Below are 72,089 nucleotides of genomic sequence, written 5' to 3'. Positions count from 1 at the left end.
GCACAAGGAATTGACAAGAGCCTGGATTAGTGGTTCTCAGTGCTTGGTCCTGAACTATCGCTCCATAACTTGTTAGAAAGTCAAAAACCAGACCTGGTCCCGGACCTAAATCATCAGACATCCTGGGTGTGACCTCAGCAGCCTGTGATCAACAAGCCCTCCAGGTCATCAGGATGAATGAGAACATGTGAGAACCACTGATATAAATAAATATTATTATTTCCACTCAGTCCTCAGCCCATAAAAGGCACACATTTGTGGGGAGAAAAGTAGCATCGTTCTGACAGTACTCATTGTCAAAGAATGAAGTTACTTAGGGAAAAAAAAGCCTGACAGTCCTTCCAAAATTATCCACTTTTTAATGGAATTGACTTTATCTCTCCCAGAGAATGTGCAACTGAATATGCCCTGTAATTCATCTTAGAAACAGAGTTTTGGTTTATGGGCCAAATGGTATTTTTTATTCCTCTTTGATATAGATAGTGGTCACTCTTTAAGAGGATAAGCAAAGATATGGGCAAATAACTTTAGAACATTGTACTGGGAAAGGGATACCCTCTTTAATAAATGGTGCTAGGAAATCTGGATATCCATATGTAGAAGACTGAAACTAGGCCGGGCGCGGTGGCTCAAGCCTGTAATCCCAGCACTTTGGGAGGCCGAGACGGGCGGATCACAAGGTCAGAAGATCGAGACCATCCTGGCTAAACCGGTGAAACCCCGTCTCTACTAAAAAATACAAAAAACTAGCCGGGTGAGGTGGCGGGCGCCTGTAGTCCCAGCTCACACTCCAGCCTGGGTGACAGAGCGAGACTCCGTCTCAAAAAAAAAAAAAAAAAAAAAAAAAAAAAAAAAAAAAGAAGACTGAAACTAAACCCCTATCTCTCAGCACATACAAAATTCAACTTAAAATGGATTTAAAAGACTATAAAACTACTAAGAAAACACATTGGAGAAATGCTTTGGGACATTATTCTGGGAAAATGTTTATTAGATAAGACCTCAAAAGCACAGGTAACAAAAACAAAACCTGGCAAATGAGATTACATCAAGTGAGAAAACTTCTGCACAACCCAGGACACAAATCAGAGTGAGGAGACGACCCACAGAATAAGAGAAAATATTAATATTCACAAACTATGCCTCTAACCCTGGACTGATAACCAGAATATTCAGGGAGCTCAACAGCCAAAAAACGACAGCAAATACTTCAATTTAAAAATAAGCAACAGATTGAATAGACATTTCTCAAAACATATGACTGGCCAACAGATATACGGAAAAAATGTTCAACATCATTAATATCAGAGAAATGCAAATGAAAACCACAATGATCTCACATCTCACCCGAGCTCACCCTTGAATTCCTTCCGGAGCAAAGCCAAGAACCTTCTGGAGCTAAGCTCTAATTAGGGGGCTCACTTGCCTTGCATTAACTGCAATTTTTGATAAATAAATCACCATTAATCACTCTTACAAGCAGTGTGCTGTACATGCTACAGGTTTTGAAGTTCTGAGTATTACACAGTCAAAGAAGCAAAGGCAAGAGGCTTTCACCTGCTTGCCTCTCAATTCAAGTTTGAAAGTTTGTCTTAAATATTTGATTAATTATAGCAATTATAAATGAAATTCAAAGAGTCCCATTGTGTCATAGAACTTTTATCATATGGTTTAGACAAATGATAAAAGGTCTCTTATTTTCTGACAGGTTTTTACAAAGGAAGAGAGGATTCTGAGATTCCCAAAGAGGAGAATTTAGAATGAAATTCATCTCCCACTTTGCATGTTCCCTAAGATAGTCCTGGATGTGCACTGCCTTAGAAATGGCGTGTTTGCTTCTTGGTTCCATGGGCCTCCAGGATAAAAGTGTGTGTTACTGAAGCTGGCCCCCAGTTGTGCACATTCCAACCCAAGCAGAGACAGTTGTAGGAGGATTCTTTCAAAGGTAGGGTGGAGGAAAGGCTATCATTTTATCTCTTTAGAAATGAGAAGTGAAAAGTGAAAGTCAATACCTGATATGGTTTGGCTGTGTCCCCACCCAAATCTCATCTCGAATTGTAGCTTCCGTCATGCTCGTGTGCTGTGGGAGGGACCCAGTGGGAGATGATTGAATCACGGGGACCATTTCTCCTGGTAGTGAATAAGTCTTTTGAGATCTGATTATTTGATAAGGGGTTTCCCCCTTCACTTGGCTCTCATTCTCTCTCTTGCCTGCCACCATGTAAGATGTGCCTTTCACCTTCCACCATGATGGTGAGGCTTCCCCAGTCATATGGAACTGTGACTCCATGAAGCCTCTGTCTTTGTATAAATGACACAGTCTTGGGTATGTCTTTATTAGCAGTGCGAAAACAGACGACTACAATACCCGTGTGTGAGAGTCAAGCAGGATTGAAAGCTACACCATCTAGAATGTGGAAGATTACGGCATCCTCCTCTTCCTGATCCATCACAGAATGTCGTCTCCCTTATGTGCTCTAAATATGTAAAACATCAGCCCATGAGCTCCATCCTCATGAGTCACAATCTTTTTGGTAAAGTTAAATTTCTGTTAAAATATGTGTGTTAAAATATTGTGTTAATATTTTGTAACTTGGAGACGAGTTACACAGTCCACAGATTTTATGTGCACACTTAAACATCCTCTGAGTGCCACACTCAAAGTCAGCAGACCCAATGCAAATGACGCACATGTATTAAGTTGCTTACAGGGACAATATGCTACCCTGATATTTCAGGACATTTAAATTGCTGATATTATTTTTAATGTCAAAGGGAGAATGCTAAGAGGCTCGGCAATAACATGTCCTAAAAAGTCTTCTTTGGCTCAATATAGTTTTAAGATAATGCTCTGAAATCTGAAGGCTCTCATATCCACTGTATACATGGGGCTGTTTGCTATGTACATATAATAAAGTTTTACTCAGCAATACGATAGGAATGACCTACTGATACACCCAACAAGCGTGAATTTTAAATGCATTAGGCTTTCTATAAAATGTAAACATGTCGAAGCAGAAAAAAGGTCAGTAGTGGCTGCAGACTGGGGGTTAGGGAAGGCTTGAATTCAAAGGGAAGGAAAGCTGTGGTGTGATGAGAAGGTTCTAGTCTTTATTGTGGTGCTGGTTTTATTGCCATGCGTTTCCCAAAACTCACAGAACTTTACACTAGGAAGGATGAATTTTACTGTATAAATATTATAGTTTTTTTTTTAAAAAAATCAGAAACAGCTGCTTTTATCTGTCTGTTAGAAGACGAATAAGCAAATTTGTTGAATTAAAAATATAAATTCTCAACTGAGTTGTAGTTCCATTGTTTAACGTGATAGCTCATTATGTTTTAGCACAGTAGCTAATTTTATTTGTCCAAGGAAAAGACACTAGCACTTTTGACCTGCTTTCACATTTAGCATCTGTGTAAAAAGCAAAGACAGGCGACCTGTACTGCATTAAAAACAAACACAGGAGGAAAGAAATGGGGGTGTAGAGTGTGGCTGTGCTAACTTTGTTGTTATTTTTAAATATTTGAAATACAATTATATGATTATTGTTGATTCCATTATCCATGTCATTAAATGAAATGGCTTAAAAATTTCAGGGGACGTAGGACTATTTAATCGTATTTATGCAAAGAAAATATGTCACACATTATTTGACAGTTGTTATCATCATCAATGTCACTTGCTATTTCACTGGTATCTCTGAAAGCCTGACACATGTGAGATTACTCCTAAAAAGAGAGAGAAAGCTAAACTTTAGCAGTCCTGCAACAGTGAGGTTGTCTAACACGGGCCCAACAAACATGTTCCACACAAAAGACTTGAGCTGGAGTGGGCACCAATATTACAGCCTGTTTATAGATAAACTCTATTTTGCTTCTCTCTAGAAAACCCGGCCTTCCCCCTCTTACTCTGAAATCTGCTTTAAATCTCCGAGACCTTTCAGTATGAGTCCCACGCCATGCTCCTGAGACCATAGCAATAGAAAATTACGCTAGAACATGAATTTCACAGATGTCCAACAGGTGCATTCAACATGTATGGTTATCTATGCCTTCAACATGTATGATAGCAGGATTCCGTGTCCCAGACACTATTCTAATTGGCAGGAACACCATGATGAACAGACACATCCCTTGTCTACATGGAGAAGAGAAGTTTAGATTCCTTGCTTGCATGTTGATGAGGACCTGACCCTAAAGTTTACATTTGGTTACAAAACTCTACATTGTAAGACAAATAACCAGATTTTTCTTAAAAGCAGGAAAGATTTTCCAGCCTCAGTAGCAAGCATGAAGAGACTTTCGTGACCCTGCCCACCTGAAATCTAAAGTTCACTGAATTTTTCAACTATAGAGTTGGGGCTCCACCGAGAGTTGTAACAGCCAACACTCAGTTGTATTAAGAATTCGTTATTTCACTGAAGAATTTTGCTTAATTCCGCAACTGATTTAAGGGAAATGGATCCAGAACATTGCAAGTTATTTTGCTAATGTGATGTTATCAGTTTCTAGTCAATACAATGTTTGTAAAATAAATGTCATATATATATTCATGGAAAAATTAAATGAATAAAAATCTAGCTCTATTTTCCATTAATCTTTTAACATAATAACTATGTTTACTATGCTTTTTATGTTAAAACATGCTTAAATTCTTGGAATAAGCCCTATATCTTATCAGTACATTTATTCTTAATAATTCCTAATAATATTATCAGTACATTTATTCCTAAATAAAATGTACTAATAATTTTTTCCAAATAAACTGTTCATGGAAGTATAGAGGGAGAAAACTGAGATTCTGAATTAAAGACAACATAAAGAAAAAGGCTGAATATATTTGTTGTTATCCCGGTCATATTTTAATTTTATTTTTGTGCATATATATTTGGGACTATTTATAATAAACAGGCATGTTGGAAGAGGATATAAATGAATTAAGGTGTGTTCACTCTCCTTTTAAAGTGTTGCTTTAGGGTTGATGGTTTACATAGATATATTTTTTGAATATAATGAAAAGAAGGAAAAAGATCACAATACAGCATGCATATCTAAAATGATCTAATTTTATTTAAAGCTGTCCAGCTAACAAAGTCAACATTCATTGAAACGTTAGAAGATGTAAACTATCAATTCTTTTTGTCTCTAACACCTTTTTCTTTCCCCATTTCTCACTACTATTCCCCCACCCACACAAAAATATTGAAAAGTCAATTACGTTCCTAGTACAGCTTCTTTGTAAGCTATCCTACAGGAACAGTTAATAAACAGCTATTTTCCTTCTGCTAAAGTGACCTGAACGTGGCCCATTCATTCATCTGTTAATTTTCTTCTTTGGTAAATACACTTTGAGCAGCCACATAACTCTAGATGCTATTCTAAGGACTGGGTGTACAGCATTCAGGAAACTATGAGAAAAATCAGCTATGACAGCCTGGAAATTGTATGTTAGGGGTGATAATTGCTACAGGAAAAAAGAAAAAGACTAAGGACTATTAGAAATGTGTAGCTGAGTCCACAATGTGGAGTAGAGGTGAACAGAAAAGGCCACGAAGGCTGGCATCTGAGGAGGCCCCCAGGGAGTGAGGCTCATGGGACGCAGGATGGGGCAGGCACTTGGAGCGGCTGGCTCTGGCAGGGTGCATGTCTTGGGTGTTTTGGGAAGACAAAGGGCTGTGAGACTGAGGTGGTGATTGAGGAGAGTGGTCAGAGATGAGACCTGTCATGGACAAAGTGAGTCCTCACATTCCTTTGTGGAAGCCCTAATCAACCCCCATGGGAATTGTATTAGGAGGTGGGACCTTGGGAGGTGATTAGGTTTTGATAAGGTTATGAGGCTGTGCACCATGAATGCATGAGTGCCTTATTAGAGGAGTCAACAGAGAGCTCCTTCCCTCTGCCATGTGTGAGTTGACAGTCAGCAGGTAGCCTTTTGCAAGCCAGGAATGGAGCCCTCACCAGGGAGAGGAAAAGGCAGGAACCTTGATCTTGGACTTCCAGACTCTAGAACCATGACAGCCTTAATGCCTGTTGCTTGAGTCACCCAGTTAGTGGTAAGTTGTCACACCAGCTCAGGCAGGCTAATTCTAGGTGGGAGAGTTAGTGGTACCGGATTATGTGGAGTATAGAGTTAAGGTGATCATATTCCCAGTTCATGCCTGGGGATAATTACCTTATTCCATGGTAACTATTGATAACTCTGTATTTTGCCATCAAAAATGAACCAGGGTGAACAGAAAAGCATGCTGTCGTCTTACTTCTAGGCCACTGTAAGAAGTGTCTCTTTCTTGAGGTGGGTGATGAGTGGTTGTCAGAAGTGTCATCATTTCTTACTTTGTTTAAGCAGGATCATTCCAGGTGATGTGTTAAAACTATAACAGGTTGGCAAACTTTGACTCTTTGTGCTGTGTACCACAGCTGAGTAATGATCACTTTAAACTCAGCAGGCTGGCCGGGCACAGTGGCTCACTCCTCTAATTCCAGCACTTTGGGAGGCCAAGGTGGGTAGATCACTTGAGGTCAGGAGTTCAAGATCAGCCTGGCCAACATGGTGAAACCCTATCTCTACCAAAAATTACAAAAATGAGCTGGGTGTGGTGATGCATGCCTGTAATCCCAGCTACTCAGGAGGCTGAGGCATGAGAATTGCTTGAACCCAGGTTGCAGTGAGTCGAGATAGTGTCACTGCACTCCAGCCTGGGCGAAAGAGCGAGACTGCACCTTAACATAAATAAATAAATAAAATACAAATAAATACGCAAATAAACTCGGCAGGCTGTACCATCTCTGTCACAGCAGCTCAACTCTCTTTTGCAGCAGGAAAAGCAGCTATAGTTCATACATCAACAATTGGGTGTGGCTGTATTCCAAGGAAACTGTATTTTGGGGCCCTAAAATTTAAATTTAATATAAAATACATGAGTCATAAAATATTCTTCTCTAAAAATACAGAAAACGTTACTAGCTCAACAGCTAAACACACACAGGGGAGGCTGGGCCTGGCCCAGAGGCCGGCATCCGTCAGCCCCGGACCAGAATGAAGGGAACAAGGCACAAACGGGAAGGCCGGGCAGAGGCTATTCCAACAGCAACGTGAGAGACTGTGACTGTTTGGCCTTGGGTAATAGTGGAAACGATTCTCCATTTTTGAAAAATGTGCACATGGTTTGAAAAACTGCTTTGAGACTCTTATGAGAGTTTGGAAGTCAGGCATGAGCAAAGGAGAAATTCAAAAGTCCGAGGGCCTGACAGGGTCAATCTTCCAAGAGTGTAGATGGAGATTCCAGGTGGAGAGAGTTGAGGAACATGGGGAATTCAGTGCTCAGGATGCCTATGCTCTGACAATTATTTGATATCCAGGTGGAGATGGGAAGTAGGGAGCTGGATGTGTAGATCTGTAGCGAACGACAGAGGCCCAGGCCGTCGACACCAGTGGGGATGCCATGGATATGTAGAAGATCTAGAATGAGGGGCTGAATTAGAAAGTGAATTATCATCAGAAAAAAAAGTCATCCAACGACTGAGCCCTGAGATCTCCAGGGTCCATGAGCGCCAACAGATGAGGTCCAGACGGGGAGAAGGAAGACGGCTGCACAAACATTCTGTCCCAAGAATGAACAAGTGTTCAATGCTGCTTTCGTTTAAATAAAGAAAGCGTTGAGAATTAACCCTTGAATTTAACAGTGTGGAAATCCCTTGTGACCATCCTAAGAGGAGTTTCAGTGGATCATTGAGGAGATTCACTTAAAGGAGGCTTCAGAACGGTAGAAGAGTGTCAAAAGCCCATGTGCACAGACAGCCCTTTACAAGTCAAGCCCTAGGGCTGAAAGAGAGCAAAGAGATCGTGGCCAGAAGATGTATTGGAGTGAAGATGCTTTAGGATTTTTTTATTATGAAGTAGAGCAAAAAGTATTTAAAACTCTCATGCACCCAACATATAAATTTGATAATTATCATAATTTTGCTATACTTGCTTCACTTATCTTGCTTTTATAATTTTTAAAGCAATGTAAAGCAAATCTTCAATCTCTGTCTTACCCACACATAGACATGTCTAAAGATAACAATTTATTCATCGCAAGGCTTTTCTCGGACTGAAGAAAGTAATACAGCAACCCCCTTATTCTCCATTTCACCTTCCACAGTTTCAGTTACCTGTGACCAGCCATGGTCCAAAAATATTAAATGCAAAATTCCAGATACAAATAATGCATAAGTTTTAAATTGTGTTCAGTTCCATGCGGTGTGATGAAATCTCACAGCATCCCACTCCATCTCACTCAGGATCTGAATCAGCCCTCCGCCCAGCGTCTCCACCCTGTCTACACCTCCTGCCCGTTAATCACCTAGAAGTTGTCTCGGTTATCAGATGGAACGTTGAAATACCGTAGAGCTTTTGTACAGACAACCCTTGTTTTACTTAATAATGGCCCCAAAGCACAAGACAAGTGATGCTGACATATTGTTATAGTCGTTCTGTTTTGTTATTAGTTGTATTGGTCAGGGCTCTGCAGAGGCACAGGCCCAGTAGAATCTATGCATATATAAAAGGGAGCTCAATAGGGAGAATTGGCTCACGTGATTACAAGGCAAAGTCCTACCCTAGGCCATCTGCAAGCTGGGCAAAGAGAGAAGCCAGCAGTGGTGCAGTCCAAATCCAAAAGCCTCAAAACCAGGGAAGTTGACAGTGCAGCCCTCAGTGAGGCTGATGGCCCAAGAGCCCCCAGGAACCCATTGGTGCAAGTCCCAGAGTCCAAAGGTGGAGGAATCTGGAGGGTGATGTCCAGGTCAGGCAGAGTGGAAGCAAGGGTCAGGCACGGGAAGTTCAGCCAGAAGGCCCAGTAGGCAAACTTATCTCCTCCTTCTACCTGCCTTGCTCCAGCCTCACTGTTGATACCTCATGATACCCTTCACTTTATTAGTTGTTATCCTCTTACTATGCCTAAAGCATAAATTAAGCTTTATCTTAGACATGTCCATAGAGGGGAGAACATAGTATATGTGGGGTTCCCTATGAGGCATGGTTTCAGGCATCCACTGGGGATCTTGGAACTTACCTCCCACGGATAAGTGGTGACAACCGGACAATGTTCTCAGTGTTGTTGAACACTCCGTCAATAAAGACAATGTTTTCTCCTCCTCTGCCACCCCTCGTACTCTCACATGAATGCCTAAATATACAGACTCCCGCATGAGTAAACTAAGGCTTAGGATGTTTTCTGCAGCCTCATTATTCGTTCATCGATATGTTTTAGACCATCTTCCAATTGACATTTTTTCTGATTGGTTGCTAGGTTTTTTGCTAAATGTGTTTGTTCCTACTTTTTTCTTTATTTTTTGTAGACAGATGTAACAATTTTCTTCCGTATATCTTACTGTACAAAATATTTAGAAAGCCCAACCTCTTGCAAAAATCATAAAAGGCATCATCCATGTCTTATTTTAGTAATTTTAATCATTACTCATCAAAATTAAAGTCTTTATTCTACCTTTGACTTCATTTTTAAAAAAGACTATTTTTTAAGTGCTTTAGGGTCACAGTAAAATCAAGAAGCAGGTACAGAGAGTTCCTGTATGGCCTCCATCCCCTGACACACACAGCCTCCCCAGTCATTATCCCCACCAGAGGGTGCGTTTGTTACAATTGATGAACCCACCTGAACAGGTCATTATGACTTAGACCATCATGTACATGAGGGCTCACTCTTGGTGCTGTGCATTCTGTGGGTTTGAACACTTTTGTAATGACGTAGACCCACTGTTGTAGCCTCATAGAGAGTAGGTTCACTACTCTAAAAAGCATCTCTGCTTCAGTTATTCATCCCACCCTCCACCAACCCCTAGCGGCCACTGATCTTTTCACCGTCTTCATGATTTTGCCTTTTCCAGAATGTCATATATTTGGAATCATATAGCATGCAACCTTTTCAGATTGACTTCTTTCACTTAGTAATATGTGTTTAAGGGCTGCTCGATGTCTTTTCATGACTTAGTAGCACATTTCTCTTTAGTGCTGAATGATATTCCACACTTGATTTATCCACTCTCCCACTGAAAGACATCTTGGTTGCTTCCAAGTTTGGGTTATCATGATTAAAGATGTTATAAACATCCATGTGCTGTTTTTGTGTGAATATAAGTTTTGAAATTCTTTCCGTAAATACCAATGGGAGGATTCACTCAATTATATGGTATCTTAGTCTTTTTTCATGTTGCTATAACAGAATACCATAGACTAGGTAATTTATAATGAACACAAATTTATTCAGCTCAGCTTTGGAGGCTGGGAAGTCCATGAACATGGCTCCAACATCTGAAAAGGGCTACATGCTGCCTCATCGCATGGTGGAGGGCAAAAGGACAAGAGCTGGGAGAGCCACGGAGCAAGAGGGCACCAAACTCACTTTTATAAATGAACCTACTATCCTGAGAGCAAACCTGCTCCTGCAATCATGAGGTCAATCTGTTCATGAGGGCAGAACCCTCATGAGTTAAAGACCCTCATTAAGCCCCACCTCTCAACACTGTTGCACGGGGGATTCAGTTTCCAAGACATGAACTGTGAGGGACACATTCAAACCACAGCCTATGTTAGGATTTGGGAAAAGTCACACACTCTCTTCCGCAGTGGCTGTACCATTTTTCCTTCTCATCAGCAGTGAATGAGAGTTCCTGTTGCTCCACATCCTCATCGGCATTTGGTGTTGCCAGTGTTCTGGTTTTGGCCATTCTGATAGGTGTGGACTGGCATCTCATTGTTGTCTTGATTTCCATTTTCCTGACAACATAAAACGTGAAGCTTCTTTTCATGTGCTAGTGCCGTCTGAAAATTTTCTGTGTTGAAGCATCTTTTGTGGTCCTTGGCCCGTTTCTAAAAATCTGATTGTTTCTTTTCTTTTTGTTGAATTTTAGGAGTTCTTTACATATTTGGATATTCCTTTGTTATGTGTATTTTTTGTAAATACTTACTCCCAGTGCGTAGCTTGTCTTTTATTTTTTTGAGACAGGGTCTTGCTCTGTTGCCCAGGCTGGTGAGCAGTGGTGTGATTATGGCTCACTGCAGCCTTAACGTCCCCAGCTCAAGTGATGCTCTCATTTCACCTCCCCACAACCCAGTAGCTGGGACTACAAACACGCACTACCATATTCAGCAAATTTTTGTATTTTTGTGGAGACATGGTTTTGCCATGTTTCCCAGGCTGGTCTTGAACTCCTGGACTCAAGTGACCCACCTACCTTGTTTCTCAAACTGCTGGAATTACAGGCATGAGCCACCACACCTGGCCAAGCAGCCTGTCTTTTCATTTTCTTGACATTGAATATTGCAGAGCAGAAAGTTTTAATTATAATGAAGTCCAACTCATCAATTCTTTCTTTCATTAACCATGTCTCTGATATTATACAGAAAAAGTCATCACTTAACCCAACATCATCTAGATTTTCTTCTCTGTTATTTTCTAGGAGTTTGATAGCTTTGTGTTTTACATTTGGATCTGTGATCCATTTTGAGTTAATTTTTGTGAAGGGTGTAAGGTCTGTGTCTCTAACCATTTTTTTTTTTTAAACATGTGGATGTCCAATTGTTTCAGCATCACTTGTTGAAAATAGTTTATTTTTTTTTCCTCCATTGTGTTACCTTTGCTTTCTCATTAAAGATCATTGACTATATTTGCATGGTTTACTTCAGAATAGTTTTCTCTGTTTTGTTTCCTAACCTGCTTGTTCTTTCACTAGTACCACACTGTCTTGATTATTGTAGCCTTGTAGTTTGTTTTGAAGTTGGGTAGGGTCAGCCCTCCAACTTAGTTCTTTTTCTTTCTTATTGTGTTGGCTATTTTGCATTCTTTATCCCTCCATCATTTGTAACTTTTTAAGTATAATAAAAAAAGAAACGATTTGTTTATTTTTCCCTAACAGCTAGTCAGTTGTTGCAACCACATTTATTGAAAAACTCAACTTTCTGGCACTTATTTGGACTAAAATATTTATCATTCCACATATCCCATATGACAGTGCTTATGATCAACTCCTCTATTTCCTTCCAGGCTCTGCACATGTTTGCTGACTGACCAGGCCACACACTTTCACACCTGATTGGGATATCATACACTTTATGACTCTTTACTTTTCAGAATGACCCAGGCTATTTGTACATGTCTTGAAAAATCATTAGAATATATTTTAATTTCCAAATAATTCTAATAATAATAAATAAATTTAGTTAATTTTGAGTGATTTGGTGTACCTGCAATATTTTACTTTTCTATACAGGTACAACTTGTTTTTGCTATTTTCTTTACATTTCTATCTTCCATGTCAATTTTCACATTTCTGTTTATAGGTGAAGCATCTCAGTTGTAAAAATCTGAAATCCAAAATGCTTCCAAATCTTTTTTGTGTGAAAACATAACACTCATTGTTACATTTCAGCTTTTCACATTTGGGACAATCAATATAATGCAAATACTCTAACATTTTAAAAAATCCAAATCACATCTGGTCTCATGGACTGTAGATAAGACATACTCAACATGTGTACAGAAACACCATTAAACGAAAGCTTTACTGATAAGAATTTTAGTTTTCTTAATTGCTATTATGAATGGAAACACTTACTTCATTACACTTTTAGATTAGATATGGAGATTACAAGAATACTTGAGTGTGTGGTCTGTTTACTTCATGTCTTGCATTGTTTTAAAAGGTTTTCCAGTCATTTACACTGGACATTACATCTAGAACTTCTTTGTGTTAAAATAATTGAACTATTGTAATTTGTGTTTTTCTTTCTGATATTTCTTGTTTTTTTCTCTTTTCATTATGTGTTGCTTAGAATTTTCCAGATAATATAGGTCTTCGCAAGCAATATTGTATTCTTATTATAATGAGTACGGATGAGATTACTCTTTGAGAACAAAGACAAATGTTGGATTGAGATATATACTTTCACATGGTGAAGCAATTATTAATAAATAATATAGATATGCATGTAAATATATTTCCATTAGAAAAGCAAATATCCATTGAGCGCCAACTAGACAAATGCCATCCGCCAGCTTCTTGGAGGAAGATAAAATAAGAATGAAATTTTACCTTTACCACAAGTTTGAAACAATCCCTCACCTCGTTAGGCGACATCTGCTGGAGGAACTGTAAGTACCACAGGATGCAGCTGGTAGAGGATGGAGGGACCTGGGGAGACTTTGTGAAAATAACTTTCAGGATCATGAAATTTCATCAGACCGAAGGGCACAACAGTATTGAGAATGTTTCAGGCAGAGAGAGTGATCCGTAATTCACAGAGGAAGTTTTTCAGGACCATGCTTGGTGAGGGAACATAATTCACGTAGATTGGAGCAGAGGTCGGATACAGGAGAGCAGCAGCAGAAAGACCACAACACTATACTATGCCTACGTTACAGCATCTTGGAGACAAGAATGATCTGTTTAACTAATTTAGTCGTCAGCTGGGCATTACTGACTGTTTGATAGTGTAGTCATTACCCTACAGCACTGACAGTTTTAATTCTCTCAATGACAGTTTTAGACCAGAACAGAAACAGAAATGACAAGGGATTTTGGGGAACCTGAAGCATTTCTGGAGCTACCTGTCATATGCATTAGATACTTAGGGATGTGAATGTGATATGTGAGGGATTCAGGTATCTTGGGATCAAATTTGACAGTTTGATCATGATTTAGAACTGAGAAAAATACTAGATTTTTAATCCATCAAATTTTGCTTTTAACGTTATTCTAAAACCCAAAATGCTCTGTTCTGTGATGCTGTCTAAACATACTTTTCTGTAAGAAAATAACATATTAATTATATTGTTATGTCTTTTATTACTAAACCTCTTAAATATATTTATTCAAAAATGCCTTTGTTTGTGGAAGATTACAAAGAGGTTTTAGTTTAAAAAAAGGTGGTTTGAGGTATGTAACAGCAAAAAAAGAAATGCTGAGAAGATGTAAGAATAAATCTATCATCATATCAAGAGATATATTTTTCTCTCATTCATATGGACTAATAATTTTCTATAATCACAAGCATAAGAATATTATTCTGAGAGTCAGCAATAAGAATTAGTTGTCATGAAGTGATAACCAATGATGTTAATTCTCAAAACACCAAACACCTCTACAGTATATTTTGAAACATGTATTTTAATTCACAAGTGTTCATAGATTGTATTATTGCAAGAAAAATGAACACCTATTGTTGAAGCAAATGCAAGCAATAACAGTGTTATATGCACATTCCATTCTTGCTGGGCATTATATATTTATAGATTTCCTAATGAGTTATGTTTTTAGTGTTTTGTTTTCCTGTATCTGTCTCTTCCGACGTACATCTTAACATGCCTTGAACTTCATCACCTGAAAAAGAACCAAATGCTTATCTGCCTAAGAAATAATGTAGTTTTCTGAGAAGGGAAAAATAACTACGCTAAACATTTTAATCATCCATAAAATTGTATGAATCTTTAAATAAAAACTTAACTTTAATATGATTGTTGGAAATATTTAAAGATCTAAGTCAGTCGCAGTTTCAAAAACATCACAAAATAAATTCGCTACTGTTTTAAATAGCACTATTCTTTGACAAATGCATTAACTTTTTATGCCACAGTGAGAAATTATCTGGAATTCTGGGGAAAAGCCGTAGCGTTGGGGTCAACTGCTGGCCAACTTGTAGTGTGGACACATTTTCATCACAAAGCTCCTAAATAATGATGTTTTCCATGATCTTATATTCTAGGACATTGTAATAAAAGTGTGCACACACACATACGATATAGATTTAGCGGAACATTGAAAAGAAATATGATAAAGTGATCACATTATAGCTTTTCAGTTAATTAAATATAAAGATGAATGCTGAAGAACATGGATTTTTCTTATCACATTGGAGCCAGCCTCCAGGTTCTTTAATTTCAGAAACTGGGAAATGCAGGATTCTCTATGATGAACAATATTTTTAGTGAGATAATAAAAACACTGTGTAATTACATACTGTTTTTAAGCTGAGCGCTTGGCAACAAGGCCTAACGGCAGACTGCTGAGTTGGCCATGCTTTTCATTCCATTTGGAAATGCCCGTTTATGAGTGCTAAAAAGAATGATAATTTTTAGAATATATGATGATAAAAGTAGGTAAGCAGAGGGTAAATATAAGTCTTGCTGATTATTTTCTAAGGAAGACCAAATATGCAATTATGCATTTCTTTATATGGAGAGTGGCTCCCATATCCTCTTCTATTCATTTATTTACATATGCATTCAGCAAACGTCAATTGAGTGCATACCACATGGTAGAAATTTTTATTACTGTGTAAGGCAGGCCACACTAGCTGCTAAAACAAACCAAACCAAAAGAAAACAAAACAAAATGACAACAAAAACATTTTGAATTTGGTCTTAATAAAACAAACAAAAAAATGTGTTTTTTTCCACATATTCCAGGGCCCTACATGAGATATTAGGGTTCACTTGTTCAACAATGGAGGTCCCAGACCCTATGTCTCAAGGTTTTCTTGTTGCTTGAAGAGAAGGTGCATTTCCCCAACAAGACAATGCACACTTCCATCTGGACCTGCTCCTAATGTTCCTCCTGCCCCCAGGCCCTAACCCCAGTTACATCAAAGCAAAACTTGGCCAGGGCCATTTCTGACAAGCTTCAATAGAGGAACTGCCGCAGAGAGTCATAGGTTCTGGAGAAAATCCATGCCATCTGCGGGAGAGAATTATGCACCTCTCAGAAGACAGCTCCTGGTGCTCTACTGGGCCTTGGCTGGTCAGAGCACCTGCCTGTGAGTCGTCAGGTGGCCACCCAGTGAGCACTGCCCTCTCCAAGCTGGCTCTGTCAAACCCACCATGTGGCAAGGCCAGATGGGCCCAGCAGGAGTCCATCGTAAGAGGAGAATGGTGAATCCAGCACCATGTATTGATAGGATCATAACCACAAAAGCAGGGGGGCCACCTGCTTCTCAGTCATCCATGCTGCCCACCACTGAGGCACCTTGCTTTGCTCAGCCCACACCTGCAGCTGTATGGAGAACTCATGAAGCCCGGCAGACACAGGAGAGAAACGCCTGCGTGTGGTTAAGGGCTTACATGGTTTGGTCATTAGTGCAAGCTGAATACAGGCTGTGGCTGCACCGTGCCCCTACTCACAGAAAATCTTGAAACGCAACAGTGGGAGGAGTCTTCACACTGGGCAAAGGTGTTGTGCATCCAGTTTCTATGGAAATACTCAAAGCTAGTAGAAAGAATAGATGCCCACTAACGGTCAGTGGTGAGTGTTTGACCAGTTGATCGGAGCCAGCAAGAAGAAAGATTGGAGCGTAAGATGCAAGGAAACCAGGTATGTGGGTGGGCCTGGAAGGGTAGGCCCTGACTTTGGAGATGTTTGTAACAAGCTTTAACACCACAGAGAGCATCTGAAGAGATGCTAAGTAACCAAGGAGACACAAACAACTTGAGCGGTTGAATTCAACCAGCTTCTGTCATTGTCCACGTGGGAGCTGCTAAAAAAATGATGTGAGGAGTAGTCACGGCGACAAGGAGGGAGGGAGACTGCTCGTGGGTCCAAAAGCGTCAGCTGTCACTCAGCAGGGGCATCTACCGGCACCTGCTGCCAAACGTTCAAACTTCCAACAACAAGACCCGCGCTTGGTTCTTCCTAGAGCATTGTCCCGTGAGAGACGACCGAGGGTCAAGTTAAGCTTCTTCTACAGAGAAGAGGCAGTAACATGCGTTTGACTGAAATTGGCAGGTGTCCTAGAAATGGGTCTGCCTTCTTTCCCTGGGCCTCAGCCTATATCACTTCTCAAGAGCTTTCCAAATGCTGGAAACACCTGCACGGAATCCCATCAGTTGTTTCACTGGAACAGGAAGCCCACCTTACTACGAAAGAGACGTGGCAGGAGTCAGATGGGCATAGGTCGCTTGGGCCCACCAGGTACTGCGTGGTACAGGGGTGCCTGGGGGTTGAACTGATGAAGGTGTAAGAGGCACAGCGAAGAGGCCAGCTCCAAGATGATGCGGGCGGATGCACGACGATGTAGGATGCACCCAAATCAGTGAACCCTTAATGCTGCTACATCCAAAGCATTTACATTACACAAAGAGAGAGGGTGGCCCACTCACCTTAACTCCCAGAGACACATCTGAGAAACATGTGCTTCCTGCACCCCACAACTCCGGACTCCTCCTGATTCCCAAAGAAGGAGTTCTTGCATCAGGATGAAGAGCCCCAGTGGACTCTGAATACGGTCACTACCCGGGCCATTCAGGTTCCCCCTGCAAAGGTAGCAGCAGGTGTGTGTCACCTGCCTATGGCCGGGAGCAATGCAGGGCCCCCTCCCCCGACTCCTATTAGCTTCAGACCACTAGTCCCACACTCCCCAGTAACACAAGGAAGGAAGTAAAAATTACACACAATGGGGAGAAAGAAACCAAACTGTCTTTACTCACAAATACCGTCATTGTGCTTATAGAAACTCTTGAAGAACTTACAAAAGAGCTTGTGGCACTAATAAGAGAATATCACAAATTCATAAGACACAAGGTTAGTCTACAACAGTGAATTACTTCACTACATACCACCAATAAACATTGAGATTTAAAATTCAAAAATGATACTTTTGCAAAAGCCCCAAACAATGAAATGCTTCTGCGTAATCTAACAAAAATATATGCAGGATCTATATGTGAAAAATCAAAAACTCTGGTTAAAAAATCAAAGAAGACATGAATAGAGATGGAATCTCTGTTCATGGGTTGGAAGACATTATTACTAAGATATGAATTATTTGGAACTTGATCTATGTATTCCACACAATCAAAATCTCAGCAAGCTTTTTGTAGCTGTTGAAGAAGTGATGCTAATGCTTATATGAAAAGGGAAAAGATGTAAAGTGGCCAACACAATACGGAGAAGAACCAAGTTGAAAGATGCACACCATCCGATTTCAAACTTAGTGTAATGCAAAAATGATCACGCTGTGGTTTCTCCATTCCATTGCCTAAAATCCTTTGTTAAAGAACATTTGATGTATTTGTGGGGGTCTATTTATAGGTTCTCTATTTTGTTCCAATGATCTATTTGTGTATTCATTTGCCAATACCAAATATATTAATTTCTGTAGCTTTATAGTAGGTCTTGAGGTCAGTCCCCAAACCCCACATTCCACCCAAAGATGCATGCCTCCTAACCCCTCAAACTTCAAATGTTACTTTATGTAGCAGCAAACGGTCTTTGCAGATGAGATTGAGTTAAGGATCTTCAAAGGTGATGTTATTCTGTATTATCTGGGTGGACCCAAACGCAATCATATGTATCCTTAGAGGAGAGAGGCAGAGGGAAAAGTCCCTCGCACAGAGGAGACTGTGACCTGAAGCCAGAACAGAGAGGTTGGAAGATGTTGGCCTTGAAGATGGCAGTGATGTGGTGACAGTCACGGAGTGATGTTGTCACCAGAGGCTGGAAGAAGAGAAGATCTGATTTTCCCTTATATCCTCTAGGGGAACAACCCCACTGAAACCTGGATTATGGCACAGTGATACTGTTTTATTGTGATGGGAACATTTAACATGAGATCTACCCTCTTAAAATACTACACAATACATTATTCTTGACCACAGGTGCAGCAAATTCCTAGAGCTCACTCATCCTGCCTAAATGAAACCTTATACCTATTAATGATTTTCAGGTCCAAATAAGATTCAGCACCTCTTTTCTAAAGGATTTTCTGTAATTTATTGTATACTTTAAAATAGATCGAAGAGAAGACTTTTAATATTCCAACACAAGGAAAAGATAAATGGTTGAAGTGATGAATAATCCCAATTGCATTGATTTGATCATTACACATTGTATACACATATTGAAATATCACACATACCCCCGATATATGTACCCTTAAACTATGATATGATATATCAATTAAAAATATAAGTAAGTCATTTCTGGGTGATCTCTGAGAAAAGACTTTTTTTCTTTCTCTTTTTTTTTTCATTGTTTTTCATCTGTAAAATGGGATTGATGGCATCAAGCCTATAATAATGGAATAAACAGAATGTGATTTAATTTATTAGGAGTGCCTGGCACACGGTAGGCACTGGATAAAGGCTTGCTATCTGTGGTACGTGATTATGTTACATTATGGTATGTTACAGTGTTATATGTTTAGGTTATGTTTGCTATTATGTTAGTCACGTGGCTGTCCCCACTAATGGGGATTGTAATTGTCTTGTATCCTCAGCTTATGTTCCTTAAACGTAAGCATTTTATGAGACGATGCTTTGCACCACACGTGCAAATGTTGTGGAATTACTTAAAATTTGAATAAAGCGCACTGTAGGAGTTGAAGACCTCACAAGACTTTACCTTTGCTTAAAATATTAATTCAATAAAACGCCTCCTCTTTACATAATCTTTTATTGAATAGTGAGGGTTTAAATGTTCATTCTCACAGAAATCATTGCTCAGGTTTCTGGAACTTAAGTTGCGATTTTAAATGTTTTCTGTCAAACGGAACTGTCTAGAAATCCATCTATCTTCTTTGAGGTTGCACTTCCCAAAGCCGTGGAAGGTCAACACAGCAGCACCCGACGACACCCTGTATTTATGGCTCAGACGCACGCCTCACCTGACACCGTCACCGTGGCACGTTGGCTTGTTACCTCGGTTCAGGAGAAACACAAAGGGGTGTGGAGTTACCCACAAGGCATGCGGCTCTCGGCCCACGTCGGTCGCTAACCAGCATTAGGATCTTGGACAAGTACATTGATCCCTCTGCTCCTCAGCTTGTTTATGTATAAAATAAATTATTTTTACATTAAATCAGAGTTTTTCAATCTGCTTTGTTTTCTTTCTCAGAGATTATGCAGAAATGACTTCTGTGTATTTTTAGTTGATTTATCATAGTTGTACGTATGTACATATATTGGGGATATGTGTAATATTTTTATACATGTAGACAATATATGTCATGACCAAATCACTGTGATGCGAATTCTCCACCACCTCAAACATGTGTCTTCTCTTTGTGTTGGGAAAATTAAAATTCTTCTCTTCAACCTATTTTGTAATATGCAATAAATTATAGAAAACACTTTAGAAAAGAGGTGCTGAATCTTATTTGTACATAAAAATCATTAATAGGCATAAAGTTTCAGTTAAGAAGAATTAGTAACTCTAGGAATTTGCTGTATAGCACTGCACCTGCGGTCAACAAAAATCTATTGTATATTTATTTTTTAAGAGGGTAGATCTAATATTAAATGTTCTATCACAATAAAATTGAATTTAAGAAAACACAAAGACTATGTTGAAAATGTGCATTATTGGGCCTGGCCCCAGAGACGATGGTTCTGTGTGGATTCTGATTTCCAGGGCAGCCTGGGTGAGGGATCCCGTGTCTCATTAGAAAGAACAAAGCCAGGTGATGTGAGAGAGGCCAGGTCCTCCTCTTATGATTCTAGCTGTCTCGCTTTAATCATATTAGCTTTGTTTTTATTTATTTTTACTTATTTTTAATGTTGGATTTGGCCTCAAAATTTGTTTGAGAATAGAATTCCATTTCACCCAAAAATAAAATAAAAGTTTGAAAACCAACGAGACAATGAATATGAATTTCCTAGCAGAGCTTGGGTTATAAGAATCACTCAATTATTTAGATATTACTTTTGGAAGACAGATTTGAATCAGTGACTTAAAAGCCTCAAATTATAAGGTGCTTTGATCACTATGATTCCTTTCTATGTTATGTATTTAGGGTAGGTTCAAAATGGTATGCAAACATATCCTGTCACGACAAATTGCTTAAAGCATTAAAGCAGTGCAAGTGCACATTTGGGAAGAGTTGAAGTGAACTAGGGGTGCTGTTGGGATCAATGTGATCACAAATCCTAGTTGCATTTATACATAATAAATAAGATCTCAAATTCTTTTTCATCCTGGTCTGCAGTAAGGCACGCCTCCTGAGATGGGGATCTGAGGCGGGTCCCACAGCATACGTAGTGGTCAGTAAGGTGAATTGGAATGGAATGTTTAATTCCCTGGAGTTCAGGACCATCCACTGTATCACCCTGGATAAAAGCATCAGCGTTTCTGAGTCATTTACCTGATTATTTTTAAGCATGCTATTTGTTCTCCTTAACTTCCAGCATCGATGTATGGTCTCCAAATGGGATAAGTTCTATGAAAGAGATTCATAAACTGTAAATACATAAAGATATGAAAAGATAACTATTTAAGTTTCAAGTAAGCTTAGGATCCCAGATTTAGAATGGTTAAAAGGAAAGGTTCAGCCAAATTAAATTTAAAAGGGTATAACTGAGCAATGAGTGATTCATGAATCAGGCAGCCTTCCCATCCAGAATGGGCTCAGAGACTCCAGTGCAGCCACGGGGTGGAAGAAGATTTTTGGACCTAAAAAGGAGAGGAAAGGAACGTACGGAAAACAGCAACGAGGCACGGAGACAGCCGCATGGGGTACAGCTCAGCATTTACCTTATTTGAACGGTCAGCCCTCTTTAATTGGCAAAAACTCAGGGACCGGCACAAGCGTAGGCTGTGGTCTGTCTACATCTCCATTCAGGCTGTGGTTCACAAGGTACAGAGAAACCTTCAGGCCAACCTTAAAATATGTATAGAGGCCACTTTAGGCTAAACTTGATTCAACAGAAACTTCAAAATATTTGGACCTGATACAGTCAGGCAATACATCAAATAAAGATTAGGGAGTAACTGCAATGAAATATTGAACCTATGTATTGCTACCATCAATGCCTTTCTCAGCAGGCTTAGCAGGGTGGGCATTTGCCAAAGAGGGGCTGGGTGGCGTGAAGACTGCTGGACCCAGAGCAGCATAGACATCCATCTGCAGCAATATCAATTACAAAGGCCAAATGGGAGACCGGGGCGGTTGGCAATTTGGGGCACATCCAAGATGTAAAACATCAAGTAAATGTTCTTATAATTATTTTCAAGATTTGGAATATATATATACACACACATACATACACACACACACACACACACGCATACATACACACACATATTTGGGAGATATATGTATATATATGTTATTTAAGTGCGTATTCTTTGAAAACATGTATTCATTTGACAGCACCTACCTATCTGTTAGGTCTTTCATCACCAGTTTCTTAAGACTTGGATTATATTTTATTTCTTTTCTAAATGTTTTACTTGGAACCTGATGCAATGAATATCATACAGTTAATACTATATAACTACTTCCTGACTTACTTTGAAAGAAACTGCATTTTCATTTGTGGAAACATTTCTTCACTTTTTTATGAAAGAAAAGAAAAATCAGGGGTAGTTTTTTCTTTTGTTTCTTTACTGAGACAGGGTCTCACTCTGTCACCCAAACTGGAGTCCAGGAGTGTGATCTTAACTCCTGCAGCCTCAATCTCCTGGGCTCAAGCTGTCTTCCTTCCTCACCCTCCCAGGTAGCTGGGACTACAGGCTCATGACACTATGCCCAGCTTTTATTTATTTATTTATTTATTTATTTATTTATTTATTTATAGAGACAGGGTCTCACTATGTTGCCCAGACTGGGCTCAAGCTGTCTTCCTTCCTCACCCTCCCAGGTAGCTGGGACTACAGGCTCATGACACTATGCCCAGCTATTATTTATTTATTTATTTATTTATAGAGACAGAGTCTCACTATGTTGCCCAGACTGGTCTTGAGCTCTTGGCCTCAAACAGTCCTCCTGCCTCAGCCTCCCAAAGTGCTGGGACTACAGGTCTGAGTCACCATGCCTGGCCACTGGTAGCTATTTAATGCTGAGTAAATACGTTTATCCCTGTCACTCCTTCTCAATTGAGGCAATCTTTTGCTCTTTCATTCCATTTTCTCAATTTGGGGAATTTTGGGGAGGAGAATTAAAACTAAAAATGAACAAGGACAGTCACCTTTTCAGTAGTAAGGTGAACAGATTTGGACAGAAAGAGGAATCTCAGCTTATCTACTGCCCCGGGCGATGTTATCTTAACATGACAGATATTTTTTTCCAACTTTTCATCACTGCTATTCAGCTGTGAGAAGAGAATGGAACGTTTTATGAGTCGGAGGCAGTCACTGCTTGCTCAAGTGTCTTTTCAGAGCGCTGCTCTCTTTCTGGAAGCTGAGTGATTACCGCTGAGGGCTCTAAAGCGCATGCTTCGTCTTGGTCATTAAACGAGAGGGCTGGGCGACCTCAGTAATTAAAACGCTCTGTCCACGTGAGCCTAGAGGGCCTCCTGCAGCCAGTGGTGCTGACCAGACTGCTCTGAGCAGGAGGGAAGGTTCCAGCTGAGAGAGGTTTTTAAAGTTTAGCTTAAAAATATGCTTGGAGCCTCTGATCCCACCAGGTGGCTACTTGTCAAATATGCTTTGCCACCATTAGCTGATCTGGGAAATAATTTGTCTGCCCTTCAAAAGAAATTAAGTGAGAATCCAGACTTTCCCAGGCAAGGGAGAGCAGCCTGCAGGACCAGAAAAGAAAATTAGCACCTGCCGTGGCCACTGCACTTCTCCCACACTCAAGGAAATACCATCTTTACGATGTCGTCAAAAATCAGCATTTTTCTCTCTACGTTTTAGTGTAGGGGTTGATTCTTCTTTCTCTGGAAAAAGGTTTCTGAGTTTTTACTTTGTGCTTAAAAATTATTGATAAAAAGGCAATTAATTAATTTTTAAAGTCGCATTCTTCAGCCAAGAATTATCCTAGTAACTATTGCAGAAATATTTTTGAACATGAAATATCAAAAAGCATCATTCAATTTCCAGAAACATTTAAATAAAGTTAACACAGGGGAATAGGGCACAGACCTGTGGGGTAATTAATGAATATTTATTGAGTCTTGTGTGGGACAAAATGGGGAAAATGAGATGTGTAAAGTTCTCTCCACAAGGTGCTTACAGACAGATTTAGGGGAAAAGAGGAACACAAGGACATAATACTTATCATACAGGAGTGAAAAAGAAATGACTTGGGCAAATAGCGAGGGCAAGGGAGTCCCTCAGTAAGGTTTCCTTTTCAATAAAAAGCAGCCCCCAAATGATCTCTTTTCTAACAAAAAGCAACCTGTAAAATCGAGTTGTAAACATAGATAAGCAAGCTGGACGCTTGCAGGGGTGAATGCGGGCAGCTATGCTGATAAGAAAGGGGCTCCCTGGGAGCCAGGCATGTTCAACATGCCGGCTCCATCTTCCCTCTTTTTGGCCAGTCGTGTGCAGAGTAAGGAGAAGACAACAGGGCAGTGGCCAAAGACCCCATTTCTCCATTTGCATAAGACAAGATTAGGGTGGCGTACCAGCTTCCTCTCGTGCTATATAAAGGTCACACGTGGTCCAATCAATCTTTGGACCCTATGGAAATCAGATACCACCTCCTCAAGCCAGTCTGTAAAGTCCCGTGCACTTCCCTGTGGGGTGGAAGACCCACTTAGGCACCTCTCTCTGCAAGACAGAGTTACTCTCCTTTCTCTTTCTTTTGCCTTTTCATCCTCCATTCCTAAACTCATTCCTTGTGTGTGCACGTGTCCTTGACTTCCTTGGCATGAGGCAATGAACCTCGGATATTACCCCAGGCAATGACGCCACTTCACTGAGAGTACAGCAGGTCTAGGATACCATGATGATTCACTCACCGTGTACAGATTTGCAGGCCAGCCCGGTTCAGCCGAGTTAGGAGATTTTCACAGAGAACATGGACATGAGCATCTTGCCTTCGTTAAGCTTTCCAAAAACTTAAAGCAAAAAGAAGGGTTTGCCAGTACAAGCTAATCTGCGTAGCTGCCCAGCATCATGGGGTTTTTGAACCAGGCCGAAAGGAATGCCCATCAGGTGGAATGCCATTAGCCTGTGAACCCCAAATATCTGAGACAGATCTCAGTCGACTTAGAATATTTATTTTGGGCCGGGCGCGGTGACTCACACCTGTCATCCCAGCACTTTGGGAGGCAGAGGTGGGCGGATCACGAGGTCAGGAGATCGAGACCATCCTGGCTAACACGGTGAAACCCCGTCTCTACTAAAAATACAAAAAACTAGACGGGCGTGGCGGCGGCGCCTGTAGTCCCAGCTACTCGGGAGACTGAGGCAGGAGAATGACGGGAACCCGGGAGGCGGAGCTTGCAGTGAGCTGAGATCCCGCCACTGCGCTCCAGCCTGGGCGACAGAGCGAGACTCCATCTCAAAAAAAAATTTATTTTGCCAAAGGTAAGGATGCGCGCCCGTGACAGGCCTCAGGAGGTCCTGATGACGTGCCCAGAGTGATCAGGGAACAACTTGGTTTCATACATTGTAGGGAGATGTGAAACGTCAATCAATATGTGTAAGACGTACATTGGTTCCATCCAGAAAGGAGCGACAACTAAAAGCGGGGAGGGTGTTTCCAGGTCCTAGCTAGGTAAGAGACAAACAGTAGCATTCTTGTGAGTTTCTGATTAGCCCTTCCAAAGGAGACAATCAGATATGCATTTATCGTAGTGAGCAGAAAAATAACTTTGAGTTCTGTCCATCCTTGTCCACAGGGAAATTCCTTGTGAGGGAGGTGTGCAGCTTTTTTATCTTAGTAGCTATCTCTTTTAGGAATAGAATGCGAGGCAGGTTTGCCCTAAGAAGTTCCCAGTTTGACTTTTGCCTTTGCCTTAGTGATTATGGGGTCCCAAGATTTATTTTCCTTTGGGAAGTCAAAACATCCAACATCTCCAAGTCAAAGGAGAAAGCTCTAAAAAGATGACCCTTAGAAATCACCCCATGTTTATTGTACAATATTCTAAATCTTTTATCCCAGACTTTGAGGAAAGACTTTGTCTATACCATCACATACAGAGCACTGAAGCTGTAAACATGCTAACAAGACCAAATGGGGAGGGCCAGAGAAGGAAAATGATCCTTCCCAAGGCAGCGCAGCTCAGGGCTCCTCTGGAGAATTGAGCCCAGCTCCATCTTCAGCACTTAATTGGGGAAGTGGCATTTCCACAGCAGTGTGCACAGGCAGAGGCAGGGAGCCTTCCCATCCCAGAGTTTCTAAACAACAGTCAACGCGAAGAATTGTTTTCTTAACATATGCAAATTCCCCTTCCCTTACTACGCTTTGTTTACTGAGGTATGATTATTACACCTGATGGGATCCTATCATTTATTCCTTCAGGGAGCATTTGGGAAGCCACAGGATGAATATTTCAGTGCTAGACATAGGAAGATCAGCCACCATCTGTGCATTCAGTTAACGCAGGCACCCACATGGCCCTAACACTTCAAGGAGCGTAGCAGTTGAAGGCTGTACAGAGGCATCATGTAGGTAAGGAGTCAGACAGTTACGGGGTGCAAAATTAAATGGCCTAATTTAAAAATTCATATTATTTGCAACAGTGTGTGTTTGCTGTATAACAAGATCTCAGGAGTATACAAAAATAACCGTTCCTTGTTCCCAGACATCTCGGTTGGGCTCAGGTGGATGGAGGAGATGGTTTGGCTGGGGTAGCTGAGTTCCACAGTCTGTCACCCTGGGCCTAGCATTATGGGCTAGCCTAGGCATGTTCTGCTCATGGTGCAGGAGAGGTGCCAATAGGAATGAATGAGGCTGGGCTGGAAGTGGCATGTCTGGCTTTCCTCATTCTTTCCACCAAATGCAGTCACATAGCTAATGCAGGTCTGTGATACAGGAACACACCCTACTGATATGAACAGAGGACAGGGAAATACTGGGTAGAAGAGGGCAGTTCCCTGGCAAAGGCCCCACCCTCAAGCCTGGAGACCTGCAGCCCTAAGTGGGAACAGGCATTTCTGTTTTTGTGCCCAAAAAGTTGCCTTTTGGCCCGCCATGTCCCCCTGTCCTATACCCATATAAACCCCAAACCCCAGGCAGGCAGACAGTGGAACAACGTGGCAGAGAAAGAGAGAAGAGGAGGAACGTCTGAACATGGAGAGGAGTTTGGCTGTGGGCGGTTGGAGAGGAGTCCAGTCGCTGGACGACTTCTCCAGGGGAAGATCATCTTCCCGTTCCGTCCCCTCTTCCAGCTCCCCATCCATCCCTCTGGGAGCCACCTCCAATCACTCAATAAAACTCTCTCATCGTCCTTCCCATCCATGTGCGATCTGATTCTTCTGGGATGCTGGACAAGAGCTTGGGACACGGAAAGCTGTCATGCTGGGCCTCTGTCCTTACAGAAAGGCAGCAGGTCCGCTGAGCTGGTTAACACTCAAGTCATCCAAGGATGGCAGGGCTAAAAGGGTAAAGCATGACCACATGCCCGCTTGGACTCCTGCACCTGTCCGTCTGTGTGCTACCCCTAGTCTCAGGGATTAGAGCAGCAGCTGCCACTGAACAAGCGACCCACACCCTGTCACACATCCTGCCAGGGGGATCAGAGAGCTCTGCCATTTCACCACCTGTTGGTGCGAGGAAGTTTAAACACACAGAAAAGAGGGTGCAGTTAGGGAAACGGAGAAGGGGACCCAATCACGCATACAGCACACCGTGTGTGGTCAACTTTCTTAATCAGAGACATGAAGAAAACATCAAATCACACGTGGCTGCTTCAGCACATTTACTTTACTTTTAAACCAGTGGCAAAGGCAGGTTGATGTTGGAAAGCCAGTCGGCCAACATTAAACAGGTGGAAAAGCTCCTTGAGATGACTCTGTGAAGATCTCACAGTGGTGGGAAGTCGACACTCTGTGGTAAATCCACAGGGGCCAGAGGTAAGAAACCCCTGGAAAATGGTGTTTTAAGATTATCTTAAACAAAAGCTGCTGTTCTCTGCCATGTGCTGTCAGCTCATGAGTCACAAAATGGCAGGCAACTCCAGCGGCTGTAGAAGTAGGCACACGTTTGACTGAAGAAAATCCACATCTTCCATACACACAGGCTGGAGGACATACGGCCCTCTTCAAACATACAGAATTAAAAACTATGGACACTATCTGCAATATTTAAATTCCAAATGAAATGTCGTTTTTCCCACTTTTATTTGAGTGGTACTGGTTTGTTACCCAAATTCATGTCTGCAAGCCATGGTTAAAAGTTCAGAATACCTTTAATTCATCTTTTATTTGCATCATTGGCATATATACTCTTACTGTAGAGAGAGGATCTCTCTGAGATTATACTTAGTGATTTGTTGAATTATTAGACTAAGAACAGGAAATCTTTAGGTTGACTATGAAATCAAGGCAGGAACCATGCGAAGTCCCCTCTCCTCTTTTTAAGACAGCAGACCTCCCCGCAGATGTGCAGTTTGATAGATGAGTGCAGCAGCAGGAAAAACACAGGCTCTGTGCAGACACCAATCACCCCGGCAAGGTGGGCCTGGCTGAATGCTTGGGGCATTCATTCAGCTGAGCTAAAAATTACCCCCTTCATGTTGTCAGAGAGGTTGTTATTTCTGCTTCGTGGTCCTTAGGAAAGTCACCTCTGCTTTTGAGAGATGTAGGCAGCTTTTGAAAAGCCTCCCAGTCAATCTCTCTCCCTAAAGCTACCGGTACCTTCCCCAAGATGCCCTGATGTGGACAGACTCTGACCACATCCTGGAGAGAAGCTCCACTGAGGGAATGAAGACAGTAGTTCCAAAATCTTCTGCTCCTTTCGTTAAATTTAAGGTACATAAAGGGAGGGAAGCTACAGGAGTCTGAAACAGCAGAATATGCCTTTAATATTCAATTTCTGAATAGATGACTCGAGTTATTAGCAGAAAGAAAACTATTCTAGTCACAAATTCACAAATAATGAATTATGAGTGATCTTAAGCAAAGCCTTTTTTTTCTAAATCTTCTTTCTCAAAAAAGGGAATAAACTCCTTGATTTCTTGAGAATATTTTTGCCTAAAATTAAAGTATTACATGGAAAAAATATTTTTATTTTTTGTTATTTTTAATAAGAAATTCAATAAATTGATGATGCTTCATATAAAAGTAGCAGGAGGAATGATGAAAATAGAAGAGACGAAGGAAATAAAGAAAACAGAGAGAATAGGGACTGTGAAACATCGTATTTCTCTTTAGTGTTGCAGGGGCGGGATTTTCAGGCCTGAACATGGATATTGCATTTTAGTTAGAGCATTGCTTAACTCAAGAAGAAACAAAGGAAACACAATCATGATGTTTGTGGAAGAGGACAGATGACATTAAGCTGTTTAAGTCATTAAACTATTACAATGTCATGGAAAATGTTACTAAAAATATCTTAGAATGGCATGTCTATGAGCAAACACTCTTCTGGAACTGGAAAGCACTATCTATATCAGAACATGTAAAAAGGTAGTTCCTAAATAATGCCGATTTATGCAAACTCTTCAGTTCAAATAAAAATATAAGGGAAAAAAACATAACTTACCACTGAGGCATTCACCTTGACAGACTTGGTTTCTACTGCTCTGAGAGGTGTGAAAAGGAAGTAAGCCCGATTTCTGCTCTAGCATGCAACCACTGGTAGAGTATCGTCTGGGTTTCGTCAACACAAATAGGAAAGGCATGTAATCTGAAAATGAATTCTGAGCCAATCCAGAAAATTCAGGCAAGCTCAGCTGGCTGCAGGAACAGGGAGTGCAGACCTGTGTTACCTTCGCAGGGGGCTTTACCTGGATGCAACTTGTTGATGTAGTTTCCGAAGCCCTTGGCCTTGTTGCTGTTTCCCAGTCTTGCACTGACTGCAGTGAAACAGGGACTAGTTCTGTTGGAATCTGATAGCAACCCCTGACCTGTGAACATGCACATTCACTCAGCAAACACACGCTGGGCTCCAAATCCCTGCTGGGCACTGTGCTGGGGTCATGTCTACCCAATGCAAAAGCCAAACCTTGTGTTCTCTTAACATTTGGTGACTGGTTTATGGGGTGCACAAGTAGCTGATGTGTTAAGAGTGAAAAGAAGTCTGGAGAAAGCTACCATCATTGATCACTCAACAGGAAAAGATGTTGAGTGACATTGAACGCAATCCAGGAAAGCCGTGTTCTTGGATAAGCTACAGGTTTCTGTCACCAGAGAGATTCAGAGTGATGGAGGCTGGGGAGGTAAATGGTGAAAAGCATGCTGAATTATCTTCTGGTTTTCTCTTCTTGGTGATTTACTGCCGTTTATACAGTGGAGGAAGGGGGCAATCTTCTGACTCTTTGGGAAATGACTTGTACATGGTAATGGTTACCATTGTGCATGCAAAGGAATCCCGAAATATCCTACCAGAACGTCTGTCGTTAGGGATCTTAATGAAAAGCATAACCTTTTCTAAACAGCTTAATGGCTTATCATTTTGAAGTTGATCTCTTTGTATCAAGAGAAGACATTTAATAATGTTTATCTCTTTTTAATGTAACCTTTAAGAGATTAAAGGGATCCAATGTTTGTTATTCTGTTAAACTTTTTTTTCTCAGTTGAAAATTTCCACAGGTTGCCCTTCTTCCAAAAGGTAATGACTGAAATCCCAGTATGTTGGGGGGCCGAGGCGGGCAGATCACATGAGGTCAAGGAGTTCGAGACCTGCCTGGCCAATATGGTGAAACCCCGTCTCCACAAAAAATACAAAAATTAGCTGGGCATGGTGGCACACGCCTGTAATCCCAGCTACTCAGGAGGCTGAGACAGGAGAATCACTTGAACCTGGGAGGTGGAGGTTGCAGTGAGCTGAGATAGCACCACTGCACTTCAGCCTGGGTGACAGAGAGAGAATCTTGCTTGAAAACAAATAAATAAATAATAAAAAGGTAATAAGTGAGGTATAAATAATGTTGGCCAAAAATGATTGGTTTTATTATCTCTAAAGTCACATAGCTTACAAAATTTGCTTATTTTTATGTTTGAAATAATAAAATAGATGCCAGGTTTTTAATTCTCAGCATGTCACATATTTTTCTACATTTTGCTTCCATTTGATTGTGTAAAAATAATCTACTCCAACTTTATATTCTCTAATTTTGAATATAGCCTTTTGAACAATTGTTAACATCAGCATCCTCTGGAAGAGATTAATTATGAAGACTCATAATAACTCAAAATAAGTCAACAATAACTATGATGTAATAGTAATATAATAGTATAATAAACTTCCTAGAAGTCGAAATTTTATTTTAAAAATTGCCTACTTTTCCAGCAAGGAAAGTTATTATTCTCTTTCTTAAAAGCCGTCTTGTTACAGTTTTTCATCTTATTTCTTCTGTCATGAGCAACATCATTTCATATTTGGCAATGGATAACTGAATAATTGACCAAAACTTCAAACATACTGCATTAAACTTATATAGCTTAGTTTAATAAAATCACTGGTAATCTCTATTCATACACAATAATGTTTTAAAGACACCTCTATGATTTGGGGACATTAATCTGGGAGATCAGGGGCACAGTATCCTGCTAAAGTATGGACCATAATTGTGTTACAGTCACATCCTGAAATTCTCAAACTCTTCCCCTCAAAGGACATTCCTGAACTTTCAACTTCAGGAGACTCTTGAATACATTAATTTGAAGACTTAGAATAACTCAAAATAGGTCAACAATGACTACACTCTAACAAACTCCATAATGTGTACTGTCTGAAGGACATCCTTAGTGTTGCACCTCTCCTGTATTTACCCTTTATCACAGTGTAACACGCTGGCTGCTTGGATAAAAACATAACAAAATATAACAAAGTTCCTACATGCACTGTAATCTCTTTGTTTTCTCATGGGACCTCGCAGAATCGATTAACTTTTCTACTTAATATCAACATGCATCATGAGATGCAGCAAAACGTTTCTTTATTATGTCAATCACAGCTGGGTGGTGCTCCCTTCAGACTTCCAGGAAGCACCAGGATGTGAGGGCAACCTCTTGTGAAACGCTGACCTCCAGGCCCTGTGGTACCTGTGACAGAACATTTGTGCATTTTGAGTACTTTTCACTTGGTGGCTCACTGGGGTAAACAGTTACAGGTGCAATGACTGGGCCCCATTATATTGTGAGACCATTGTCGTGAATCCTGCATAGTTGGAGTCTTCTGAACAGAGGCTTGTTTGAATAACAAACTGGCCTTGTAAGCTGCAGATCAAGCGTTACCCTGAGAGATTTAAGAATGTGCCCTATGCTGGAGACGCCCCAGGGTGATGAAGCTGAGATACTCCCTAATCCCCACAGAGGGCTCGGTTTACATTCCAGGAGAGCAAGTCATCTCTCCACGCAGAGGAAGGGTCAGGTGAATGTGACAGCAGTCGATGAAGAATTCAGAGTGTCCTAGTTTTGGGGTTCCTGCCGTTCAATTCACAGAACTCGTGGGTAAACATCTCACCCTCATCACACTGTCCTGTGGGAACTGGGGCATGGTAAGCAATGCGGATAATTGTTCAGGCTGCTGCTTTTGTTGTGAGTCATGTTCAATTTCTGTCTCTGACCCAGGGATCTTGTGTCTTCTGTCAGGGTACATGTGGGAAATTGTGATAGGCAGCTTGTTACTTTGCAAGTAGGGTAAAACTTCAGACCCACTACAGTTTCAGACTTAACACATTTCTGCATACATAAAACAGAAATGCATCTATACAGAAATATAAAATATATGAATTATCCAGATCATAAACATTCACTTTTATTTATTTGACTATAAATATCAAAAATGTTACAAATATGACCAGAGGAATTTAAACGTTGTTCAAAGTTTGTAGACATTTCTATGCTAATTATATTTATGACATTGCCTACTAAGGGACTTTTCAAGCAATAGAAGAAATTAGAAGAAAGGAACAGGTTGCTTGGAGTTGGAATTATTGAGGTCAGGATTTGAAAGTAACAAGTATATCTAAAGATGCAAATCTGGAAGCTGTTATATCTAAGTTAGGCTATCAGGACAAATTTCGGATCAGAAGTCAAAATCCTGAATTGCAAAATTCAGACAGTTAAGCTGCCCTATCATAGAGCTTACAAAAGAGATGATGACTGAGCAGAGTGCCTAGGACCTGGGAGTCCCTTCATGGCTGGTAGAAATCCTCCTCCTGCCTCCCAGCTCTGGTTTCCTCAGTGGTTTGGTCCAACCCTAATGTTGAAATCAATACTTCACACTTACTTGCTGCCTGAAGTCAGCAGATTAGCGACTCAGAGATGACTTCCGAGTTGCTCTTTTATAATTTTAAGAGGGCATTCAGCTTAGAATTTTAAAATCAACAAAAATCTAATCTGGCTAAGAGGAGTTATTCTATTGTTCGCATTACTAATATTATATAATATTGACTCAAAATCCAATAAAGTATTTTAAAGCACCTGAAAAAACACTAATACCCCCTTTGATAATATGCATGCCCTCTTACAAACACAACTGCATGTTTATGGAACAAGAAATTTGCATTCATTTAGAAGTTACTTTACAAAATTTGCTTATGAGATTAACTGGAAGAACCTGAATCATTTGTTTTTCTAATTTCTGGCTTTAAAAAAGTACTGTGTAAGGAAATGAGTTTATTCATGAAAGCAGAAGTTCCAACTCAGTGAATGTAATGGAAAAAACCAACAATTTGTTTTCGTAGGCTTTTTCTTGAGATTTTAATATCAATATATGTCCTCAATTTACCTCTAATGCTGAGAACTTTTTACATTTTAGTTCTGCATGAGCAGCTTTATTTTCTAGAAAAACAAAATATGGTTTTGAAGTCTTTTTATAGAGAAGAGCGTTATATCTTTGATTGTTTTCAAATTTCATCATATTTCAAATAATTGTCTTGGAAGATAATGATAGCTAGGGTTTATTTATTGTTTATTTGCACCAGGCACTATTCCCAGTGTTTTATATTTATTCTCTCATTTATTCTTTCCAACAACTCTATGAGATAAATATCCTCATTTAGCAGATGAAGAATTTGAAGCAAGAGAGTTAAACTACTTGCCCACGCTGACAAAGACAGTTTTGCAAAACTAATATCTCAACCAAGGTCAGACCCTTACTCCTGGCCTGCAATTACTGCTCTAATCTGTCTTATTTATAGTAACTTCAGCAAATGCTTCTGAATATCTCTATCAATGCCCCAAGAGCAGGCTAACAAAAAAAACCTGAACTGTAAAAACGAAGGCCAAAATGAAACAGACATGGATAAAACATAAAAAGTGATGTCATTCCACATTTAAGATGGTTATCACAATTGGCAGCTAATTCTACAGACGATTTCTTGAATAAGGAAGAATTTCTTAAAAGACAGGCAGTGTAGTCAAACAATATACTAAAAAAATCAGCACATTTGAGACTTCCTTTCGCATCTGCAAATTTTAGAAGGGGGGAACAAAAAAGGTCAGACCATTAAAAAAAGTTGGAATATGGCAAAAGCAATATTTAGAGATGAATTAATAACTTCAAAGTATATCCATGTGCTTTCCCCAGCTCGTCAGTTTCCAATATTTCATATGTAAATAAAGCCATATCCATGTAGTTATTAATACTAATGCAATGGTTGAAAATTGTGGTGAGAATAAAAATTTTATTTAGATAACCAGTTAGGAAGTTAGAAATTAGAAGTATTACCAGACACATAAATATCTAAATCCTCAGTTCTTGTTATTTAAGTGACAAAATCTGCAAGCTTTCAAGGCAAAAATATATTTTTTGCCCAATGTTAAAATGCATAGGTTGAAACTGCTATGAAAAACAAATGTAATTCTGATTTAAGTAACTGATTTTTAAATAAATAAAAATACGGTATCACTTAAGATCATAAAATCCCAGCAAATCTAAAAGGTTATGACGCTCACAGCATCTGCCTGTTTCCTTGTCACACCTGAGCATTCGAGGATCCCAGATGCCTTCACGGCACCCAGCAGGCACCCGATGGAGCCTCACGCCAGCCTCATCACCCCGTTTGTAACTGTCTCACCTTGCATTGGATGAAGGTGCATTTTATATTTTGGGTATTTCTTCAACTCAAGTTTCCTAGGTAGACAAATGGAAGTAAACTGCAAAAGTACATGATTCCACTAAAATTATGTGAGATTTATTTCCATAAATGGAAAGATGTCTCCAAGGAAATATCTTAATGTTATTAGTCTAATCAATAAACCAATTGCAGAAGGTTCTATAAACATCCCTAAAGATATGTCCAAGTGAACATTAAACTTTATTTTTGTAAAGATTCAACTACAATAATAATGGAAAGAACTTTGTATGAGTAGGGAATAATGGAGAAAATAATTGAATAAAGTTGTATCTTTATTGCCACGGAGGAAAACGTTGTGGTGGAAGGAAGTTCCCTGCACTATTCAGAGAACTTGTACTTTGCCTTTGGCCCATCAATGAACACAGCATCTCCTTAAAGATAAATGCAAAAAGAGGCACAAGGAACACAATATCATAGACAATTATTTGTTGAAATTATTCTTTGGCACTCCTTGGATATACTATGTCTACTTCTTAACAGCTTTTGTCCAGCTTGCAGTGACTATGGAACCACTTCAAACAATAACTTCTGTGGGGAATCATAACATCTGTCCTTTTTCAGGATGTGACTTTTGCCGAATGGTTCAGGTATTACCACACACTTCTCGACAATTTGTCATTATATCCCTTTTGCAATTATTTTACAGTTAGGCTTCTCTTTTGTATGTGTCGAGTCTTGTACAGAGTTACTAGTTCTTCATGAAGATGACTTTAAAAAGGAAGCTAATTTATATGTAGGCATCATCCTTAGTTTCTTTATATCGAATTATAAATATTATACAAGATTCCTTGTTTGAAAGCTGTGTAATTATATTGGATGAATACTATAAGATTGTATTTGGACTGCAATAGTAGGCATTGACTCTAAATACATTTTCAGAGCTGCCTGCATATGTTTTTACAAAGTTGATAGCAAAGGTTTAATAAAATTCATTTGACAACACATTGTCCTTTTTCTCTTACAATATAATAACCCTGACATTTTTGTTGTCACTTTCAAATTGAGTTTCTATGTCCCTGGAGGCATCTCCATATGATGCTCTGAGAAGCTGATGTCACTGACAGGAGGTTATTTCTCCCAAGGAGACTGAAGATCACTTTGGATGAAGTGTTCAGTGGATGCCTCCCAGGCTGGAACGACAAGAAAAATGGGTCAAAGATGGCGGCTGAGTTTTGCTTTCTTGTATCCCTAGGAGGGACATCCAAGTTTACGACGCTCACAGCATCTGCCTGTTTCCACGTCACACCTGAGCATTCGAGGATCCCAGAGCCTTCGCGGCACCCAGCAGGCACCCGATGGAGCCTCACGCCAGCCTCATCACCCCTGTTTGTAATTGTCTCACCTTGCATTGGATGAAGGTGCATTTTATATTTTGGGTATTTCTTCAACTCAAGTTTCCTAGAAGGATAAATCGAAGTAAACTGCAAAAGTATCTGATGCCCAGTAGGCACAGCCTCGGGCAGACCCATTTGCCGGACAGCAATTTGGATTCAGGCTGGGTTTTAGAGTTTAAGGACTAAATATATCTGGTTACTACTAGTTTGCGTCATGAGAGGATGGTCACATACACGGGAAGAGCATACTGGAGAGACAAATATTCCTGCACATGTCTTTCCACAATTCACCGAGATATTTGGAATATGACCTCTTTTTAATATTATGCACTTAACTGATTTGACAAAGTCCCATTGTGTGACTTTATCAAATCAGTTAAGTGCATATTATTAAATATATAAAATATGTTAAATATATAAAATAATTATAAAGTCATTAAAATTTATTCTGCCTGAGAAACCATTTTACAAGCAACTTACAAAATTTTAAATTTACATTTATTAGTTTATATATGTTTCATGTTTTTTGTAGTCTTTATTTGGGAGTTTATAAATAAAACTGGGTGAAATGTGTAAAATATAAGTAAAATAGCTTCCTTACCTGTCTTTCTTACACCCTTATCTATAATAAAGAAATCCTTCATTCTACTTGATTCCCTAAAATTCATCATTGTCATGAAAGTATTGGAAATAGAATAGTCATTTTTTACTAAAGTAGCAAAGTGTTTTATTTTTAATATATTTTAGTTACATTTTTATTTTATATTTATTTTTATTGAAAAATAATAATTGCATATTTATTGGGCATAATGTGGTGTTTTCATCTAGGTATATATTATAGAAAGATTTAATCAAACTAATTAACACATCTATCACTCCATTAACCTTTTTGTGGTGAGGATGTTAAAAATCTATTCTTCTATCACTTTTGAAATATATATTATTTACTGTTATTACCATGCAGTGCAATAGATCACTAAAACTTATGCCTCCTGTCTAACGAAACTTGGTACCCTGTGAACAACATCTTTATTTTCCACCTCCTTTCCCCTACTGCCAGCCCCTGGTCCTCACCTTTCTACTCTCTGATTCTTCGAGATTGACTGTTTTAGATTCTACATGTAAGTGAGATCATACACTATTTGTCTTTCTATATCAACTTATTTTAATTAGCATAATGTTCTCCAGCTTCATCTGTGTTTTAGACAATGACAGAATTTTATTTTTAGGGCTAAATAATATCTCATTTTGTGTTTGTGCTGCATTCTCTTCATTCATTGGCGATGGTCACTAAGGTTGCCTTTATGTCTTGGCTGTTGTGAATAGTGCTGAAATAAACATGGGAGTACAGATATCTCTTCAACACACTAATTTCATTTCCTTTGGCTATATACCCAGGAGTAGGATTGCCAGATCATATGGTAGTTATGCTTTTAGCTTTCTGCGGACTCTCAATACCATTTTCCAAAATGGCTGTACTGATTTACATTCCCAATGAAACGGGAGAGTTACCTAATTACCCCCTCACAGGACGTGTGACGGGGTGGGGCTCATCTTTCTGGCTGCCACCACTGCTCAAATCCCTTACAAGATGGGGGAGCACACAGATGGGCAGGTGTAGGAGCTAAGGCAAGCATTTTTGGGCTCTGGCCCCATGGTAGCATCTGGGAGTGGGTGGCTGTAACTCCCGAAACCCCTAAGAGGGTACGTGTTACAGTGTGATCTTTTAGCTTTGCCATCTATGGGTGGCTTAAGTGTTAAACAGCTCAGTGGACCCTCTGCCTTTTGGCAAGGGCAGAGGGCCAGTTTGACAGCTTTCTGTACCCTTGAGTTCTTGTCCAGCATCCAGGAAAAATCAGGTCACACAGAGACGTGAAGAATGGGGAAGGCGAGAGGGTTTGATTGAGTGGTGGAGGTGGCTCCCAGCAAGATGGGGAGCTGGGAAGGGGATGGAGTGGGAAGATGATCTTACCCTGGAGTTTGGCTGTCCAGTGGCTGATCTCCTCTCTGACTGTTCCCAGCCAAACTCCTCTCAATGTTCAAATGTTCCTTCTCTTCTTTCCTTCTCTGCCACTCTTCTGCTCTTCTGTTCATCCGTTCATCTGCTTGTGGAGACTGGGGTTTGAGGTTTATATGGGGACAGGATAGGGGGCATGGCAGGCCAAAACGCAACATTTGGCCTGAAAACAGGAATGACTGTTACCATTTAGAGACATGGGTTTCCAGGCTTGAGGGTGGGTCCTTTTCTGGGGAACTGCCACCTTCTATCCAGTAGTTCCCGTCTCCTGTCCATACCACCACCTACAGCGTGCTAGGCTTCCCTTTGCTCCAAACTCTCACCAACACGTATCTTCATCTTTTTGATAATAGCCATTCTAACAGGCATGAGGTGACATCCTACTACAATTGTAATTTTCATTTCCCTGATGCTTAGTGATGTGGAGTGTATTTTAATATACCTGTTGGGCATTCATTCCTTTCTCTTTCTTTGAGAAGTATCTGCTGAGATCTTTTGCCTATTTTGAAATTAGAATATTTGTGTCATTGCTATTGAATTGTTTGGGTTACTTATATATTTTGGATTCTACCACCTTATCAGATGTATGGTCTACACATATTTTCTTCCAATCTGTGGGGTGTCTTTTCACTGTTTTTTTTCTTTTGCTGTGCAAGATCTTTTTAGTTTGAAGTATTTATGGTCAATTAATTTTCAACAAAGGTGCCAAGAACACAGAATGGGGAAAGTATAGTCTCTTCAATAAACGGTGTTAGGAAAATGAGATATGAGCACAGAAGAATGAATTTAGACTGTCATCTGCATCATATACAAAAATCACCTCAAAGTGGATTAAAAATCTTAACATAAGACTTCAAACCATAAAAATACTAGAAGAAAACAAAGGGGAAAAACTCCACCACACTGGTTTCAGCAACAATTTGTTGGATTTAGACTATTGTAGAGTTTCTGAGCTAAAACTCTCTTACTGCTAATAGAAAGCAGAGGATTTGGGGTTTTACTGTAGTGTGCTGGGCTAAAGAGGGATTTCAGGACAGGGAAAACTTGTTCAGGAAAAGAAATATCTGGTCCATGGGAGGATTGGGAAGCAATTCTAGGTACATTCAAGCATATTGTGCATTTGACAGAGAAGAAAGAGCATCAACCAAATTCACAGAACATATAGCCATGGCCAAAAAGAGTATTATGAAAGCTTTTGTTTTAGGTAAAATACTTGTTCTAAAAACTGTTCCTGCTAACTCCAAGTTTTATTTCCTTCCATTGGTCTTAAAATATATTTATTAAAATCACTCTCAAACTATCATCATCATATATATATTTTTTGAAATGGAGTCTCACTCTGTCACCCAGGCTAGAGGGCAGTGGCATGATCTCAGCTCACTGCAACCTCCGCCTCCCAGGTTAAAGTAATTCTCCTGCCTCAGCCACCCTAGTAGCTGGGATTACAGGTGTGCACTACCACACAGCTAATTTTTGTATTTGTGGTAGAGACAGGGTTTCACAATGTTGACTAGGCTGGTCTTGAACTCCTGACTTCAGGTGGTACGCCTGCCTCAGCCTCCCAAAGTGCTGGGATTACAGGCATGAGCCGCCATGCCCAGCTGTATCATCATATAAATAATCAGTTGTAATAATGTTTACAAATAACCATATTCTCTACTCTTGTGAATGCTTTACATAAATTATCAAAAGCCTACAAATGTATGTTATTATGATTGTCTTTGTCTGTCTCTTTCTCTTCTCTGTCTCTGTCTGTCTCTCCATCTGTCTCTGTCTCTCTCTCTCTCTCTGCCTGTCTCTCTCACTGTGTCTGTCTTCTGTCTTACTCTCTTTCTCTGCCTGTCTGTGTGTGTCTCTCTCTCTCTGCCCAATTGTACATATCAAAATTTCAAGTCACAGAGAGTTACCCAAGACCACACAATAATCTAGACTCACTTTAACTAATTAGATGGGAAAATGCTTTTATCTGACACTTGGAGACTCACAGTTTGATTGAAACCTGAGGAACAGGAGTGGAAAGGGCAGAGATCAAGAGAGTTCCAGGGTTTGTGAGTAAAGAAGACAAGAACTGTCGTGAGACAGGAGTCACCTCCACAGTTATGATGGGGACCTGCTGATACCACATCACTTGGTGCATGCCTGGAACTCTCCCTGAAACACACAGGACTGGCCAGGTTTGGTCAGACATCTCTGCTCAGAAGGGGAGATGAAAGTTCTGTTTTCTTTAACTTTTTGAGTTAGAGGATTGTACTAGAAATTACACAACCACTATATCCATACACATTTTCCTGAAAGAAAAAATAGAGTTCTAGCAGAACAGGGGAATGGAAGTTGATGAACATAGGCAGCAAATATTCACTAAACATGGCTCCCAATTAAGTGTTCATTTTGAAACACATTTATTATACATACTATCTATGATTCTCCTAAAAATCTGTCTGACCCCTGTGTTATCATCCCTATTGTGCAAATATGAAAACTTTGGCTTAGAATAAACTGGTTCAAGGGGACAGACCTAATTAGCAGCAGAATGAAGATTCACTCAGGATAGCCTGAATCCTCATCAGTGTGTTTATTTCTATCTTTTTCCCAATTCAATGACAGATTTGTCTTTTCTCCTTCATTAATTGTTTAAAGCAAACCATGCTCTTCCAAAAAAGAAAATGCAAATGTAGCACTGGCCCATGTTTGCCATTAACTGAGAGGTGTGTATCTCATAACACCACCCAGTGTAGGCTTGCAGCTACTTGTCAACAAAGGACGTGGAATTAATTTATTCCTTGAAGAGCATTCTTATTCCCTTGGCATTTTGTTCTTCTATCTGCACCTCTGGGCACTTCCTTTGAATTCTCAGGAGCACAACTTTCTAAGTCACTCAAGCTGACATCCTTCATGAGCTGCCAAAGGCAGAGAAATAAACGCTTTTACTATTGAGGGGTCTGACAATGTGCTTTTTGAAGAAAAGCAAAGCTTTACATTGTATGGAAGTAAAAGCAAATCACTTTGTGTAGGAAAAAAAATCCTCAGAAAAAAGGAGTAAAAATGCAATGTTAACAATTCCATTTTATGGATTTCAAACTTGACCCATTTAGCCATTGTGTATAATAAGAGGTATAACAAAGAGACCTGTTTAGCAGTGAAACTGAGTATCAAATGTTTAACCCCGCTTTGATATGGAGTTTTTTTTTTTTTTCAATGTTACTGAAAACAAAGGTGATTGTTAGTCGGATCAGGCTAAATACATCTTCTCAGAAACAAACAATTTAATTATTTCAGGCAAAATAAAATTTTATGAAACAGTGTTATTCTATAATTTTTAAATGTAAGTTAAATAAATGAATTCTATACAAATTATTTACAAATTAAAAAAAAATGTTGCTCAAAAAGTGCAGTTATCACATTCTCAATTTCCTAGATATTGGTGGTAGAGGAGAGAGGACAGAAATACCTGGTTCAGAATTATAAAATTATTTGTAAAGTCCGAGAGTGAGTTTGTTCATTTTTATTTATTTTAATCTAATTCATTTTTATAACAGTTTTAGATTTACAGAGAAATTGAGAAGGTGGGACTAGAGCTCCCCATCCCCTGCACCTAGGCTCTCCCCTGATCCGCATCTCTCATGAGTGAGATGCATTCGTCTTAATGAACGAATATCAAGACATTAATGTTGACCAAAGTCTACACTTTATTCACACGTATGTAAATTTCCCCTACTGTCCTTTTGTTAGAGTGGGTAGCTAGTCAGACACGAACAGGGCATAAGGAGGGTCCCGACACCCCACCAGGAAAGTCAGGTGACCATCAGGAGACAGGTGGTTGTCACACTGCCTCTCTAACATAATAATAGGTCACAGCCAGCGCCAGAGAATGGTGGTCTCCCTATAGACAGGAAACACCTGAAACTGGTGATCAGCAGCTTCCAGATAAGATATCAGGAGTGCAGCCAATGGGCTCAAGCATGTGCATTAAGAGGCAACATGGCGGAGGATGACCTTCCAGGGGCATTCGGGTGCTGAAAGAAGAACGCCTCAAGTGCGCATGTGCACGACTCCAGTAAACACATTGCCTATGCTCCACTCTGAGGTGCTGGAGCCACTGCGCATGCGGACAGCCCACCCCAACGGAAGAATCAGGGGAGAAGGGATGGAAGACCCAGGAAATATACCAACGTGTAAAACCCCATGTCACAGGTCAAACCGTGCACTTGTCTTGCAAGCCACCTGCTTGGGCCTCTTCCAAGTGTACTTTTCTTCCCTTCGTTCCCGCTCTAAAGCTTTTAAATAGCCTCTTACTCCTGCTCTAAAACTTGCTTTGGTCTCTCCTTCTGCCTTATGCCCCCAGTTGAATTCTTTCTTCTGAGGAGGCAAGAATTGAGGTTGCTGCAGACTCGTGCGGATTCACCATCCGGAACACTTTTGTGGCTCCAGGGTCCTGTTCAGGATCCCACATGACATTTAGTTGCCATGTCCCCTTAGGCTGCTCTTGGCTGTGACAGTTTCTCAGATTTAATTTGATTTTGGTAATCTTGACAGTTTTGAGTGGGACTGGTTGTATATTTTGTCTGATGCCTTTTTGCTGAAATGTAATTTATGTTTTCTTCATGATTTGACTTGGGTTATGGGGCACTGTAGGAAAAGCACAGAGAAAAGGGGCCATTCTCCTCATATCGCAGGGGCCACATGCTCACGCATTCATCATTGTTTTTGCTGACCTCCATCGCCCAGATGAGCGGCACCTCTCAGGCTCTCACCCAAGGCTGTTCTTCCCCTCCCGCTTCCAACTGACCTGTGCCCCTGGGAAGAAAGTCACTGTGCAGGGCCCATGATTGGGAGCCAGGTTACGATTGCCCTTCTGGAGGAAAGAGCCTCTGCAGAAATAACTTGGATTTTCTTATGCATGAGGGCTGTGTCTCTTGTCCCCTACTTATTTATTCAATTATATCAGCGTGAACATATAAACACTATTTTATACTTTGGATTATAAACCAATACTACCTCATCCTGTTGCTCAAAGTGGCCCAGCTTTGGCCATCAGGAGCTCTTCTGGCTGACTCTTTATCCTTTGACATCCCCATCAGTGTGTGTGTGTGTGTGCATGTGCATATATGTGCACATCTGTGTATGCACGTGGATAAGCATGTATTTATGTGTGTTTATGTATCTGTGCACATGCATGTATGTGTTACACACATGTATGCATGTGTGTGCATGTGTGTGTATGTATGTGTGTCTGATTGTGTGTGTTTGTGTGTGTGTGTGTGTTCAGTTCTGTCCTTCCTTCTGGCACTACAAGATGCTCTAGGCTCAGCTTGCATATTTCTTGTCCTGGTTCTAGAATCAGCCATTACCCTAAGACTTCCTGCCTACTTTACTGGGGATTGGTATTAGAAACCAAGATCTGGGCACTGGGTGTGCTTGTCACCCTTGCGTGTCTTTGCTTCTAGGCCCTCTCAGCCAACAAAGCAAAGATTCATGTGTATATATTGATCATATTATAAGTCACACACAAATGAGTGAGCATTTCTGTCTGTACCTATGACTGTCTATATTAAGCACAGGTAGGTCCATCCTGGTGTCTCCATCTCTGCTTCATCACCCCATGGATTGCTCTCCTGCCTCATCCTCCTTCCTACAGTGAGAAACCTGTCTTCCCCACCCACCGTTCAGTCATTGAATTCCTCAGTTCCAGTTAAATCATGTAATGAGCAATCTCATGTCACACAATGTTATCAACTAGAGTACACTTATTCTGTGTACTTTTCACCTTTAGTTTTACAGACTCCATTTTTTCCCAAAATTACAGAGTTTTGTGCCTGTTCTCTATTTTTGTTTTTAACTTAAAAAAATTTCTATAACTTCCAGTTGAAATGTCATTCTAGGTCCATAAGCAAGGTCACTCACTGTTCCAAACAAACATTACACAGTGACATTAAAATAAGCTTTTCTTAAAGAAGCATTATACTTTGAGAGGTGAAAGAAAGTGGGCAGAGACTTTGTCAGGATCTGGGAGCTGGATTTGGAATATCCCTCAAACCTCCACAGACTGTGAAATGTATTTCTAAGACCAGGTTTTGAGCTTGAACATGAGAGGGCTGAGTGAGAGATTTAAACAAAAACAAAAAACTGCTAGGGAAAGAAGAAACATAAAAGATAAAGCAAAGGAAGTTGGAGCAAGGGGACAAGACTTAGAAAGAAGAGAGATAATGCCACTGTGGTTACAAAAATTGGCAAATAATAATTAAGTAAATTCAAAATTACTTTAAAAAGTGCTTAGCATACTAAAATAGGTAAAACACTTTAAACTACACAAACAGGAAATTACGATGCAGAACAAAAGGGCAGACATAAATGCAGAGGAGCATGAAAAGTAGTCTTTTAGAAATCTGGAAACTAAAAAGTATAGATGGAAAACAACGTTAACTCAGTGAATGCCATCAAAATAGAAATTACTGAATTTGAAGATAATATGAGGAATTCCAATGAAGTAAATGCATTCCTATTGAAATATACCAACTTTTTATCTTTTTATCAATTACATCTCTTTTCAAAATTTTAATCATAGTTATTTTTAAGTCTGTCCCTGTTAATTGCTTCTTTCCACGTCTAGTATGAAAATCAGAAATAAAATTCTAAGGTCCCCTCCCCAGCCATCTGAATGGATTCCTCCTCTTGGTCAAGGGTATTCAAAAGTTAATCTAACAAAATAGTTCAGGCCATGAAGGAAGGGAGGGTCAGACATGCCTCATTATACTCCCTTTTGAAATCCAGGAAAAGCTGACCAGCATTAACATCAACATGGATCTTAAGTCTGATAAGAAACATTTACAACCTATTCTCTCTGAAGTCTGCTACCTGGAGGCTTCATCTGTCTGCATATGATAAAACCTGGGTCTCCACAACCCTTTATTATAACCCAGATATTCCTTTCTACTGATAATAACTCTGTCAAGCAATTGTCAATCAGAAAATTTTAAAATCCAATTATGACCTGGAAATTCCCCCACTTCAAGTTGTTCTACCCTTCCAGATGGAACCAATGTACATCTTCCCTGTATTTGACTGATGTATCATGCCTCCCAAAATGTCTAAAATAAAATGAGGCTGTACCTTGATCACTTTGGGGACATGTTCTCAGGATCTCCTGAGGGCTGTGTCATAGGCCATTTATCATTCAGAGTTCATCTCTTCAAATATTTTAGAGTTTGACTCTTTTTGTGGACAAGTAGTTTTGTCTAGTTTCCTGCACAGTGCATATAACATGTCATAGAAACTATTACTGTGTCTCTTGCCCTCCTCTAAGTCTTGTCACTTTTCTGGCAGGCACTAGCATTACTAGGGACTCAATGTTGGTCCAGTTGTGTTTAGAGAGGATCACTTCTGTTTTGTTCTTTTCTGGGGAACACAGCCCTAACCTCGGGTAAATAATCCTAACTTCTAGAGAGTGTATGCATGATCTTTCTTTTTCTCAGCTGAACACTGATGCATTCAGCAGTCTCTCGGAGCTCTCGGATCTTCCCAGTGCTCTCGGACATCTTAAATCTCTGTTAAGCCTCAGGTCAGAGCCTGTCCTTGCAAACCTGCCTCTCCACCCTCAGCCACTGGTGCAGGTGCAGATGACGATTTCTTCTCATCACCTCACCCAGCACAGCTTCTGTGTGACTGGGGCTCACTTTGCCTACACCACAATTTGTCAACTGCCCTCTAGGAGAAAGCTGTAGTAACTGGACTTTCCCTGGGGATTCTCACCATACACAGTCTACTGTTTATCTCTGAAAAGATCTTTTTCACGTTTTGTTTGCTTTTGTAGTTGTCCATGCAGAGATGCTGAGAGCAGGTCTAATGCCACTTGCTTTGTGGTCTTGGAAACTGACTTTCATGTGGGTAATGTTGAAGAGGAAAACACAAAGCTGGAAGGCTTACAATATTAGCTACGGATAAACGTGCCATAGCTATAATAAATATGGCAATGTGCTGTTTGCTCAAAGATAGCTAAAGAGACTGATAGAACTGAACAATAATATCTATAAACAGGTCTGGATGTATGGCACCTCCTGATTTTTACCAAAAATACCAGTCAATATATTAGAAAAAAGACTGTCTTTTCAACAGAGTCAGGTCTACAGAAAATCCATGTTTTAAAGCATGAACCTTGACCTCTTCCTCACTTCATACCCCAAAGCATCAAATTAAATGTGATAGCAAGGCAAGCAAGCTTCTAGAATAGGGGAATACCTTCATGATTTCAGATTAGATAATGATTTCCTAAATAGGAATAAAAAAGTACTCCATATAAGATTAACAAACTTCATTAAAATTATGAACTTCAAGGTCATCAAAAGACAAATGAAGAGGATGAGAAAACCATCCATAAATAGGGAAAATATTTACAAAACATTACTCAACAAAGGACTCATATCCTGAACATACAAGAAATTTTCACAAATCAATAATTACTGAAAAAGAAAATTCAAACAAATTCATGAAATAAGAAAATGTCTTGTATAGAGCCTTTAGAGAAAATAATATCCAATGGCTAAGCAACATACCTTAAGAGGTTTTCAACATGCATGTCATCATTATAATGAAAATGAAAACAACAAAGACACACCACCATGTGTTCACCAGAATTGAAATGACTTACAAAACCTGGTGTTGGTGAAGATGTGAGCTCACACAGTTCCAGTGCCACTTGGGAAAAACATTAGACAGTATCTTCCTCACAGCAGTTTCATTCTTGAACATATGCCCTAGAGCAGGGGTCCCCACCTCCCGGACCATGGAATGTTACCCATCTGTGGCTTGTTAGGAACTGGGCTGCACAGCAGGAAGTGAGCAGTGGGCAAGAGAGCAGAGCTTCATCTGTATTTATAGCTGCTCCCCATTGCTCACATTACCGCCTGAGCTCTGCCTCCTGTCAGGTCACCAGCTGCATTAGATTCTTTTTTTGTTGTTTGAGACAGTCTCACTCTGTTGCCCAGGCTGAAGTGCAGGGATGCAATCTTGGCTCACTGCAACCTCCACCTCCTGACTTCAAGCAATTCTCTTGCCTGAGCCTCCCAAGTAGCTGGGATTACAGGCATGCTCCACCATGCCCAGCTAGTTTTTGCATTTTTAGTAGAGACAGGGTTTCACTATGTTAGCCAGGCTGGTCTCAAACTCGTGACCTCAAGTGATCCACCCCTTGGCCTCCCAAAGTGCTGGGATTACAGGCGTGAGCCACCCTGCCCAGCCAGGCTTTAGATTCTCATAGGAGTGCAAATCCTATTGTGAACTGTGCATGTGAGGGATCTAGGTTGTGCTTCTTATGAGAATCTAATGCCTGACGATCTGTCACTGTCTCCCATCACTCCCAGATAAGTCCATCTTGTTGCAGGAAAACAAGATCAGGGGTCCTACTGATTCTACAATATGGTGAGTTGTACAATTATTTCATTATATATTACAACATAACAGTAATGGAAATAAAGTGCATAATAAATGTAATGCATTTGAATCATCCCCAAACCATAAAAATCATCTTCCATAAAACTGGTTCCTGGTGCTAAAAAGGTTGAGGGCTGCTCCCCTACAGAGATATGTGCTATGTTACCAAAAGATACATACAATGACACTCATGGAAGCTACACTTGTAAGACCTTGATATCGGAAACAACAAAAATGTCAATAATAGAGAAATGCTCTGTGATATATTTGTACAATGAAACATGACATAGCAATGACTTTTCACTGTTGGAATATACATTAACCAGGTGATGCTTACCGATTTAAGAATGAGTGACAGAAATTAGAGACAAAGAAGTGAAAATAGTATCACTTCATGGAATATACAAGCAGGCAAAGGTAATCTATGGTCCTAGCTGAGACTGCAGTGTTGGGGTTTCACTGAGTGGTATGGGGCCCTGTCACAAGTGGTGACAGGTTAGAAATAACTAGTTCATGTACATTTGTGGGGTTTTTTTTAATAGTGTTAGGCTTTTCTTGAGGTTAATGTCATTTCAAAAGGCAGGAGCTGTGTGTAGTCTTTAAGACGGCATTTTAAAAGTATTTTTTGTTTACTTGATGGTTAGGGTTGTAGGCATATAGGCTCAAGTCACCTTACAAGTCAGTTAATGTTGTAAAACATATGTAATAGTATATTTAATCCGTACCCAAGTGTTATAGGTTAAACATTTCACAGTAATTAAAGTAACATTTAACATTAAAAGGAGCAAGGTAGAAGAAAGGGTTAAGGAACCAGCCCAGAGGGAGTGAAGAAGGGAAGGAGCCCTGGTTGGGGCCGGGAGGTCTGTGGGTCTCACAGGGAGGAGTCTTTGAGGTGCCAGAGCCTTGGGCGGCAGATGCTAAGTTCTTCTCACCAGTGGCTGCAAGACTGTGTCAGTGAAGATGACTGTTTCAAGCTGTTGGAGGCCTAATCTTTTATAGTCACAGAGTCCTCAGGTGAGAACTGAGAGTGGAGGCGTGTGCTTCTTTGTGTCTTTATCTGGTGTTCTACCATCATGTAGAATCAGTGGGAGGCCTGAGCTTGGTCTCCTGAAACTAGATGGTCCCATCTGGGGGTGATGGGCGACAGTGATGGGTCATCAGGCGTCAGATCCTCGTGAGGGGCCTGGGACCCGGATGGTGACGAATCATCCAGCGTTAGATCCTCATGAGGGGTCTGGGACCCGGATGGTGATGGGTCATCACTCTCAGATCCTCATGAGGGGCCTGGGACCCGGATGGTGACGAAATCATCAGGCGTCAGATCCTTGTGAGGGGCTTGGGACCCGGATGGTGACGGGTCAGGCGTTAGATCCTTGTGAGGAGTCTGAGACCCGGATGATGACGGGTCATCAGGCGTTAGATGCTCGTGAGGGGCCTGGAACCCGGACGGTGACGGGTCATCAGGCGTCAGATCCTTGTGAGGGGCCTGGGACCCGGACGGTGACGAGTCATCACTCTCAGATCCTCGTGAGGAGTCTGGTACCCGGATGGTGACGAATCATCCGGCGTTAGATCCTCGTGAGGGGCCTGGGACCTGGATGGTGACAAATCATCTGGCGTTCGATCCTCGTGAGGGGCCTGGGACCCGGATGGTGACGGGTCATCAGGGGTCAGATCCTCGTGAGGGGCCTGGGACCCGGATCCTTCACATGCGCAGTTCACAGCAGGGTTCTCCTTTGAGAAACTAATGCCTGGCACGGAGTGGTGGCTCATGCCTGTCATGCCAGCACTTTGGGACGCCAAGATACCTTTTTTTTAAATTTGTTTGTTAAACAAAACATGTCATTCTTTTTGGCAAAGTGCCCTGTGAAATAACATTTAAAATAGAGTCTTTCTCTAAGGTGGAGTTCATTGTGTCAAGGGTGCTCTAAATCTCTCGGGGGTGTGAGAAATTGAATGTACATTGCTGTGCATGGTGGTTACATGAGTGTGTACATAAAAATGGATTTGTCTGTACTCTGAAGATTTGCGTTCCATGCTGGCTATATCACACCTTATTTTAATAATAATTAATGAACAAATAAATCAGAAAAAAGTACCTAACAATTGACAATAAACTTTTCCTATTTGTCAATTGCATTAGTATCAGTAAATAATTCAATTGTAATTAGACACACAACGTTTGTACTAGAAAGACCATAAAATGGAACAACACCTGGAAGAAATGTTTTTCCTGTACTCAGAAAACAACAACAAAAAATCATTTCAAACTGCAAATGAATTATCTGAGTTCCTACGAATGAATGATTATCAAATCATAAGAATACAATTGCATATCCTGATACAAACAGGGTAGCTTTTTTCCAAATCATTTTAATTTTTCTCCTGGAAAGTACACATACAAATGAGAACAACAATGACAGCAAAAGCAAACCTGTGTATTCAACTGAGTGCGAGAGGGAGGAAGCGCAAACCTCTGGGTGTGTGTAATTGTTTCCCAAAAAGCAAAGCTGGCAGGACACATGCAGGAACGGAGAGGGACGCCTGGAGGGGAACGAGACCTAGGACGGGGCGGTGGCTCCCAGTCCTACACAGCGCTAGTGCAGGGCAGGGGAGCCCCAAAGCGGGCGGAGCCTGGGAGGGTTCTTGGCTTCCTTCAGGAAAGAATGCAAGGGCAAGCTGGTGGTAGAGTAGAAGGTACAGTACAGCTTTCTTAAAGAGGCAGTGTTACAGCTCTGGTGACACTACAACTAGTGACTGCACCTGCAGGGCTACCCCATAGAGAGAGCAGCTCAGGGGAGGGCCACAGTCCCATTTATACCTACTTTCAATAACATGCAGATCAGGGGCTGGTTTAGGCAGAAATCTCTAGGGTAGGGGTAGTCACTCTGGGGTCCCTGGGTCATCCCGAGTGTAGGCCTGGTGATGGTGAACTACCAGGGTGCACTGGTGGAGGTGCCGTTGGAAAGCTGTTTTTGTCTCAGGCCTGTGTTAACTGGTCCTCAATTTGGTCCTGTGTCTGAGCCCCACCTCTGGAGTTGGTCCTGCCTCATATCTCAGCATTCCCAGAGGCAAGGGCCCCACTTCCTGTAGGAAGTGCTGGGTATTGTTGTAAAGGAGGCTGATTAGAGAATGGATATTTCCAGGATCAAGGGGGCTAGAGGGAGACCCTCAGGCACAGCAGCCTCCTCTCCAGAACATGACTTGAGGGCAGCAGCCACCCTGGAGGAGGTACTAGGCCTGGAGGCAGAAGTCCTCATGAATCGGGTGTGGCTACGAGAAACAAAGTGTCTCCAGATAGAGAAGCCCCACGTTACATAAATGAGTTTTTGCAACAGGAGTAAATATCTAAGGAAGCCGATGAGCCAATGAGCAGAGAAATCTGGAAGTTCTTTCCGTCACTGTCTCTCCATGACTGTGCTTCTCAGACCAAGTTTAGGAAAATGAAACTTCTTTATGTGTGAATTTTTAAAATAAACAAACATAACCTCTACAAACATGATCTAGGACAAGCTTGTTCAACCTGCGGGCCACATGCAGCCCAGGACAGCTTTAAATGTGGCTCAACACAAATTCATAAACTTTCTGAAAACATTATGAGGTTTTATTGTGACTTTTTTATTAGCTCATCGGCTATCATTGATGTTAATATATTTTATGTGTGGCCCAAGACAATTCTTCCAATGTGACCCAGGGAAGCCAAAAGATTGGACATGTCTGGGTTAGGACAATCTGTAAGAAAGAGAAGTAATGCTCCTTTATATATTAGAAACATGCAAAAAAAAATCCACAGAAAAAATGAAAATTATAATCCAACACTCCAACATGAATTGAGACAAACATTATTATAACACAGTAAAAGTCAGACAAATACAGCACAATGTAGAAATATAAGATCTAAACAAGGACAACTTGACAACAGGATGTGACATCTGCACAATGTGGGAAGGTGAAATGAGGGCTGATGGTCTTAGAAAAAGTGTGGATAAAGGCAACATCATTTCAGGAATGAAGGCTGGACCTGAGAAGCTCAGGGAGAGGGTGAACCGTCGTCACATCACCAGTATCAGCTGTGCAGTAAGTCCTGGGGACTGGGATGGGAATGGTGGATGGACCCAAAGAGTAGGGGTCCCAGATAACAGATATGCAAGAAAGCAAGCCGGTGCAATGGACAACTAATTTAAGTTATTCAAAAAGACAACCAGTGCAGGGAAAGAGAATAACAATTTAATGTAAAAATCAAAATATATTCTTAAGGTAGAAGGCTTAAATCTACTTACTGAAAGAGCACACCATAGTCTACTGAGAATTGATCAAAATAAACATGATCATCGAGCTCATGGATGTATAAAGTAGAAAAGTTATGTGACAGTTAAGAAAAAGGCCCTTGAGGAGCAGACAAAAAGCTCACGTAGAATTTGAGGGAGGGAAAATACGTCTTTTGTCAATTGTTGACAACCACCTTTGATGACAACTGCACAGGTGTTTGTGGAAAGGAGGTTGCATCGAGGATCTCATACACACTGAAGTACCTTTCAGCTCTAAAGGCCACGCCCACAGAGTGATCATCAAGAGGAAGCTGAACGTTGCTCCCAGGAATACCGAACGTTGCTCCCAGGAATACCGAACATTGCTCTCAGGAATACCGGATATTGCTGCCAGGAATACCGGACGTTGCTCCCAGGAATACCAAACATTGCTCGCAGCAATACCGAAAGTTGCTCCCAGGATTACTGAACGTTGCTCACACAAGCCTTTTTGAGAAAATTGCTAGAGAAATAACTGAAACCACCAAGTGAGGACAGGAGTTTTTAAGAAAATAAAATACTGCCGATAAGCACTAAATAGGCCTAAAGTCAGCCTCAAGCAAAAGCAAAGCAGAAAATGAGTGGAATTATGACCATTTCGCTGTATTTTCTAGCAGTGCAATTAGGCAACAAAAATTGGGAGAAGAGGAAGAGCGATATTTTTTAAGATGGGTTAGTTTATGTATTTCTCTATCTGAAAATAATTATTTTCATGCAGTAACAATGCAATTACACAAAACAGCAAATACTGTACAATAATGTGAAATTATAATGATTTTAATAATAAATATCACTACTTGAATCCTATATAAAGTATGAGCAAACAGGACCCAGCATTAAAGTAACAATACATCACAACCAAGTGAGATGTAGTCCAGCAGTGAAAAGATAATGTGATGTTAATAAATTCCTCATATTAATAGAACTAAGAAGAAATATAGCATGATGCTGATCATGCAATTAATATCATTTAATGACTATACTTAGAGAAAGTACTCAACATAGAAGGCTGTGGATATAATAGAAATGGAATTAAATGCATTTATTTTACCCCCAAATAACATCATCAAGCTTTATCAATTAAAACTTAAAACATTTCTGCTAAAATCATAGACAAAACAGCCATTTCCAGTATTATCATTATTTAATGAAATAAGAAAAGTGGGCAAGAGAGAAAACATGATGTAGTAATTCCCATTTAAGGGAACGTTTCATGTAGAAATGCTTGCACATGCATTGTGACAGTTCATTTTATGTGTCAGCTTGAAGGATATTTTTGAATGGGATTAACAATTTTTTTTTTTTTTTTTTTGCAGATGGCTGCTAATTACATAGACGCTACTAGCCAAAGCCAAAATCAATGAGGTTCATACAAATAAGAATCAAATGCCATATTCAAAGCTGTAAGAGAAAATCCTCATGCCCGAGCAGTGAAGGCTGGAGTCAGTAAGTCTGAACCTTTTATTTCAAGTTTTTAAAGAGCTCTGGGGCCGCACCATGGTCCCTTGCCTCCAGGAAGTCAAAGAGCTCCTCTGCTCAGTCCTCTCCTGTGTGTGGGGGTAGATACAGGCTCATCGCAAATTTGCATGTGGTCCTTGTGCAGGGGCCATGTTAATCTTCTCTGTGTCCTTCCGACCTTACTGCCTGTGCTGCTGAAGCCAGCCCCAGATGAACATTTGAATCAGTGAACGCTGAGTCAGCAGATCCTTCCACTAATGGGGTGGGCTCACCCTATTAGTTAAAATCTTGAATAGAAGGAAGACTGACCTCCCCGGAGCAAGGAAACTTCCCCAGCTGAAGGCCCTCACAGCACATCGCAGCAGCGGCTCCCCTGCAGCCCACGCTGGACATTTGCCGACTCCCCAGGCTCCTCAACCACATGAGCCTTTTCCTTGTCATCTCTTCACCTATCTATCTGTCTGTCTACCTACCATCTATCCATCTACTACCTGTCTGTTACTTAGCTTTATATCTACCCACCATCTATCCACCTGTCACCCACCCTATCATCCACTGATTATCCATCTACCTATCTCTCTCTCTCTCTCTCTCTCTACCTGTCTACCATTTAGCTTTCTATCTACTTACCATCTATCCACCTGCCATCTGTCTCTATCATCCATTGATTATCTATCTATCTATCCATCACCTATTTCTCTATTACCTGTACATTACTTACCTTTCTATCTACCTATCATCTGTCCACCTGCTATCTGTCTCTATCATCCATTAATTATCCATTTATTATCTATCTATCATCTATCTATCTATCTATCATCTATCTACTACCTGTCTATCATTTAGCTTTCTATCTACCTGTCATCTGTCTCTATCATCCATCAAATATCTATCTATCTATCCATCTATCATCTATCTACTCCCTATTATTTAGCTTTCTATCTACCTATCATCTATCCACCTGCCATCTATCTCTATCATCCATTGATTATCCAACATTTATCTATCTATCTATCTATCTATCTATCTATCTATCTATCTATCTACTACCGATCTATCATTTAGCTTTCTATCTACCTATCATCTATCCACATGTCATCTATCTCTGTCATTAATATCTATCTATCTATCAATCATCTACTCTATCATCTACATCTCTTTACCTGTCATCTATCTATCCTCTATCTATTCACTTGCGTTATTTTGGTTCTGTTTTTCAGAGAAATACAAATTAACACACATTAAACGGCAGATGTACAGGATTGTGTATTGCTGGATTTTATTAGAAATAACTGAGTGCCATCAGCAGGGATCTATATAGTCAGCCCCTGGCAAGCCCCGTGGCCCAGCCTGTGCAGCAGAGGCCCTGGGGTCCAGCAGGTGCTGCTGCCTCGCTGTGCGTCTGGCTGGCTGTGCTGTGCTGGAGGGGTTGGTGGAGGCCGGAGGCTCCCAGCACAAGCACCCGCTGGGGCTTTCTCCTGAATCTTGGAAGGCAGCTCCGCCCAGGCACAGACACATAGACAGGTGAGGGACCCCTTTCTGAAGGATAGCCCTCCGTCAACAGGGAGCAGGACTCTGGGACTCTGAGAAACAGGGTCCAGCTCCTGACCTTTGGGGCATAGCTGAGGTGCGTGCTGCTGGGTTTGCAGCAGGACACCTGGGGATGGGTTCTAGGGTCTACACTGGCAATTGGCTCATACTGTGGAGTTTTAGTGACTTACCTCTTCCTGCTCTTCTCTCAGATCCCTCCCAGATACAGCCTGGGCATCTAGTCTTGTCTCCAACTTTGCTTCCCTGAGAACCCACATAAGACATCATGGAACAGTTTAAGAGGATCAGGGAGCTCCCTGTGTGTGGATGTGGATGTATTGTTCAGTGAAAAAAAGAAACGCCCAACCCAGGATAAATGCGCCGTTTGGGAAGAAATCTACCCACTTATGCTGTTGTACACTTCTGGAGTTGCTTGAGGAAACTTGGAAAGCATGTGTAAGAAATTAACAGAGGAGTGGCCAAGCACAGTGGCTCACACCTGTAATCCCAGCACTTTGGGAGGCTGAGGCGAGCGGATCACATGAGGTCAGGAGTTCAAGATCAGCCTGGTCAACATGGTGAAACCCCATCTCTAGTAAAAATACAAAAACAAGCCAGGCACGGTGGTGCATGCCTGTAATTCCAACCACTTATGAGGCTGAGGCCGAGGAATTGCTTGAACCCAGGAGGCCGAGGTTGCAATGAGCCGAGATCTCACCACTGCACTCCAGCCTGGGAGACAGAGTGAGGTTCTATCTCAAAAGCAAAACAAACAAACCAACAAAAAATTAACAGCGGACAGGGCACAGTGCTTGAGGGTGGTCGTTTGCTCAGGCTGTGTAACCAAACACTGCAACATGGGGCACTCAAACAACACGAATTTTTTTCTTTCTAGGTTCTAGAGGCTGGAAGTCTAACAGCAAGGTATCCCAGGGTGGTTGTCAGTCCCTCCCTGACGTCTCAGGGCTTGCAGGCAGCCATCCTCTCTGTCCCTCCACATGGGATTCTTCCTCTGCAGCCGTCTGTGTTCTAATTTCCCCTTCATGTAAGACACGGGTTGGTTATATTGGATTGGGACCCACCCATATTGTTTCATTTTACCTTAATCATTGCTGTAAAGACCCTGTGTCCAAACAGTCACATTCTGGGGCGTGTTAGGACTTCAACATATGAATTTCATGGGGCACAATTTGGTCACAACAGTGGAGATGAAAATATGACTTCTAAATTCTTACCTTTTTATATTTTGATTTTTAAAGCATATATGTATTTATGGGTAAACTATTACACTGAGGAAAGAATATTAACATAGAAAAGAAATTATTGTGTGCTATGGAAAACATGCTTCTCTTTCATGTACTTCATCTGTTTTCACAGCTTTATCAGAAATTCTGAAAGCATAACACTATGGCTGGAAATCATTCTTCTGGGTGAATTTCCCAGGTGGACGGCCTGACGTTGCTGTCCCCTGACCTCTCTTCCACAGCCGTTATCCTAAACTGCCAGTGGCAGCCATTGCTGTGCTTCTGCCAGGGGCTTCCTCTAGCGGCAGGAGTCACTGGGCTCAGGAGGGAGAACACACACAGTGTTTTAAGGACATCTCTCGTTAGTCCTCAGGATAACAGGGCGGGGGGTAGGTGTCTGTGGCCTCTTGTTCTTACTTCCACTTGATTGCAATTGAGAGACCACAGAGTTCCCAAAATTATGAACACCCTTATGGGCAGAAAAGGGTTGCTATGTCAGGAAGGGCAAGGAAGCCTGATTCTCGTGTGGAAATTGGTTTCTCACTACATCTTGGGGACAGGAAGGAAATTCTGTGTCTGGAACTTAAGGGGTCCTCTAGGATCCTTGCATTGGCTGCTTCACTCCCAGAGACCCCTGTCAACAGGCGATTGCAAAGGCTGCTGTGGGACCCAGGCACCGTAACCAGGACCTCACTCCTCCAAGATATGCCGATCTTACTGACCCCACTGGCAAACAATAAAGACCAGCAAACCTGCTGCTGGGGGTGAGGGACCTGGAGCAGCAAATAGGACGGAGGATGAAAATGAATTGCAAGTATGGAGCCAGAGCCAGGGCCATGGGAAGGATCATTTTTATTCCGTGAATCAGCCTCTTTCATTGTCTTTTTAGCTAAAGTAAGTGTAACTTTCTGCCTCTTTAAAGAATCAGTAGCAAGACAGATTGAAGGTAATGTAGGGCAAGAGCCTCTCCGCCTGCAGACCTCATTGCTCTGTGCACCTATTGGCTTCTACCCTCTGCACTGGGACCTGCAGTCCTGCCGGAGGGACCTCTCTGGCTGCAGGAAATCCTTGGCCTGCCAAAAGTCCCAGAGAGCTACAGCCCCAAGATGCAGCCCTCTCAAATGACAGATGGAACTTAATAGAAAATAACTTCCACTCCCTTGCCCCTACAGTAAGTCACGAGAGTGCTTACCTCTGAGGGCTATTAACCAAAGCGAGGGGCCATGCAGGAGAGCCCCAGGGCTCTGAAGCGACCTGTGTCACTATCCGGATGGGGGCTGCTTGAGCAAACTCATGGGGCACAATTCATCGAGCTCTGCGATGAATATTTTTGCAGCTTTCTGCGTGTATGTGATAATCATTTTAAATGTTAAAAATATAGGTAGGATTCTAACTCACAATACAGAAATGGACTAAACTTGAAGATTATTCCCGCAATGTGCATAGAATCCTGTGGAAATAAATGCATGGAAAATAAAGGGCCACCTCTATAATATAAGGAGAACTAAAATGGAAATTCAATTCTGGCCGGATGTGGTGGCTGGGACTCGGATGACGAGATTCAGGAGGAGAGGAGCAGATTGCTCCAAATCTGCTTGGAAAGATCTTCAGTGGAGGGGTCCCTGATCTTGCTCAAGAACAATGGAGAAAGGTGGAAGAAATGTTAGTAGTCAGCAACCTAGGGCCATATCAGAAGGTTCACTCACCGGCTGAAGAATGCCCACCAGCGAAGGGAGTGGGATTTCATGGTGAGAGGTCACTGGGCCGGATAGGCCACAGTGTCATCCATCCTAGATGCAGAGTTCTTAGAAGGATGGCTGACTTCTGAACCCAACCCCAGTCACCTTTAGCAGAAACATGGCTTCCGAGCTCCCTGTGGTCACTGTACACAGTGGTAGATGGCAGTTCTCAACAAACACTTTGTGCAGGGTAGATATTTATCTGTTTCTTTCTTTTGAGGAGAGGAAATTTAATGCTTAATTTTTCACCAAACATATGCTTTAATTTTTAGTTCATTGCTGCCCCAAGGGCTTATTAAGGAAATCATTGTAGATTTAAACCATGTGACAAACAGTAGCACTGCTGGTCGGGAATATCAATGACTCCATAAACTCTTGATGGCAAGAGGAACTGAGCTTCTTCTCACCCATCTTTTAAGTACAGCAAACCTATAATTTCCTGGTTTCCTGCAACTTGCTGGATGCATTTCACAGGCTTCATATGGACCAAACATACGTGTGACCAACAGCAGCTCCAACAGTCACTGTAGGCAGGCAGCGTCCGACCCCAGGTGTATCAGTGTGCTCTCACGGCGCTGATAAAGACATATGCGAGACTGGGTAATTTATAAAGGAAAGACGTTTAATGGAGTCACAGTTCCACGTGGCTGGGAAGGTCTCACAGTCATGGTGGAAGGTGAATGAGGGGCGAAGTTACAGCTTACAAGGTGGCAGACAAGAGACTATATGCAGGGGAACTCCCCTTTTTAAAACCATCAGATTTCCTGAGACTTATTCACTATCACGAGAACGGCACGGGAAAGACCTGCCTCCATGATTCAATTACCCTTGACCGCGTCCCTCTCACAACACATGGGGATCATGGGAGCTACAGTCCAAGATGAGATTTGGGTGGGGACACAGCCAAACCACATCACCAGGGACCTGGCACACCCAGTGTCGCTTGCTGTTTCTCCCGTCACTGAGTGGTGAGGTGCTGCTCCTGGAGGTGTGGGGTGGTTTACACTGTGGGAAGCAAAACATCGGGCGGGGAAGGGAGGGAAGGACTACTAATGCCGATTTTCCAGATTCGGGTAGGTGTGAGAGTGACGCCTCTCTTCTCAGGGGAAGCTGGAACTAGCCAGTGGAAATCTACTACCTCTATCTTGCCTTTTATAAAACACCACTTGCTTAAAATGAATAATAATTTAAAAATGGAGCAAATCTAAAACCAGAAAAGATGTAAAGCAATAGGCAAAAAGAAGGATTTATGGTTGTCCTACATACCCATCCATTTCTTAGGATCATGGAGATCAGCAACAAGGACATAGAGTTATCCTATGTGTCTATCTATTATTTACGGTTATGGAGATCAGTAACCGAGTATAGGGTTATCCTATCTGTCCGTCCATTATTTAGGGTTATGGAGATCGGTAACAGGGATATAGGGTGATCCTGCCTGTCTGTCTATTATTTACAGTTATGGAGATCGGTAGTGGGGATATAGGGTGATCCTACCTGTCTGTCTATTATTTAGGGTTATGGAGATCAGTAACAGAGATATAGGGTTATCCTATCTGTCTGTCTATTATTTGGGGTTATGGAGATTGGCAGTGGGGATATAGGGTGATCCTACCTGTCCATCTATTATTTAGGGTTATGGAGATCAGTAACAGAGATATAGGGTTATCTTACCTGTCCGTCTATTATTTACAATTACGGAGATCGGTAACAAGGATATAGGGTGATCCTGCCTGTCCATTTATTACTTAGGATTATGGAGATCGGTAACAGGGATATGGGGTTATCCTGCCTGTCCGTCTATTTATTTAGGGTTATGGGGATCACTAACTCAGGACCCATCAAGACGTTGTGAAAAGAAAGTCCCCTTATAACAGAGCTAGTGAAAGAGAGTGTGTGCATTTTTGGACTCTTTAAACTTGTAAAGGTTTCCATATATATAAATTGCGTGCATATAAAGTGCGTACACACATGCACGGTACAGTTCTAGTAATGAGATCATACTTAATTATTGTTCGGTAACTTATCTGGGTTTCAGATTATGACAGCTTATGAACTTATGACAGTTTAACTAAATTAACAAAACCGTGAAAGGGGATCTGAAGAGAGACCCAGGAGGGCATGCCAGCTCTATCTTCTGCTTGCTCTACTACTGCCTCTTACAGTCTCTCGTGCAGAATGAATCCTACTCCAAAAAAATTTCCATATGTGGCTTTATGGAAAGAAATCTTGATTCTCAAGGAAAAAGATAAACTACTTCATTTCTTTTAAAGAAGTTGCATGTTTAGCAAAATGCTTTTCCACAGTGGGCAGTCAATACACACTCGCCCAAGTGAGCTGTGTGGCTTCTCCCAGCTGACGAAGGCCTGCTCATAGCTCCCTTTGCTGTTCAAGAGCTACTCAGAGATCAGAAAGAGAATCTCACATGTAAATGAAACATTCGCTTTAAAAAGTCAGAGAGTAAAATACATTTACCTAGTTGCTTGGCTAAATTTCAAAACCTTAATGCTCTCTGTTCCTTGTGAAACTCAAAGAAGAAACAGATGATTAGAAAATAGATTAATATGTCATACTTTAAGATGCTGAAATTACCATCAGTTAGTAATAACTGTAAATGACAGGAAACGTCACATACATTTAAAATTTTTAACTTGTTTTGAGATCAAAACTTCATTATTCTGTTTTCTTTTCTTTTCTTTTCTTTTTTTATTTTTGAGATGGGGTCTTGCTCTGTTGCCCAGGCTGGAGTGCAGTGGCATCATCTCAGCTCACTACAACTTCCACCTTCTGGGTTCAAGCAATTCTCCTGCCTCAGCCTCCTGAGTAACTGGGATTACAGACACCCACCATCACATCTGGATAATTTTTGTATTTTTGTAGAGATGGGGTTTCACCTTGTTGGCCAGACTGGTCTTGAACTCCTGATCTCAGGTGATCCGAACTTCTTGGCCTCCCAAAGTGATAGGATTACAGGTGTGAGCCACCACGCCCAGCCAAAACTTCAGTGTTTTTAAATGTCTCATAGACCATACATAAAATATTGAGGAAAAAATTCTTTTTAAAAAGTTAAAATGATTGGAGTTACTCTTACTACTATTACAATTGAATAAAACATTTTATTAATGATATTAATATGAGATATAAAAGTTTTAATGTCTAGAAATAGCTTAGGGCAATGTTCATGTATTTATTTCCTATGGTGCTTTATGTTTTTCATTATTAAGGTTTACAATGATGATTGGAAATCATTATTTACTTTAAGAAAATTTTATAGTTAACAAAACTTTACCCCAGAATATGTACTTTTTGAGTAAATTGCCATTTTAAAATATATGTATATAAACTATATGCATGTATGTGTGTATTCTATTGTTTCTTATTTACATCTAAAACTAATTATATCAATTTAATGTTGTAAATTTTCTTCCTATCAATGTAGAAAGCCAGAAAATGTACAGTACTAGTGACTTTTTTCTCAGTGTTGCTATAAAAAATAAATTATCCTGAAATCTCACTGATGCAAACACAAGATATAATTGCTTAAATGGACCAAATAAGAGAGAAAGACGTGAAGAACCTTATTTCAAAATGAACCTAATCCTCAGTAAAAACAAAATACAAAACTAAAGCCTCCATAGTAATTTAAACAATTTGTTTTGACCAATGATTATACATTTTAATTTAAAGAGTTTGGAGTTCTTGCATTGTAGGTATACATGAAGGCTATACTCTCCAAGATTTATTGTTTCCAATATTCACTCATTGAAAAATTCTCAAAAAAGATAATAATTTCTAGCAATAGGTGGAAAGAAAGGGGTCTGTCTTTTTTTTTATTTTTATTTTTTTCTGAGACAGAGTCTCGCTCTGTCACCCAGGCTGGAGTGCAGTGGTGTGATCTCTGCTCACTGCCAGCTCCATCTCCCGGGTTCACGCCATTCTCCTGCCTCAGCCTCCCGAGTAGCTGGGACTACAGGCGCCCGCCATGAAGCCCTGCTAATTTTTTTTTTTAAGTAGAGACGGGGTTTCACCATGTTAGCCAGGATGGTCTCGAGCTCCTGACCTCGTGATCCTCCCATCTCAGCCTCCCAAACTGCTGGGATTACAGGTGTGAGCCACTGTGCCCAGCCTGGCTTATATCTTTTAATTATTTTGGTGAAGATACTCACCATATGTCCAGTCTCCACTAAATGCCATTTTCAAAATAAAAGCAAACCCTTGCTTATCTTCTGTGTTATAAACTTGTGTGTGGCAGATACAAAAGGCAAACAAAAGATGCTCCCAAAGCAAAACCAAACAGAAATAAAATAAAACATGACAGAAAAACAACAACAACAAAAACATAAATCCTAGCTGCAGACCAGGTAGGAACGCTGCATAACAAGTCATGGAGATGATGGTTAGTGAACACAGAATTCGAGGGAGGTTTACTTTTTCTACGGGAAATGATTTGGGCCAAATGCACCAGATTCCAGCCAACCGTCCCCAGGTTCTATCATTTTCCCAACAGCACCTGGCCTGGAATTGGCTGCTACAGCCAAAGATTATAACTCTAAAACAGAAACAATTTCTACAAGGACAAAGCAAGCGTCCAAAGGGTGGAGAGACTGGTTGTTTGAAAAGATTTTAATAATACTTCTCCAGCTCGTCACATAATTGTAGCCTTACTGTCCATGCCTCTATAGTTAAGCAAATGTCGCATTTGTAAAAGGAGGCTTTCTAAAGCCCTGTGGGGCGTTTTATCGTCCCTAATGTAGCACCACGATCATGCCTATTCTTCATTACTGTTCAGACACACAGAAAAGCTGTGTTGCACCAGATCTGAAGGTGTCATTACAGAACAAATGACATTAATGATCACCTGATAAAGTTTTCCCAAATAGTAGAGAATTGCATGTTTTTTAAATTGCACCTCCTAAAATTGAGTTACAGACCACATATGTGCAGCCAAATGAAATGTCATAGATAATGTATCTGTCTTAACAGCTCAACCTTTAACTTTGTAGTTTGCCCAATTATGTATAAATTTCAAAACGACACACTTATTTTAAATAATAAAAACATTTCACTCACTTGAATAATTACAAGTGTATCTTGTATTTCCTCTTTCCCTCTATTTCCCCAAACTGCAATTAATGAGATTTTAAAAAATCACTGTGTGTGTGTAAGAATGCCAGAGAAACACTATGAATCATCAAACCAAGAGCATGTAATCTCAATATGGGGAGGACGGTAGAGATGCTGAAAACACATTCAGTCATAGAACATGAAACCCTATGCCCTGTGATATGGTTTGGATCTGTGTCTCCATCCAAATCTCACGTTGAATTGTGATCCCCAGTGTTGGAGGTGGGACTTGGTGGGAGGTGGTATGGTTTGGATCTGTGTCTCCATCCAAATCTCATGTTGTATTGTAATCCCCAGCATTGGAGGTGGGACTTGGTGGGAGGTGATTGACTCACAGGGGTGGTTTCTAATGGTTTAGCACCATCCCCCTAGTGCTGTCTCATTCTCACAATTTGTCATGAGATCTGGTTGTTTAAAAGTGTGTGGCATGTTCCCCTTTGCTCTCTCTCTCCTGCTGGCCATGTAAAGATGTGCTTGCTTCCCTTTTGCAGCCCACCATGATTGTAAGTTTCCTGAGGCCTTTCCTGCCATGGCTTCTGTATGGTCTGTGGAACTGTGAGTCAATTAAACCTCGTTTCTTCATAAATTACCAAGTCTCAGGTAGTTCTTTATAGCAATGTGAAAACAGACTAATTTACCCTGCCATAAATGCTCTCCTGGGAACATAGCATGAAAACACTCCAAATTTCATTGCTTCAGCAATGCACTGGTATGCCTAAGGAAATCGTCTATAAAGAAATAGACCATAGAACACAAGCACCTTGGGAGGGCTCCACAGTCTCCTGTCCTAACATACTTGCCCATTTCAATATTTTCAGAATGGGAAAAAATGTCTTTAGGGCACAGTTAATATCCTCGTCAAAGACTGACAAACTCTGTCAAGATGGTGCATGCCCTATGTAAGATGAGAATTTGTGAGACAGAAATTGTGTTTGACGAGTTGAATTCCAAGTCTCCTTTTCTCACATTTTGTGCAGAACTTTCATTCAATGCAAGAAAATCATCAAATCCCTAGGTTTGGGACATAAACATTAACAAAAGGTACCATCTGTTCCTGAAGGAACTAATGGGATGGCTTAGTCAAGACATGGGACATCAGCTGCAGTGACAAAAATCCCCATATCTCAGTGGACTCATTTCAGACGTGTATTTCCCTGTCATGGTGCATGTCCATGTGGGTTGATGGAGATGTTTAGCTCATTAAGGACACTTAGGGACCCTGACTGGGGACCATCTCAATACATGTTTTCCATTGTCCAGCAGGAGATAAAAGAAATACAGAAGATCTTCCCTAGCACTTAAAGTGACCCTTTGGAAAAAACATCTCTTATGCTTGCTCACATTTAATTGGCAAAGCAAGTCACATGGCTGCACCCAGCTTCAGAGGTGGCGGAGTAGACGTAAAGTTGTCAGCAGCCCAAACAAGTAAGAGATGCCAACAATGGTTTCCAAGCCAACTGCAGAGGACTCTCCCCTCCCCTGTCCTCCTCCCTTTCTCTCTCCTCCCCTGCCCTCCTCCATTCCTCTCCCCTCCCTTCCTTCTCTCCTTCTCCATTTCCTCCTTCCCTTTCAAGCTACAAAGGAGACACACTTTTGAAAGTCACAATATAAAAGTTAGAATGTAGATAGAAAAACTGAAATCATTTGTAATAAAACAGACAGTGTCCTGGACACAGGCACCCTCTCCTTACCCTGAGTCTGTCCTGAGGGCAAGGTTTACCAAGGGCATGCCTTTACTGTTTTCTCAAGCTGTGATTGTGAAATCTAAATTTGAAAAGAAAAAAACATCCAAGTACTTAGCCATAAAAGATTATTTCAGGGACCGCCTGTAAACATTTCTTGCTATTGATTGGATTCTGAAATCCATTTCTTTGGGGAGCTGATTTTGGCATCACCCTCATTTTTGTCGCTCCTATTCAGGAAGGCTCTGTGGCCACAGCTGCCCCATCATTGCTGTGCTCCCCATGCCCACTGCAAGGCTACACGTCCCACAAGCACCACTTCATGCCCTGTCCAGGTCTTTCAGAACCAGGTTCCCATTCATGTTCAAAGCCTCCATTTACTATCTGATAAGAGTATAAAAACTGTGTTTTTATTTGAATCCGCAATGGCTGTACAAAACCGCTTAACTATATTTAGAATAGGTGGTTACGGTTTAAGACAATCTAACCCTGTAAATGTTCAAGACCATGAGTCTCACTAAGCCGTTTACTCCGACTCAGACTGTGGGAGGTTAATTAGCAATAAACTGATGGCATCCCGTGCCTCCACTGGGAAAGAGGAAAGTGTCAGAGATGAAGAGCTGTTTTTTTCAAACTCTTAGATGAAAAACAATTTTGAAAAATTCGAGTCTTAGAAAAGAGAAGAGTACTCAGCAGAAAATAATTTCTCTAAGAGTCAAAACAGTGACTAGGAAGGTTGTGCTGGTGTTATGTGTCAACACGGGTACCCTTTCAAAAACCACTACAAATAAAATGAGCTAGAAGCAAGTTAGATTCACTTGAGTGAGATTGAAAGGATTTAATGCATTTTTTGTTAATGAAGATCTTGGGGGAGAAAGTGGAGAAGAATGGAAAGGAGGTTGAGTGTGTGTCCTGTAAGTATAAATACTGACTCCAGAGTTACAGGTGGGCGTAAGGGAGCCAAATTCTGCAAGCCCAGAAACCAGAATGCAGGCAAGATAGAACATAAAAGGATGTAATGGACTCATGTTAAAAAAATAGCAGGTAATAAGTAAATGCTAGTGATAGGATAATAAATGTGTATAGATGGCAAGCTAGGAGGAGATGTTGCCATAGAAACAGAACTTAAGAAAAGAAAGGGTTGATAACTCCTCTTGAAAATGGTAGAATGATTAGGCTGGAAAGGGTGCAGGTCACTAACGCAGCCATCTTCATTTCACCACCCGTATTTCCTGCACCTCCCGATAGCAGCACCGTCCTCCCACACAGATGCTGTCACAGAAGGAAGAACAAACAACATAAAATAGAAGAAGAGAAGAAAAGGAAGACCATGGCACACTGATGATGCAAAGAGAGAGAAAAATTTATGCTGAAACAACCTAACTTTATGTCTGTAAACTTAAAAATTACTACCTAATATTTAGTAGAATAGTAATTTTACTATTAGTTTTTTAAATGGCATAAACTTACTGTAGATATTCAACCAAGACAGGTAATAGAAGCAAGACACAATTCATTATCCCCAATTTTAATACCAGAATTTTTATTAAGTAATTTTTATTAGGTGATTATTAATCAAGCAAATCTCGCTGTGTGTCTGTGTGTATATGCGTGTGTGTGTGTGCTTGAGTTTGTGTAAATCAAAATTTAAAGTCAGGTAGATAAATGGCGTGAGAAACAAAGGAAGAGCCATTCTTCGATAATAAAAGGAATTGGAGTCTACATGGTATTTTAATACACGATTTTAATTTTATTCGAATACTGCATTAGGACAAAAATTAATTTAAACCAAAAGCATAATTGAACTTTAAGGAAGTGTTTCTTCCTAGCGAGATATTCCCTAAGTTACCAATCTCAGGATAGAAGGAAGTGTAAGGAAAAACATAAAGATTATGGCCAGGAGTGGTGGGTAACTGTAATCCCAGAACTTTGAAAGACCAAGGCTGGAGGATTACTTGAGCCCAGGATTTCAAGGCCAGCTTGGGCAACAAAGGGAGATTTTGTCTGCACAAAAAATTTAAAAATTAGCCTGCTGTGGTGGTATGCACCTGTAGTCCCAGCTACTTGGGAGGCTGAGGTGAGAGAATGGCTTGAGCCCAGGAGGTTGAGGCTGTAATGAGCCGAGATCACACCACCGCACTCCAGCCTGGGTGACAGAGCAATACCCTCTCTCAAAAAATAAAAATAAAAAATAAAAATAAATGAAAAAAAGAAGTGTGAATTACATACATTGTAGTTATCAGTTTCTCCACATGTGTTATTGTTGTTAGGGAAATTCAGGACATTGAACCCCTAAATCTTTCTCCCCTTCTCTGTAATTCCTGAATTCTTGGTTCTATTATTTTGTTTCCACTGCCAACATGTACGATCTCTCTGTTATTTCTGTGACCAAAATGCCCTTAATTATCCAGGACAGCTTTTTGTTTACGTGCTCAGTATTCATTTCTTTATCACAGTTTCTCCAATCCGAACTTGAGTTTTTCTCTGTGTTTAATTGGCTGGGGTTTGTCATTGGGTTGGAGCTTCTGATGTAATCAGTGCGCTTTTGCCTGTGATTCTTTGTGGTTGAGAGTGGCTGCCTGCTTTGCTGAAACTTTGAGCCTGGAAGAAAACCCAGCCGGATGCAATATCCCTGCACAATCGTGTTTATTCCTCAGAAGTATGTCGGGGCTGATCGTGTCTTCTGGTAAGGACTGCTGCTGGGAAACGCCAGACCTAAATCAACCCACCCTCTCACGTGCCAACACTTCAGCTTAATGGAAATGTAGACCATTCAATCATTTACCAGGTTAGCCAAAAAAATAAAAACAAAATAAAAATAAAAAAAGAACACCACAGTCTCAGCAGCTTAAACAGCAGAAATATATTGTCTCACAGTCCTGGAGGCTGGAAGTCAAGGGGCGGCCAGGGCTGGCTCCTCCTAGGGTCTCTCCTTGGCTTCCAGATGGCATCTTGTCCCTGTGTCCTCACAGGGTCACCCCTCTGCATGTGTCTGTGTCTTAATCTCCTGTTTTTATAAGGACACTGGTCACCTTGGATTAGGGCCACCCCTACAGCCTCATTTTACTTTACTTCCTCTTTCAGGACCTTAGCTCTGCATACAGTCTTTGAATGCAGTCACGTTCTGAGGTGCTAGAGGTTAGAGCTTCAACATATACACTTTGGGAGGACTCAGTTCCGCCTGTAACAAGCAACGCATGCAATTCCCAAAGGGTCCTGAATTTAGCCAGCAGAGAAGGACGTCCTGTGCGATGAGTTTGTTTGGGCGGAGCCTTGTCTGAACCATCTACTGCAGCGTGTGGTTGGAGTTTACAGCAGAGTCCTCCTCACCCAGACACCTGCGCTCCCAGGGCAGATTCCTCCACACCCAGGCACTCCACGCCCAGGGCAGATTCCTCCACACCCAGGCACCTCAGCTCCCAGGGCAGATTCCTCCACACCCAGGCACCTGCGCGCCCAGGACAGAGTCCTCCACCTGCGCCCCAGGACACATTCCTCCACTCCCAGGCACCTGCGCGCCCAGGACACATTCCTCCACTCCCAGGCACCTGCGCGCCCAGGGTATCTGTCTTTCTCCTTGCTGGCAGCATCTCCCATTCCTTGTATTGATCAGATCTGCCATGGTGATCTTTACGTCGTGCGTGTGAATCTCTACGTTGTTTCGTCATGTCATTTAAAAAGTCTCTTCGTTACCTACCTCCATATTACGATTACATTTTTATCTACCATGAACTGTCCTTGTGAATTTCATCCAAATTCTTATTTTTTTAAATTTTATGTAATCAATTAATTTTATTTTGCCTGCTTTCATTTTTTTCTTTGTGTTTGGTTCTTTTCTTACAATGCACTTATGTAATTGTCAAACCACAATTTTCACATTTCCTAGCTTAGGCAACTCTGTTCAGACCATTCTTCACCCTCCTGCTTCAGGACTCATTTCATGTGGGCACCACTGTCTAAAGTTGCCAAGGGACTGAGGTGGGTTGCTCTTGGCTTGAGTCGTTTGTCCGGTTTAGTCGGAAGCCATGGACTCTTCAGTTCAGCCAGAGACGCCACTCCCAGGGGTCCTCACCCTCTGGGTCCACCTCCCTCTGTCACTGTTCCCTACAACTCAACTCATCCGGAGAGAGGAAGGGAGGACTCTCGGGTCTACTTCTCAGATTTAGGTCCATCTACATACATTCTCAGATTATGTTTACTGTCTAGGGCCTACATGGGCTTTTATTTTTTCTTTGGCTTGGACCAGTCTTATAGATATTAGTTGTTATTATTTCGATTTACCAAATAAAAATAAGCCTTGTGGATTTTCAATAACTTACTCAGAGACAATCATGAGGTAAATGAAGAAAAAAACAAAAACCTATCTACTATTTTATTCTGAAACTTCTGAACTTAACTACTACATTAAGAACATTCTCTTTGAAAAAATTAAATTTAAATGTATGGTGCTTTCTATTGTACATAGGAAGAATTTCTAGTGGATGCAATAAAGTTGTTTTCTTGCTCAGGTAATGAAGGGTAGTGTTAGCAGAATACTGATACTAATGTTATTTATGATAGTAATAGCAATACTCCATTTATTAAAATAATGATTCCATGTGGCAGAACCTGAATTGAACTTTTTAACATAAATAGTTGTTTCATGACTCAAATTTAAAACTAAAAATAATAAAAGTTATAGCCATAATGACACCAACTTAATACACATTTTAGAAGATAAAATTTCACATTAGGACAAGAAACAGATTAAATAAATATACAAAATTCCATAATGAAGTGATTTTTTACATATTCTTAAATTACTCTAAAGATAGTATGAAATCATTAATTTCATAATTATGAGGAACAAAATCTTCATATTTCATAATCTTTACACAACTTGCTCAAATTATAATTTGTATTTAAATTTCGTTTTAAATTTCTCTCCTTTTATTTGCTACATACGAATTGTACAGGTACGTTTTAAAAAAGGTTTAATTCACTAATTAACTAAAATTTACAAACACATAAAAACTAATTTTATTTAGTCATTATGCCCCCCCCCCCACACACACACACGATGGCTTATGAAATCACTTGCAAATCCCTGCAAAAATGTTCCTGTGTTTCAAAATAGAAAAATTATAATGCACTTGCAATTTTCCTGTTATGAATTGACTAACACAGGATTCAAATTATTTTCACTTTTTGTCCTAGGAATATTTAGGTCTCTGCATCAGCTATCTTGCTGTGTTCCCCAGGCCAGGCTCAGGCATACACCCTTGTCCAACTGCCTGTCATCTGCATGAGGGTTCTAGGATGACCTGCTCTAAGCTGATCCAGCTGGGCTCCCTGTGGTCTCTCCTCCTGCAGCCGACTAACCAGAAGGAAGGGTTATCAGCAGGTGCAAGGCCCACATGAGGGGAAATGAAACCTGCAAGACAGCAAAAGCAGAAGAGAATGACCTCCAGGGGCCAGGCGTGGAAGTGACACAGGGACACTCAGTCATTCTGCTGTCAAAGCAAGTTCTAGCCTGATCCACAAGTGAGAAAATACAATCCTCCTTGGGACTGGAGGAGCTGCTCCCATTGGAAAGGATTCATCTATTATGGCTGTCAATGCAATTGATCTACCATCATCCACCTCTGGCTTTAACCATTCACTTTCTGTATTGTAATCATATGCTTCCAAGACCTTCAAAAGTCCCATTTAATTACCGTATCAGGATGAAGGTTCAGAATCCTACCATCACCAGCAGCCACCTCTCTGGGGGAGAACAAGCTTATCTTAGCAGTGGCTGGTCTCTGTGGTGTAGTCACCTTGAATGTACAATGGTGAGACGGAATGACTACAAGAAGGACCTCCACAGAAAGAAACACTTGCAAGGATGGAGAACAGAAGCACAGAGCAGTCACTGGTCCTTAGTAATTCTGAAATCCACGGGGCAAATGCTGGCACCTCCAGGAGACAGCACTGCACTTTGATTAAGGCCTCACTGACCCCCAGAGCCATTCCTCAGTCCACTGGTCTGCATGGCTCCTGGGTTCACACTCTGAGATGCCCTTTCTTCTCCATTGCCTTATGTGGCATCTGGGTTTCTGAAGAAAGGAGCCATGTCAGTGGCTGGGTAGATTTCTCAGTCTGCCCCCTACCCCAACGTAATCTGGAAGCCTGCAGTTCTCTTTGTGTTTGGGGTAATTTCAGTGCCTTTCAGGCCATGCTGTTGTCCCTAGAACCCGTGCAACTCCCGGGAAAATCCTGCAGACTTCTTTGTATTTGATTCCATTTCAATCCACCTGAAAAAAAACAAACTCATAATTCATTTCTAGACAGACTTCTCTTTCTAGTCTTATCTGTGCTCCTTTGGCTGTGTCAGGCTTCTGGGGACAACCCTTTGAAGTTTTTTGTGCAGCTGAAAGTGTCTATTAGGTACTGCCTCAAACCTGACAGAGCCCCTCACGAAGGGTCATGCTGCCAAACCACTGATTTGGTCTCTGCCCCAGGCTATAGATTATTTTGAGAGTCTTTTGCTGGCTGGAAAGAGATGAAAGATCAGAAACGGCTTTATTTTCCAATCCCACAAGACCAGGCTCTCTCTATCCCCTCTAAATTCTGGTACAAACTGGGCAACGTTTTATTTCACTCATCTTTTTTACTTTTGAAATCTTCTAATAAACAGCCGAGATCAGGTAGCTGGTGCTTTCAATATTCTGGCTGGAGATCTTGTTGGTCACAGCTGAAAGTTCATCAGCTACTTTGCAGATGAGAGAATTGTGATCATTTCTCAGTCACCTCACATGGTTCATATCTTTTGGCTTCCAGGGACAATTTTCTCAGTATTTTTCCTCAACAATTTTCCATGATTGGTGCACAATTTTCTCACATCCCCATCTCCAGTCCAAAGGCCAGTGCTACACATAAAAGGGTTTTGTTATGTCAGATCTATGTTCTTTATACCCAACCTCTGTATCCCTTTACTAAGGTCATGAGCCACAAGCCCTCACTAGTATAAACAATAAACATCCATGTTGTGTCACAGGTGTAGGAGTTGGCTTTGTGACTCTGTCCCTTTGAGCTGGGAACAGCTGATATTAAAGGTCATGTTTTACTTGAGAGCTTCAAAGAGCTTGAGACTTTGGACTCTGACTTCAGGTAATCAATCACCAAGAAATGCCACAGTGTCCTAGGTGAGCAGTGCCCACCTCCTCCCCCTCCTGCCTTTGCAACAAAGCAGCTCTGACTCTGCAGTCAGGGTGTTCAGGACTCCAGATGTTCCCTCTAACTACAAACCCCTCTCAGTTCTGTTTTGATTGTCCACAAACACTCAATAGCCTTTGGTGAA

The 72,089-nt window shown here is 41.0% G+C and overlaps 1 non-coding gene across 1 annotated transcript; it reads right to left on the bottom strand.

Annotated features, from left to right (window-relative positions):
- Positions 1–53,552: 53,552 nt before the first annotated feature.
- Positions 53,553–53,656, bottom strand: LOC119618847 (U6 spliceosomal RNA). Its single transcript, XR_005235211.1, has one exon. It is a non-coding gene; the product is annotated as a U6 spliceosomal RNA (small nuclear RNA).
- Between the last annotated feature and the right edge of the window lie 18,433 nt (positions 53,657–72,089).

The sequence above is a fragment of the Chlorocebus sabaeus genome, chromosome 9 (genome assembly GCF_047675955.1).
Source record: "Chlorocebus sabaeus isolate Y175 chromosome 9, mChlSab1.0.hap1, whole genome shotgun sequence".
NCBI lineage: Eukaryota > Metazoa > Chordata > Mammalia > Primates > Cercopithecidae > Chlorocebus > Chlorocebus sabaeus.
This window is presented reverse-complemented; position numbering and strand designations above follow the sequence as displayed.